This window comes from Nicotiana tabacum, chromosome 15 (assembly GCF_000715075.1).
Source record: "Nicotiana tabacum cultivar K326 chromosome 15, ASM71507v2, whole genome shotgun sequence".
NCBI lineage: Eukaryota > Viridiplantae > Streptophyta > Magnoliopsida > Solanales > Solanaceae > Nicotiana > Nicotiana tabacum.
This window is the reverse complement of record NC_134094.1, coordinates 80,116,520-80,188,608: the sequence shown is the minus strand read 5'-3', so window position 1 is coordinate 80,188,608 and position 72,089 is coordinate 80,116,520. Positions and strand designations below refer to the sequence as shown.

The following is a 72,089-nucleotide window of genomic DNA, read 5'->3' as shown; positions in this document are numbered from 1 at the left end:
AATATCTTCAAATTATTTTCAAAAACATTTTTAAACAAAAACCATTTCAAAAACATGTCACTTTATCAATTTATTTTTTTTTACATATTACTTCACTAACAATTTTACATCTCTTTTGCGAGGTACATTCACATGAAACCGCTCCCGAAGGATGATACTTGTGTTGACTCAATATCCCCGTCAAACTCCCTACTTCGTGCTTTCCGTTCTTAATTGTATTCAAGATACAAGTATAGTAAAGCACTAGTCGATATCGTGTTTACTTTTACTTATGTGCTTAGTTTAGACTCACTTATATATGCTAGATTAACTACACTTAGAATATCATGCTAGATCAATCATTAACTTAGTTGTTTAAATATTTTTAATGAAGTAAATAACCCAAAATAGCTTATCACTTGCAAAAATACATAAAATCGACTTTAACATAATTCATGAAAACATTAGGATCTTTTCGTCATCATACTTGATCACATTCTTACATTATTCCATCTGTACTAATTAATTTGTGAATAGTCGCTTACTAATTAATATTATAATTCCATCATAGGCTAATTGTTTTGGATTAATTCTTCCAAACATTAGAATATCTTGTTATACATGCGTCTTTGTAATCTAATCCATTATATTCATTCATGTTAATATTTCCACACTTTGTTTCTTTAGCCAAATTACTCATATACAAATAGTCATTCTTCTCCATTCACCCTACTCCTTAATACATGTTCTCTCATACTTTAGTCACTCGTTCAAAGTTTTATCTACAAATCATAAGTCGATTCTTTTAAGCTTATTCTTGTGAAATTCAAATCTTTGTTTAAATACATTGATCTAATATGCATTCTTTAAGCACAATTCTTTTATATTATTTAATCATTCTTTGTCTAAATTAATTTTTACACTTAGTCTATTCTTTCAAAATATGACTCTTTGTAAATTTTATATATCTATACGATTCAATATACCTTAATCACTTCGTTTTCAAAACACAAAGTCAATGGCATACATCATTTGTTCATAATTCATTATGTATTTAATTATTTATTTGGGTACATGTTAATAATTCTCCTATTTGAATTCTTTGTGATAATAATGAATATTTATTTAATTCCTCTTTTATTTGATTGAGTTCGCAGGAACCACATTTTTGTGGATCTTAAGGGATGCTTAACACCTTCCCCTCGGGAAAACTTGAACCCTTACTTAGGATCTCAACGGTTTCGTAGACCATAATCAAATGTACATTACATAATGTAGTATAGGTGTCCTAGTATACCTTAAATACTAGGTGGTGACTCTAAACAATAATTAACCTTGTAGAGTACTATAAGTTGTACATTGTTTTGACTTGTGCAAAATCGGGTGCAACAATGCCACTCTGCTGGGGATATTTTAGGTTCTAACCACAGCGGATTTGATCAATTACTTGAGGGATTATAGGTTCTCCATTACTCCAACTTCTATTCATTCTGTCACATGCTTCAAGTCGTATATTCTCTGCTTGAAGTTGTATATTCTTTGCTTCAAGTTGTATATTCTTTACTTTGGATCGTATATTCTGTACTGCAAGTCGTATATTCTTCGCCGCATGCTTCAATGTGTCTATTCTTTGTCAAGCGCTTCAAGCAGTATATTCTTTTCATTTGCCTCGAATTGTATATTCTTTGTCGTGTGCTTCAAGCCGCATATTCTCTATTGTGTGCTTCAAGTCATGTATTCTCTATTGCATGCTTCAGGCTGCATATTCTTTGTTATGCCTATGTTGTACGTTCTTTGTAAATTCTTATGTTGTGTATTCTTTTTTACATATGCTCATGATGTATAAGCTTTCACTGATGCCCATGTTGTATATTCTTTGACACATGCTTATGGTTCTGCCTTATTGAATTATTATCATTTTTCTATCGACTCTTAGTCATGCACAATCACACACAATTCATGCCAAGGTTGTCTTTTCATCTCTCTGAACCTTCTTTCAAAACTCTCTAATTTCAGAGATTGGCATACGAGGTTAACTATGTACTATCTCGTAGTTGTCCTTAACTCATGTTTGAATCTAGGTAAATATACTCTTAGAATTCCTAGGTCACTGTATACACAATCTTGCAGCTTGCTTTAGTTGGATTGATTCTTGCATATCCTTTACTTATCACATATGTTTTGTATGTTACCTATTCTTTACGTGTTATATTCCTTGTCTACTATTCTTATGTATTTTTTATCTGTTATATGTACCTTCTACTTGTTATCTACCATTAAGTTCTCTTTGTCTGACTAAACTCTAGTTGACTTGTGTTGAACCTTGGACATTTCAATACACATATCCGTTCTAGCCTGTATGACCATCCACTATAATCCTACCAGCATTTGGACTCTACCATCATTTTCAAAGATACATCAATCTAGCTTGGTACATCTTCCACTGATTTGACGTATTCTTCTTAACCATGCCTCACACTTTCACTAACTTTCATCATTTGAGAGAAATCCATGTGCTATGCTACCGTCTATCTCTTATCTAGGAGTTACCAATCTCCACCCACCTATCCAGGAACTTTTATTCATAATCACACTTTTCTCAAGGAACGACCGCTCATTCTTGATAACCATACAGATCTCATAGTTTTAGTAGTTGGCTCGAACTAAGTTTTGACCTGATTCTTGCCTAGGCAAGATATGTAGGCAACCCTACGTAAGGGTTCGGTCTCCCCACTGTTTTGAAATAATTTACTCAGTAGTGAAAATTGGGGCAGTTCTTTTGGAACAGTGCGATGATGCTCTCAACCCAGAAATCTCCTCGAGCGTCAACCAAACTTCACCCAAAAATTCAAATCTCAAAATACCATGCCAACCTTACTCAGACCCTCATTCGACTTACATCCCAACATACGGGATGCAAGTCCTTTCTTCAAACATCTTGCTATGGAGTCATGATGTTCACTCCCATTTTCCAAACTCAGAGACTCGATACAAGACAACCCACTTTTGTTGCAGGGGAAGGTTGTTAGTCAGCTTTTGAGGAGTGTCATGCTCACAGGACTCAAACAAATAAAGAAGAACAAGCAAAGCCTTGAGTCAACACAAATCAATCTCCTTTATTTGAACTAAGGATTTTTCTTTGGACGCGGGAAGGACATCATCTCCGGAACCATCATGGAATGCCAATATCTCGTTAATGATCACAATCGGATACATCACTGGCTACATGGACTAACTATGCACCCTCTAAATTTTATAACTTCACTTGAGCGGGTCTCTAATATTTTCTCCTGTGAGTTTACAGGTACATCATCCCGAGCACTTCACGGGAGATAACATCTAGTCTCGGACTTAGTGGATCATCAGTCAGATAGTCAGGGGAGTAGTCGTTTTACATTAAACTCCATCATTTTTTATGACTTCGCTGCTCTCACCATTTTTCTATATTTAGATCGGAACATTGTTCCCGATTGTCAACCGGGGACGATCATGAAAGGGTTCATGTGGACAGCCGAAAGGTACATCATCCTGGCACTTCATGGGAGATATCGTCTGATGTTGGACTTTGCAAAGCATTAGTCAGATAATCAGGGGAGTAGTGGTTTTACAATGAAACTCCGTCATTTTTCAGGACGTCGCTGCTCTCACCACTTTTCTATATTTAGCTCAGAATATTATTCCCGGTTGTCAACCGGGGACGGTCATCAAATGGTTCTTGTGGACAGACAAAAGGTGCATCATCCTGGTACTACAAGGGAAATAGCATCTGACAGTGGACATTATGGAGCATCAATCAAATAATCATGGGATTGTTGGTTGTACAATCACTTTTTAATTTCATCATTTTATAATGACACTACTTTCACAATATTTCTATATCTTGATCAGATTACTACCACGGCTAATAATCGAGGATGATCACCAAAGGGTTCCTGTGGACAACTTGAAGATCGCAGCAAAACATCCCTGCAGTTGATTTGAAGATAATCACAACAATTGTCTTGCAAATAGTCAAGGGAATCGAAGCAATTATTCGAAGGAGCAACTGGGGCACCTCTTCTGGAGGGAGTCACTCTTCAACTTCAGAGGATACCACGTCCAACCACGGATACAACGAGGCGTCACTCTGAGTTTGTCTAAACCCTTTGCATTTTACACATATCTTTGATACAATTAATGTAGTTAGTTTCAATCCTTTGAAAATAGGAGAGTAAAAGAAGTGTTAAAATCCATACATCTCATACTCTCTAATATTCCTGAACTACGCGTACATGATTCTTGACCAGGTGTCAAGATACGTAGGCAACCTGTAAGGGGTTCGATTTTTCTCGTCCTTAATTGGACGAGTCGGTCAAGTCTGGCCACTTGGGTCACAGTTGGCCGAAGATCTTTGCGGAAAGATCAATTTCAAAGAGTTTTAAAAAAATGATAAACACATATATATCTTCCTCTTTAGCTTCTCCAGGAGTCTCTCCATGAGACATCAAAATTAAAATTCAAAATATTATCCTCCTTGAGGAAATTTAGAAATCCAAAATATCTTTCTTTGTCTCTAATCTTCCCGAACTACGCCTGGCGTGATTATTATTTCAGCGAGATACGTAGGCAGCCTGCTGGTTTGGTCACATTTTTCAAAAAATAAATTAATCAAGGCCTCTTCCCTGGTTCGATCTCATTTTTAGAAAATAAAAAAATACTCCCATCGTGTGGAGATTTACATTTTTGCTACTCCCATTGTGCGGAGATTTACATTTCAGCCACTCCCATCGAGCGGAGATTTTCAATTCTTGTCTCTCCCATCGTGCGGAGATTTTACATTCATGTCCATGCTCCGATATGGCATCGGAACGGTACTACAGAACGTCGAATCCTCCCATTGCGTGGAAATTCGAATTTTTTTACTCCTATATATGTTCCGATATCGCATCTGAACGGTACTACAACCCGTTGAATCCTCCCATCGCATGGAGATTCGAATTTTACTTTCCTGTCCATGCTACGATATCGCATTGGAACGGTATTACAGACTGTCGAATCCTCCCATCGCGTAGAGATTTGAATTTTACATTCCTGCCAATGCTATGATATTGCATCGGAACATTAACTACAAAGCCCGTCGAACATTCAATGCTCCCATATCGCTTTGGAGTGGTAACTACAAAGTCTGTCTAACCTTTAATGCTCTGATATCGCATCGGAACGGTAACTACAAAGCCTGTTTTACATTCAGTTCTCTCTAACAAAAATCACAAAAATTAATTAATTCAAAATTTCAAAAAATTAAAATGAAATGAAAATCTAAAAATATTTTCTTTCCACCCTTCCTGAACTACGCTTGACCTGATTCTCATTTCAACGAGATATGTAGGCAACCTTCGGGTTCGGTCTTATTTTTTCAAAACTCACATAAAAATATGATTAAGTAAAAAAAAAAAGGAAACTCTCCCTCGGGTTTGGTCCCATCCATTAAAAATCACAAAATAATGAAGGAAAAAATATCTATTTAATCGTCATCGAAATTTGACTTGGTTGGTACCTACAAAGTTACGAGTGTGCATGAGAAATAACAAGAGTTAATTGGTATGACGGAGAGGATCAGTTTAAGGTAAATCATAGACTCTTGTGGTACCTCTCAATTATGCCTTAATGATACTTGAAAAATCTCGTGCTTATAGTTAGAGTAAGAACAAAGCCGACTTCATCGTTTCTTGTGCATTGTATGGTGAGCCTAGATTAAAATTTATTGCATTGCATTGTATATCTAGAACTTGGCCCATATATCTCTTGAGGCAAAATCCTAGGTAATATTTGGTTTAGGAAAGGATCGTTGGCCTTCTTTGGCCCGTTTGAGCCTTTCAAGCCCACCAAATGACATTAATCCCTAGAATTACCCTTTTGAACCTTAAGCCTTTTCTTGGACAACCACGTCTTAGCCTATACCCTTCTTTGTGCTTAAGAGCAATACCCCTATCTTGACCCAACCTCCTTGCGTGCATTGAAAATGTGTAACTTTGAATGAAGACCAAAGTGGAGGCGACAAGCATAAAAGGTGAAAGATACGAAGTCCAAGACAATCAAAGACATGACTTCAGAAAAAGAAAAGGAAACTCCGTAAATTCAAAAGGAGGATCTCAACAAAAGGAGAAACTTCTGCAGAATCAAGAAAAATCCAACAAAAGGAAGAAAACTCCAAATATTCAAAAGGAAGAAACTCCAACAAAAAGAAAGAAAAACTTCTGCAAAGCAGGAGAAACTTCAAAAAGGAAAAAAACAATCTATGGAAAGGAAGAAGAACCTCCTAAAAAGTTCAAAAGAAGTCAAACAAAATAAAGGGACATCGAGTCGAACAAGATCGAGCGTTAAAGCCGAGTTTGAATGCCGAAGACGCGGATACAGTGCGATGCTGAAGGAGGAATTAGTCATTCTTATCCTAGATAAATATCCTACCCGTCCCCAAGCCTACATTACAAGCCAATAACAAAACCCTACATGATCCTATTCCGAGTGTTCTCACATTAGTGGATACTCACATAAAGTCCAAGCATATGGTATCTCAATCGCATGCATTGAATATCTTTCTAAGTGTGAGTGTACTTCGCAAAATGTCTTATAATCAAAATAATATTTCAAATATATGTGAAAATTAGGACTTTATTTGTGGTGAGAGTACTTGAAATATGAGATAGGTAGAATTCAAAACCTTTGATTAAAGCAAGATGAATAAATCTTGTCGATACTTAGGTATACATGAGGTACCACTCGAAGCTATAGGAATTACCCATAAGCTTATCTCGGTTTGCTGAAAAGTATTAAGCGAAATTTCTTATGCACAAAACTAATTTTTGGAACCAACTGAAGTCAAAAAATGATCGATCGATTCGCAGTCTTTCCTTACAATATTCTCTACAAAAAGCTACAGAACAACACAAAATACAAAAACAAAATAGTCAAGTTTTGTTGACGGTAGAGTTAGGTTTTGTTGTAACATAACTACACCGGACCTAACTTCCCGCGGGGGGATATGTAGGCAACCCACGTAGGATCCAGTCTCACTATTGCAATAGAAAACGAAAAATTATTTCTATATATTCGGAACCGTGTTGTGACTTGATTTCCTTTGGCAGGAATACGTAGGCAATCCACATCGGATTCAGTCATCTTTTGCAATCGAACTACGTGCTGGCCTGATTCCATTGGAATACATATGCAGTCTAAGTCAGACCTTGCCACATCATTTAAAAGTTCTATCATTTTGCATCCATCGCCTGCTTGAGTCATTAATAGCAGAATCCTCTTCATCAAATTTCTTAACAGAAACAGGAAAAAAAAATAAAAATAAAATATATATATATATATATATATATATATATATATATATATATATATATATATATATATATATATATATATATATATAAAATAGCTTTTTGCTTTTCCAGGCGCCCTCCTGAACAATGGCTATTTCATTTCAAAGCCAGATTTTCCAGGCGATGGGCATTTTATTTCAAGTTTAATTTTACAGGCACCCATATTTCAATACGGGTATCTAAGACTTAAATGCTCTGATATCACTTCGGACCGGTACACATCCCGGATTTTCTTTTACGTTCAAGTGCTCCGATATCATTTCGGACCGGTACACAGTCCGGACTTCCTTCAAATAAAAATGCTCTGATCACTTCGGATTGGTACCTAGCCCAGATTTTCTTTTGCATTCGAGTGCTACGATCATTTCGGATCGGTATGCAGCCCAGATTTCCTTCAACAATCTAAAGTGCTCCGATATCTCTTCGGATTGGTACGCAACTCGAATTCCCTTCAAATAAAGTACTCCAATCACTTCGGACCGGTACATACCCGAATTTTCTCCAAAACTCAAAGTGCTCGAATCCCTTCGAACCGGTATCTAGCCCGGATCTCGTTCGAATTAGAGTTCCAACCTGAGACAGTATTTAGTTCAAAAAATCATATATCCATCTCTAGCATAGTCCACACCTCGTCAACTCTCCTGATCAAAGACGCGACACAACGTGGAATTATCTTTCGTCAATAAACTGGGGCAGATTTGGGGACGGACGTCGAGCTCTCCAACAACAATCGGCGGCATGTCCCATGTATCGTTCTTGTATCCCATTGACATAGGGTGTGAAGGTAATCTGAACCCCAATAGTCATAACAACATCTGGCGTCATCACAGCCTGATGCTGGGGAAATTTTCAAATCAAAAATCAAAATCAAATCATTCATCGCTTCTCGAACTACAACCGATCTGATTCCCGTTACATTCGAGATATGTAGGAAAACTCAACACAGAGCCCAGCCGCATCCACATCAAAATCCTTTCAATCAATCCCTCCACTATCCAACATTCATGTCCTAGTGTTACGACAGTCCGACACTGGGGAAATCTTGGAAGCAATGTCGAGATCACGCGAATATATTCGTCCTCGACCATTCGTCTTCCGCCCCATGAGACTATGATTCATAAGTAGTACTCAATTTCATTCTAGAACTACGCGCGACCTGATTCTCATGCAACCCGAGATATGTAGGCAACTCAAATACTAGAGTTCAATTACTATCTTCTAAACTTCTTCATCCATCGCCCTATCATGTCGGGACAAAATTGAGTATGACGTCAATATCTTTGTCCAAAGACTCTTACATCATCTCCGATTAAAGAGGGGCAGCTGTTGACACTCAATTTTGATCCTCCGTATTTCAAAATTCTGCAGGCTTCCTAGAAAAACAAATGTTAAAAAATATGATTTTGGCACATTATTTGGCTTTAATGCAATTTATTGATAATTACTCCAATTTTTACAAATATAGAAATTTTTATCATTTTATTGCAATCAATTAAATACTATACTTTTGTGTATTTTCTAAAAAAAAAAAATTATTGATAATTGTCCTACATTTTATATATTAGGATATTCTATCAATCTATTGTCTTTTCAAAAAATAAAATAATAATTACTACAACACATTGTAGTAGTTATATTTTAAATAAATACTACAAGATTTTTCAATTAAATAATTATTTTCAATTTATAATGCATTCTAGTAATTACTTGGAAGCCGGTAGAATAAATTTTAAAATATGAATCGAGTCCAGTCAAATCTAATGTCCTGTCAATATCTGATGTGATGACACACTTGATGTGACAAGGCATCATGATGTGACCTGATGTGATTTGATGTGACTCGATGCGACATGGCCTTCTTTTATTTTTTGACCACACCTTTATTCTTTTACATTGTTTTTTATTTTTAATTAAATGTAGACCATATATTTTAAACACATTCACAAAATATCTACACACTACACCCATACACATAAGATTATATATAACCAAAAAAACCTAAACCTAACTTCACCCCTCATTTTGGTTATCTTCAGTCGCCTCCCATATTTGGAGAGCCTCTCATTCTCTCTCAAGTTTAGACCACAACAGCCTTCCCCTTTTGACTCATGTCAGTGCTCGTCGGCATACAAGACCAACTGTACCCCCCTAATATACATCTCGTCTCTCTTATCCTTGAGAGAATGAAGGCCATCCCCCTCCTTAGCCATCATCGTGGGCGACATTGCTAGAATTCGGCAAGCATCCTTCTTCTTCCAAAACTCCGGCTGGCTAGCGGGTGAACAGCAAAAGCCATTGTCCACTTATCCTTTTACTAATCTGCTACCGCCGGATTTCAACACTGGCTGGCCGGCGACTGTCGTTCGACCTTGTTGTTCTTCTCACTAATTTTGTATAGATCTACAAGAAAGAAGGAAAAACTATAACGAAATATGTCTCCGGCGAGTTTAGCCGGAAGCTGACCGAAAATGTATTGGACTGAGATTTCTATCTTTTGCTATATTTTTACTGCTATTTCTTATTTTTAATTTTGCTCTAACTGATCTCGATTTCCGGCGGCATGGGTTTTCTGGTGATTACCTAATTTCGGATCACTTTTTCGGCTACTCTTGTTGGTTAATAATTTCTTTTGATGCCTTGGTTGTTGACAATCAGCTGAGTATTCTGTCCAGCATGTATGTTTTTCGCATCGATTTGATTTCTTATTTGTTTCTGTTGCCTGCCGTTAACCCTGTTGCACCTCCATCGTTTGTTGAAACTGCTCAGTCGAAATTATGGTGATTCAGTTTGTTGTTGACAAATTGTGATACTGTTTTTTGCTAACCTCACTCATTGCCGGACATGTTAATTTTTAAGATTATGTTTGTTGGATGTCACTAATTTTGAACAAATACATATACGTTAGGCCGATGAAATAATAACACTGTGTTGATGAGGCCAGTACCCGCCGAATGACCCTCCGGACTTGGTCCTATAATAACGAGGCGATGATGATAAACATCGAAAAATAAAAGATGAGGATGCGGCGAACCAATAACCTTTGGAGGGCGACATGGCCGGCCACTGTAGTGGCAACCAAAGCGGTTCCCATTCTCATGTCTTGATGGATATCAAAAATATATATCTAAGCTTCCTATAATATTTTTAAACGATTTTCCAATAAACCTTTTCCAAAAATATTTTTAAAACAATCTTTCAAAAACAAAAACATCTTCAAATCATTTTCAAAAATATTTTTAAACAAAAACCATTTCAAAAGCATGTCACTTTATCAGTTTATTTTTTTATATATATTATTTCACTAACAATTTTACATCTCTTTTGCGAGGTACATTCACATGAAGCCGCTCCCGAAGGACGATGTTTGGGTTGACTCGATATCCCCGTCAAACTCTCCGATGCGTGCTTTCCGTTCTTGATTGTATTCAAGACACAAGTATAGTAAAGTACTAGTAGATGTATTTATTTTTACTTATGTGCTTAGTTTAGACCCACTTGTATATGCTATATTAAATACACTTAAAATATCATGCTAGGTCAATCATTAACTTAGTTGTTTAAATATTTTTAATGAAGTAAATAACTCAAAATAGCTTGTCACTTGCAAAAATACATAAAATCGGCTTTAACATAATTCATGAAAACATTAGGATCTTTTCGTCACATACTTGATCACATTCTTATGTTATTGCATCTATACTAATTAATTTGTGAATAGTCTCTTACTAATTAATATTATAGTTCCATCATAGGCTAGTTGTTTTGGATTAATTCTTCCAAACATTAGAATATCTTGTTATACATGCGTCTTTGTAATCTAATCCATTATATTCATTCATGTTAATATTTTCACACTTTGTTTCTTTAGCCAAATTACTCATATGCAAATAATTATTCTTCTTCTTTCACCCTACTCCTTAAAACATGTTCTCTCATACTTTAGTCACTCATTCAAAGTTTTATCTTCAAATAATAAGTTGATTCTTTTAAGCTTATTCTTATAAAATTTAAATCTTTGTTTAAATACTTTGATCTAATATGCATTCCTTAAGCACAATTCTTTTATATTATTCAACTCACACTACAATATGATTCTTCAATATTTTATTTTAATGCTTTTATACTCTATTCTTGTTGCATATTGTCACGACTCAAATTCCAACCTGTCGTGATGGCGCATATCACATTACTAGGTAAGTTGACAATCACATAATAACCATGTATTTGAATTAAATACAAGATTTTTAACAAGTTCAATAGTGGAAAATCTCATAAATGACTGATAAAAATAACTGAAGCTCAACGACAACAAATCCCAAAATCCTGGTGTCACCGAGTACATGAGCTACTAAGTGTCAACAAAGTCTAAATCTCTAATACAACTGTCTAGAAAATAGAACAGCACCGAATAAACTGAAAGCAAGGAGAGTCGAGGTCTGCGGGCGTCATATCAGCTACCTCAATAGTTTTCGAGCAGATACTGCACCAAATCTAGCAACCGTCGTGTCCAGATGTACCTGGATCTGCACATGATGTGCAGTGTGTAGTATGAACATAACCGACCTAATGTACTCAATAAGTAACAGGACTAACTTTGGGCTGAAAGCAGTGACGAGCTCAAAAAGATATAGTCCGAATCAGAATAATGGCAACACAAATATAACATGATAATGACAGTAATAACACAGAGAACTTCCATATTCAGCTTTTACAAAGTACAAAAATTCAGACATGCTTTCAAGTTCAACAATTTAAGCTCAACACTAATAAAATATGCCAAGTACAGCTAGCATGAGGAATGTTACATCTCTATGCCTACATGTCAAATATGCATGTCAATGCAATGCATCACAGTGATTATCTCAGGTACACACACGCTCAGAATACTCAATCTGACTGCCTCAACTCCCACTCATCACACACAATCACTCAGCACTGTACGGTACCTATGCTCACTGCTGGTATGTCAGACTCCGAAGGGGCGAATCCTGCCCAAGTGCTAATATAAAGCCAATATGGCATGTTGCGGCGTGCAATCCGATCCCATAGTAATAAATAAGCCAATAAGCAACCAAGTCATAATTACCACGGTGCATGCCCATACGCCCGTTACCTAGCATGTGTGTCATCTCAAAACCAACCATATAACACGTAATCTAGGGGTTCATACTCTCAGTACCAAGTTTAGAAGTGTTACTTACCTTAAAGTGCACAACTCAATGCTCTAACAAACCCTTGCTTTGCGAATCGGCTTCCGAACGACTCGAATCTAGTCACAAATAATTCAATATAATCAATACAAACTACAGTAATTGATCCCATATGATAAAGCTAGGTTCTTTAACCAAATTCAAAAAGTCAACCCCAAGCCCACGCCTTAGAACCATCCTCCCGCATCTACGAGCTCGCAGGTGCAGAATCTTCCTCGTACCTCTGCAACTCCCCAACTTCACTCAGAGCCGCTTCTGTGACCCTTTGGTCGCATCTGCGGCTCCGCACCTGCGGCCCCTTTCTCGCAGGTGCGGTTGCACCAAATCTGATCATAGCAGAAAATCCATAGGTCAAAATTCAATCTGATTTCAATCTGAACCACACCCGAGGCCTCCATAACCCCATCCAAACATACTAGCACATCCTAAAACACGACACAAATTTAGTCAACGCCTCAAATCACATCCAACAATATCAAAAACATGAATCGCACCACAATTCAAACCTATTGAAACTAATGGACTTCTAACTCGTACAATCGATGCTGAAATCTATCAAATCACTCCGACTGACCACAAATTTTGCACACAAGTCATAAATGACACAACAGATCTATTCCAACTCCCGAAATAAAAATCTGAGCCTGGTATCAACAAAGTCAACTCTCGGTCAGACTTCTCAACTCTCCAAACCTTCAACTTTCCAACTTTCGCCAATTCAAGCCAAAACCACCTTAGGGCCTCCAAATGGATATTCGAACACACTCCTAAGTCGCAAATCACCATACAGAGCTATCGGAATAATTAAAACTCTATTCTGATGTCATTTACACATAAGTCAATATCCGGTCAACTCTTTCAACTTAGGCTTCCAACCTTGGGACTAAGAGTCCCAATTCATTCCACAACATCCCTGAAACCAAACCAATTACCTCGACAAGTCACATGACCACAAATGAACATAGAATAAGCAATAAATGGGGGGAATGGGGGCTACAATACTCGAAACAACTAGTTGGATCGTTACATTCTCCTCCTCTTAAACAAATATTCGTCCTTGAACGGGATAGCTGCTCCGCATCTCCCGCTCGGTCTCCCAAGTAGCCTCCTCGACTGGCTGACCTCTCCATTGTACTTTCATTGAAGCTATATTTTTTTATCTCAAATTTCGAACCTGCCGATCAAAAATGGCCATCGACTCCACATCATAAGTCAAATCTCCGTCTAACTGAACCGTGTTAAAATCTAAAACATGAGACGGATCACCATAATACTTTTGGAGTATGGAAACATGAAATACTGGATGAACACTCGATAGACTAGGTGGCAATGCAAGCTTGTAAGCCACCCCTCCAATCCTCTCAAGCACCTCAAAAGGGCCAATACACCGAGGTCTCAACTTGCGCTTCTTCCCGAACCTCATAACACCCTACATGGGTGAAACTCTGAGCAATACCATCTCTCCTACCATATAGGCAATGTCACAAACCTTCTGATCGGCGTAACTCTTCTATCTAGACTATGTCATGCGAAGCAGGTCCTGAATCAACTTGACCTTTTCCAAGGCATCCTGAACCAAGTCGGTACCCAACAGCCTAGCCTCACCCGGCTCAAACCAACCAACCGGAGACCGATACCGCCTCTCATATAAGGCATCATAAGGAATCATCTAAATACTCGATTGGTAGTTGTTGTTGTAGGAAAACTCTACAAGTGGTAGAAATATATCCCAAGAACCCCCGAAATCCATAGCAGAAGCGCGTAGCATATCCTCCAATATCTGAATAGTGTGTTCGAATTGTCAATCCTTCTGAGGGTGGAATGTTGTACTCAACTCAACTCACGTGCCTAACTCTCGCTGCACTACTCTCCAAAAATGCAATGTGAATTGCGTGCCTTGATCAGAAATAATGGACACCAGCACACCGTGAAGGTGAACAATCTCGTGGATATAGATTTCGGCCCTAGTCCCAACTGGAATGAAGTGCATGGACATAGTCAACTGGTCCACAATCACCCAAATAGCATCAAATTTCTTCTGATGCTCGTACTTCACCTACTGATAGTTCAAGCATCGAGCTGCAAGCTCCACTATATCTTTCTTCATTCTCCTCCACCAATTGTGCTGCCCCAAGTCTTGATACATCTTTGCGACACCCGGATGAATGGAATATTGCAAACTATGGGTCTCCTCAAGAATCAACTCACATAATCCATCCACATTGGGCACACAAACTCGACCCTACATTTGCAACACCCCATCATCTCCAATAGAAACTTCCTTGGCATCACCATGTTAAACCGTGTCCTTAAGGACAAGAAGATGGGGGTCGTCATACTAACGTTCTCTGATGCACTCATATAAAGAAGACCGAGAAACCATGCAAACTAAAACCCAACTAGGCTCCGAAATATCTAACCTAACGAACTGATTGGCCAATGCCTGAACATTTGATGCAAGCGGTCTCTCACCAATAGGAATATATGCAAGGCTACCCATACTCACCACCTTTCTACTCAAGGCATCGACCACCACGTTGGCCTTCCTCGAATAATACAAAATGGTAATATCATAGTCTTTTAACAGCTCCAGCCATCTCTGATGCCTCAAATTTAGATCATTTTGTTTGAACAAATGATGTAGACTCCGATGACCTGTAAATACCTCACAAGACACGCAATTGAGATAATGCCTCCAAATCTTCAATGCATGGACAATGGCTGCCAACTCTAAATTATGAGCGGGGTAGTTCTTCTCATGGAGCATCAACTGGTGTAAGGCATAAGAAATCACTCTACCCTCCTACATCAAGACACACCCAATACCAATCCAAGAAGTATCACAATACATTATATATGAACTCGATGCTGAAGGAAAAACTAGAACTGGAGTTGTGGTCAAGGTAGTCTTGAGCTTCTGAAAGCTCTCCTCGCATCATCAGACCACCTGAATGGGGCACCCTTCTGGGTCAATCTAGTCAAAAGTGAAGTAATGGACGAGAAACCCTCCATGAAGCGGCGATAATATCCGGCCAAGCCAAGAAAACTCTGAATCTCAGTAGCTGAAGACGGTATGGGCCAACTCTGAATTTCCTCAATCTTCTTTAGATCTACTTTGATACCCTCACTGGACACCACGTGCCCCAAGAATGCCACCGAATCGAGCCAGAACTCACACTTGCAGTATTTAGTATAAAGTTTCTCTTCCCTCAATGTCTGTAGTACAATCCTCAGATGATGTGCATGCTCCTCCTGCTACGTGAGTTCACCAGGATATCATCAATGAATAATATGACAAACGTATCACGATAAGGCTAGAATACACTATTCATCAGATGCATGAATGTTGTTGGGACATTGGTCAGCAAAAAGACATCACAAGGAACTCGTAGTAACCATAGCGGGTCCTGAATGTCGTCTTCAGAGTATCAGTCCTGAATTTTCAACTGGTGATACCCAGACCTCAAATCAATCTTAGAGAACACTCTAGCTCCATGAAGCTGGCCAAATAAGTCATCAATGCGCGGCAAAAGATACTTGTTCTTAATTGTAACTTTGTTCAACTATCTATAATCAATGCACATCTGCATAGTACCATCCTTCTTCTTCACAAACAGAACCGGTGCACCCCAAGGTGACATACTAGGTCTAATGAACCCCTTATCAAGAAGCTCCTGAAGCTGCTCTTTCAATTTCTTCAACTCTATTAGTGCCATACGATACGGATGAATAAAAATAGGTTGAGTGCCCGGCACCAAGTCAATACCAAAATCAATGTCCTCGTCAGGTGCCATGCCTGATAGGTCTACAAAAAACACGTCCGAAAAGTCTCGCACTACCGGAACAGAATCAATGGTAGGAGTATCAGAACAAACATCCCTCACAAAAGTCAAATATGCCAAACACCCCTTCCCAACCCTCCGTTGGGCCTTCAAATATAAAATCACCCTACTAGAAACATAATCTAGAGAACCTCTCCACTCAATCCTAGGCAATCCCGGCATCGCCAGCGTCATGGTCTTAGCGTGACTATCCAGAATAGCATGACATGGGGACAACTAATCCATAAATAGAATCACGTTAAAATCAAGCATACTAAGCAATAAAAGATCAACTCTCATCTCTAATCCCCCAATAGTCACCACACTACCGATATACACGATCCCTAACAATATAATCACCCATCGGTATAGACACATGAACAGGTGTAATTAAGGAATCATGAGGCATATCCAAATAACGAGCAAAACATGATGATACATATGAAAAAGGGGAACCAGTGTCAAATAATATGGATTCATCACTATGGCACACTGAAACAATACTTGTGATCACTGCGTCTGAAGCAATGGCCTCTGGCCTAGCGGGAAAAAGCATAGCATCGAGCTTGATCGCTACCTAATCGGCCTCCACCTCTTGGGCAACCTCTAGCTTCCTCCGCCCCATCCCGAGCTGGCTGAGTGGGTGGTGAAGTAACTGATGCTAAATTCATAACCTACCCCTATTCTAAACTGGACCTCCCAAAAGACTGGGACAATACCTCCTCACATGTCCAAACTCTCCACACTCAAAGCAACTCTGATTCGTTAACGGCGACTGGGACTGAATCATACCCTGAGAACCAGAATAACTACTAGAAGGACCTGGTACGGATGAACCCTGAACTGATGGAGCACGGGATGAACTCTGAGCTGGGAGGCCACTGAGAGATGACTAACCAGGATGATCACTATATGAACCATGGCTAGCTGATGCACTACGATGAATAGGATGAGCCATCTGAGGGGGTCTATAAGGATGACCCTTATTGTGATGGGGTTGTCCTCCAGATGAGGCACTACTGAAACTACCCGAACCACGAGACCTCTTGGCCTCCCTCTCCTCACGCTCCTGACTACGAACCCGCTCTAGGCGTCTAGCAATGTCAACCACCTCGTTGAACCTAGCACCTGATGCAATCTCCCCAGTCATGACGAAGCATAGTCCATAGTTGAGGCCACCAATGAACCTCCTAATCCTCTCCCTCTTAGTGGGGACTAACTATATCGCATGACAAGCCAACTCTGAAAATCTCATCTCATACTGTGTCACTGACATACCTTCTTGGCGTAGCTGCTCAAACTGCCTACACAACTCCTCACTGCGGGTCTATAGAACAAACTTCTCTAAGAAGAGAACTGAGAACTCATGCCACATAAGTGGTGCAGCGCCGGCTAGCCTGCTCAACTCATAGGCCTCCCACTATTTGAATACTTCCCCCGATAGTAAAAAAGTAGAAAATAAAACTCCACTAGTCTTCAGAATACCCGTCGTGCGAAGGATCTGCTGGCACCTGTCTAAGAAATCATGAGCATCCTCTAACTACGCCCTACTAAACTCTGGAGGACTGAGTCTCCCAAACCGCTCTATCCTCTTCTGCTCCTCGTCACTCACATGTGGACCAACCTGGGCCTGAGAAGCTACAACCGGCTGGGATAGTAGTACCCCCAGTGTCTGAAGTCCCTGAACTATCTACTCTGGAGTACAGGCAGCGGGAGTATGAGCACCTCCCCCGGCCTGAGAAATGGTTGGTGTGGCCAGAACTGAAACCGCTTGAGCAAGGCTAGTGCATACAGTCAATATATGGGCCAAAGACTCCTGAAGGCCTGGAATCACAATGGGCAAAGCTGGTGCCTGAGTTAGTCCCATCGGCTTGATGGTAGGCTGTAATCTCGTGTTTTAGTCACTTATTGCACTCTAATTCACTGCACTTTATTTGTGTTGAGCTTTAATTGGTAGTGTTTTGCATTTATTGTATGTTTTATGCCTTGTAGGAGTGATTTTGAGTTATGTAGATGTTGTGGAGCTAATTTGAGGTATTTGGAGCTTTGAAATCTGAGTAAAAGCCCAAGGGATTAAGCCGGGATCGTGTTCAAGGGTCGAGGACCAAGTTTGGACGTCAAAAATCAAGTTGAAGTCGTACTCTGAGAAAAGTACCTTGGAGCGGCGCATTGAGCGGCGCGTGGGGTGTCGCGACTGTGCAATGTCCTGCTACCTGCAAATTGTTAGATCTCTGGATTTCCCCACTAATTCTCCGCATGGTGCGTCGCCCCATGCAGCACTCCTGTGCAATATTTATAGAGTGAAAATCCTATTTCGGCGAGGAAATGGTGATTTCATCTAGGCCCAACCCTACTTGGTATAAACACATGAAAAAATATTATTTTCTGGACTTTTGACATACTTTGGACCTAAGGAGGCTAAGGAGGAGTTGGAAGAACACAAGCACAAGGATTTCATCATTCCTTCCTCACTTAAGACCCGAGTTTGGATTGAATTTATGTTTTCCTATACTTTAACTTTATTTGTGATGAACTGCTCCATATAGATGGAGTAGTTCTATTTAGGGTTTGATGGATTTGGTGTATTGATGATTGTTTGCCGATTATAACTCTAGTTTTATGTATTGAATTATTTTGGATGATTTAATTATTGCATCTATATTCACAAGTTCATGTAATCGAGAGAGACATAACTTGTGATATCTTTGCATTATATTGTTGGTTGAGTTCATAGATTCTTATAAGTAATCGAAAGAGGCTAGTTGAATCATTGATTAAACCTAGTTAGGAGAATAATCGAAAGAGGTTTTCCTAAAGACCAATCCATTAAGCATTCTTGAATATCTTCACGTGCTTAAATTGGTTCATCTTATGAGGTTAAGACTTAATCGAGAAAGAAGTTATTGCTGAACGTTTAAACTAATAATTGAGTGAATTCGAGAGACTCACTTCAACATTAGAAGTGAATTATCTAGAGTTAGATTCCGAACAATTATCTTGTACCTATCCTATCAAAACCATATCTTCTCCCATTGATAACCTTCTTTGCTTATTCCTTGTTTCGATTGTCATTAGTCAATAACTTTAGATTCTTAGTTAATTTTAGTTAGACATCTTATAAATCTCAAATGTTGATCATCTTGGATAGCAACCAAGCTAGAAACTACGAGAATATTGTTTAAATCCAATCCTTGCGGATACGATATTATACTATACTATACTATTTTTGATTAGCGAGCAGAATTTAAGTGTGTATTTTGCGTTCATCAAATTCTAGCGTCATTGCTGGGGATTGGCAATCAATAGTGTTTGGAATAGTTTGTAGTGCTAATTCAGGAATTCTTTTTCTTTTTATTTCTATTTTCCCTTTTTACGATTGGTGTTTGTTGACTGTGCGGAGGTTACAGGTTTAGATGGGTACATGACTCGAGCTTCTGCGAAAGAAGTGTTACCATACGAGCCTGAGATAGAAAAACAACTGCGACAGCTGAGGAAGGAAAGAGATCTCACCGAGACATCAGGAAAGGTTGGGCAATCCTCAACCAAAGAACTTATGGCTGGAAACGGTGATGATAATGTAGATTTGGCTGCAAGGGAGGCAGCCCAACAATGAGAAAAAGCTGCACGGGATGTTGAGGAAGTAGCTATTAGAGATGCACAGATTATCTATGATGAAGATAGGGGTCAGAGAATTGCTCATAATCAACACTTGGGGCTACAAACCAATTTGGAAATATAGTTCCCATGCATGGGAGATCACTGGGCGATTATGCTAGATCGGTCTACAATCAAGGCTTATCAAGTGTTAGGCCACCTCCAATTGCAGCTAACAATTTTGAGTTGAAGCAAGGGTTACTTCAAACCATTCAGAACGGTTGTGTCTTTAGAGGAAAGATGAACAAATATCCAAACACACATCTAATAGACTTCGAGGAGATTATGAACACGTTTCAATACAATGGGGTGTCACAAGATGCAGTGTACTTAAGGGCATTCCCTTTTTCACCTAAATATGATGCAAAGCAGTGGCTTCGAAGCTTGACCACGGGATCGATTAGAACATGGGAGGAGATGACCAGAAAATTCCTTGATAAAAATTTCTCCTTAGCTAAGAAGGGCAAGTTTAGAAGAGAAATCAATAACTTTTTCCAGAAAGAGACTGAAACTATTTTTGAAGCATGGAAGAGGTTTAAGGAGATTGTTAGAAAGTGTCAACATAGTGGAACTGAACTCTGGATGCAGCTCAAGGACTTTTGGGATGGATTGACACCGGCCTCGCATAGAACATTGAGCAATGCAGTTGGAGGCCCTTAGATGAAGAAGACTCCATAGGAGATAGTTACAATTCTTGATGAGTTATTTGAAGATGCCAATCAGTGTCCCTCTGAAAGTGCTGAAAGAAGAAGATCAACTAGTGTTCACCAAGTTGATGCTAATACGTCTGTGCATGTACAGCTTAATGTTATGGCTAAAGAAATACGAAAGCTGACCTTAGCCTTGATACAAAATAAGCCTCACGCTGCTTGTGATATATGTGGAAGAGGACACCCTACTCATGAGTGTCAATCCTTAACTAAGAAAGTGAATGATGTGGGAAATTATAATTTTAATGCAATGGGTCAGAAACATCCTAGTCTTTCATGAAGTTCACCTAGGGGTACCGCTAATGCATGGCAACAAAATAACCCCAAATTCCAGGGACAATGAGCTCTTGATTTTATGAATCAGCCAAGGTAATCAGCCAAGGTAGCAGTTTCAGCCTCAACAACCTAATCAGCCTAGTCTAGAAGATCTCATGAAGGCCTTCATTGTGAAAACTAATGAAAGATTTGAAGTACAAGGGGCAGTAATTCGAAATTTAGAGAAGCAAGTGGAACAAATTGCAACAATGTTATCTAAGAGCATTCCAGGCACTCTCTCTGCTAATACTAAAAGAAATCCCAAAGAAACAGTGAATTCTGTAACCTTGAGAAGTGGGCAAGTGTTGAAAGATCCCACCCCGATCCAAAAAAATGGTGATAGTTGAAAAAGAATGTGGGGAGCAGCTAAAAAGTGATGATGACAAGAAGAAGAAGAAAGGCCCAATGAAATCTGAGAAAAAAAAAAAGAAATAACAAAAATCGAGAAGGGAGGAACATGAGGAGAGCAAGCATATGCATGTGCTACCTTTTCCCTTAAAAGCTATGTAGAGAAAAGCTGGAAAAGCAGTTTGAGATTTCTGGATATGCTCAAACAGGTTCATGTAAACTTACCATTCACAGAAGTGCTCTCACAAATGCCTTATTATGCTAAATTCTTGAAAGAGATACTTACGAAGAAGAGGAAAGTAGAGGAGACCTTAGTTGTCAAGCTCACTGAGCATTGCAGTGCGATATTGCAAAATAAACTCCCACAAAAGTGTGGAGATCCAGGGAGTTTTACTATACCTTGCTCTTTAGGTACTATTAATTTTGATAAGTCTTTATGTGATTCCGGTGCCTCAATTAATTTAATACCACCATCTATTTACAGGAAACTAGAGAAGGAGATTGGAGAGATAAGGTCGGTGCTAATATCTTTGTAGCTGGAGGACCAAACGACTATAACACCTGATGGGATAGTGGAAAATGTGTTAGTTCAGGTGGATAAGTTCATATTTCCTATGGATTTTATAGTGGTGAATATGGAGGAGAACAAGGAGGTCCCCCTCATCCTAGGAAGGCCATTCTTAGCAACGGGTAGAGCAATATTGGATATACACGAGAGAAAATTCATGCTTAGAGTGGGTGAGGAGACTGTGACTTTTGAGATGAATGTAGCAAAGGGGCACAAAAATAAAAACCAGTTGCAAGTGTTTAGTAGAAAGTGAAGGGCACGAAAGAGAAAGTTGCGGTGACTGAGAAAAATAAGTGTGGAGTGTACCCCAAGAAGGCTGAGAAGAAGTTGTCTGCATGGATGTGTGCATTAGTTCGGGTGCGAGAAATGGAGCCCGACTTCGACTCAGACCACGACTAGATATCCAGAGAAATTTCCTTTACCTTATGCTTTTTAATTGTGTGCCATAGGGATATGCCACAACTTAAAGTGTGGGATGGGGGATATATGTATGTATGTATATTAGTTTTTTTTGTTAGTTGTAGCAGTTGGAGATAAAAAAAATGAGAAAATTTTAAAATTTTTGATTTCTCTTGATGATTGATATCATCAACAAGTTTCTTGAGGGATTAAAGTTGAAAGAAAAAAAAAACAAAAAGTTTTTTGTTTGTAAGTAGTGTAATAATTCCCCCTTAGTTTTTCTTTGTGTTGTGGCTCTTTTTCAAGGGTTTTGTTTGAACCAGGTGTAGTTAGTAGTAGTTTTTATTTTTTTAGTAGTAGAAAACCTTGTGTTATGATTTGAATTGAAGGCAATATCTCTTAACTTTATTATGCCTTGAGAATAATAAATGCTTTAGTTGTGACGCTTAGGCTCAGTGTTTGGCTCTTGAATAAGTACCTTAAATTGAATGATCTTAACTTTGCTTAACTACTTTGACTTGGGTGTCTTGATAGTCTAATCCTGAGTGAGTTATGTTCTATATGTGTGTGAGGTTTTGTGTATTTCGTGCATTGCATTTGATGTCTAGAACTTGCCCAGTGTGTGTGCAAAGCGAAATAGTAGTTTTATTCAGACGTGGAAGTGATATAGGCATTTTCTTGTTGAGCCAGATATATGCTATTATCCACCTAATTGTTATGTATAGTAGTTAACCCTTTTGAGCCCATAATCATGTTTCTTTGGCAACCACATTACAAACCTTACCCATTTGTTTGAATTGACCATCTATTTGAACCTTTTACCTCCATGGAGCACTTGAATTTGTTATGAACTTTGTAAAAGTTGAAGTGTGGGGTGGTTGGTTTGGCTTTTTAGTGGAACTATTGAAATAAAAAGAAAGGTACATTATTTTGAAAAAGTAAGAGCCACTTGAATTGAAAAAGAAAAAGTGCAAAATACTCCTTGATAGTGGTAACTCTTAAAGTAATTGTACTTAAAGAAGTAGGGAGTTAATGTATATTGATGTGAAGGTGGGATTATGGTTTGACATAAGTGTGGGGTTTCGAACGGTTAAGTGTATGTATTAAAGTGCTTAGGGAGGTGTAGTCACTCTTATATCCAAATGTATCATACCCATCCCACAGCCTACATTACAACCAATTAAAGCCCTACTTGATCCTTGACACTACGGGAAAGCCTATGGTACATCTTTTGTGGCACATAAATGTTGTTTCTGAGAGTGAGGGAATTCTTTTTATCTTGAGTTCCTAATTGTTCTTAAATTTTATTGTGTGCGGAACTACTCGGTATTGTTGTGTGAGGGAACTTGATCCGCAAAGAAAAGGTAATGTCATTAACCACTGTGTTAGAGTAAGTGCACGGGTTGTGAAAAATGTGTGGTGCTTTCGAGTCAAATCTTGAGACGAGGATATTACGGTATTATGCTTAATCAGTTTTAAATATTCTTGTTGTGATGAGTTATCAGAGTTGTTGAAAAAGCTCGTGTCTATATGAAGTGTAGTTTGATTGTTCGAGGACGAGCAATGGTTTAAGTGTGGGGTGTCGATGGTAGGCTATAATATCATGTTTTAGTCACTTATTGCACTTTAATTCACTGTACTTTATTTGTGTGGAGCTTTAATTAGTAGTGTTTTGCACTTATTGTGTGTTTTATACCTTGCAGGAGTGATTTTGAGTTATGTAGATATTTTGGAGCTAATTAGAGGTATTTGGAGCTTTAAAGTGGGAGTAAAAGCCCAAGGGATTAAGCTGGGATCGTGTTCGGGGGTCGAGGACCAAGTTTGGATGTCAAAAATCAAGTTAAAGTCGTACTCTGAGAAAAGTAAGCACCGCGGCTGTGGAAAGTCCTACTGCCTGCAAATTGTTAGCTCTCTGGATTTCTCCACTAATGTCCCGCATGGCGCATCGCCCCATGCGGCGCGCCTGTGCAATTTTTACAGAGTGAAAATCCTATTTCAGCTAGGAAAGGGTGATTTCATTTGGGCCCGACCCTACTTGGTATAAATACATGAAAAAATATTATTTTTTGGACTTTTGACATACTTTGGACCTAAGGAGGCTAAGGAGGAGTTGGAAGAATATAAGCACAAGGATTTCATCATTCTTTCCTTACTCAAGAACCGAGTTTGGATTGAATTTATGTTTTCCTATACTTTAATTTTATTTGTGATGAATTTCTCCATATCTATGGAGTAGTTCCATTTAGGGTTTGATGGATTTGGTGTATTGATGATTGTTTGTGGATTATAACTCTAGTTTTATGTATTGAATCGTTTTGGATGATTTAATTGTTGCATCTATATTCACTAGTTCACGTAATCGAGAGAGTCATAACTTGTGATATCTTTGCATTATATTGTTGGTTGAGTTCATAGATTTTTCTACGTAATCAAAAGAGGTTATTTGAATCGTTGATTAAACCTAGTTAGGAGAATAATCGAAAGAGGCTTTCCTAAAGACCAATCCACTACGCATTCTGGCATATCTTCACGTGCTTAATTTTGTTCATTTTGTAAGGTTAAGACTTAATCGATAGAGGAGTTTTTGCTGAATATTTGAACTAATAATTGAGTGAAGTCGAGAGACTCACTTGAACATTAGAAGTGAATTATCTAGAGTTAGATCCCGAACAATTATCTTGCACCTATCCTATCAAAACACTATCTTCTCTTATTGATAATCTTCTTTGTTTATTCCTTGTTTCGATGGTCATTAGTCAATAGCTTTAGATTTTTAGTTAATTTTAGTTATACATCTTATAAATCTCAATATTGATCATCTTGGATAGCAACCAAGCTAGAAACTACGAGAATACTGTTTAAATTCAATCCATGTGGATACAATATTATACTATACTATATTTGATTAGCGAGCAGAATTTAAATGTGTGTTTTGCGTCCGTCAAATTTTGGCAACATCTGGTATCTGCTCCTGAGCTAGAGCAACTGGTATCTCCACAGGTGCTGCCCTAGCTGCAGTACGAGCTGCACCTCGGCCTTTACCATGGCCCTAGCTGGTGGTATTGGTGGCCGTCTGCCCGATCCAGTCGCACGTGTCCTCACCATCTGTGAGAGAATAGAATAATAGAAGTTTAGTTTCAAAAATCAACAAATCTGCACGACAAGAGTACAAGAAAGTGAAGTTTCCTAATGGTTCGGTAGCCTCCCGAAGATAAGTACAGACGTCTCCGTACCGATCCAGAAGACTCTACTGAACCTGCTCATGACTCGTGAGACCTAAGTAACCAAGCTCTCTAATACCAACTTGTCACGACTCAAATCCTAACATGTCGTGATGGTGCCTATCACATTACTAGGCAAGACGACAATCACATAATAACTATGCATTTGAATTAAAAAGATGATTTTTAACATGTTCAACAATGGAAAAATCTCATAAATAACTGATAAAAACAACTGAAACTCAAAGACAACAAATCCCAAAATCCTGGTGTCACCGAGTACATGAGCTACTAAGTGTCAACACAATCTAAATCTCTAATACAACTATCTGGAAAATAGAACAATACTGAATAAACTGAAAGGAAGGAAAGATGAGGTATGCGGGCATCATAGCAGCTACCTCAATAGTCTCCAAGCATATACTGCACCAAATCTAGCAACTGTCGTGTCCAGATGCACCTGGATCTGCACACAAAGTGCAGTGTGTAGTATGAGTACAACCGACCCAATTTACTCAACAAGTAACAGGACTAACCTTGTGCTAAAAGCAGTGACGAGCTCAAAAATATACAGTCTGAATCAGAATAATGGCAACACAGATATAACAAGATAATAACAGTAATAACACAGAACTTCCATATTCAGCTTGTACACAGTACATAAATTTAGGTATGCTTTCAAGTTCAACAACTTAAGCTCAACACTGATAAAATATGCCAAGTACAGCTAGCATGAGAAATGTTATGTCTCTATGCCTACATGTCAAGTATGCATGTCAATGCAATGCATCACAGTGATAATCTCAGGTACTCACATTCTCAGAATACTCAATCTAACTGCCTCAACTCCCACTCGTCACACACAATCACTCAGCATTGTATGGTACCTGCGCTCACTACTGGTATGTCAAACTCTGAATGGGCAAATCCTGCCCAAGTGCTAATATAAAGCTAATATGGCATGCTGCGGCGTGAAACTCAATCCCATAGTAATAAATAAGCCAATAAGGCCTGCTGCGGCGTGCAACCCGATCCCATAATAATAATAATAATAATAATAATAATAATAATAATAATAATAATAATAATAATAATAATAATAATAATAATAATAATAATAATAATAATAATAATAATAATAATAATAATAATAATAATAATAATAATAATATAATTATAATAATAATAATAATAATTACAATTATATTATAATAATAATAATAATAATAATAATAATAATAATAATAATAATAATAATAATAATAATAATAATAATAATAATAATAATAATAATAATAATAATAATAATAATAATAATAGATATAAAGCCAATATGGTATACTACGACGTGCAACCCGATCCACAATATCACTCACAACACGGCTCTCAGGCCCCAACTCAGTCATCAATCTCTCCAGTCTCACAGGCTCACATATCTCATGCCACTCAGCCCAAACAATGATAACATGATGCAACAGTGAATGATAACAGAGACTGAGATATGATATGTAAATGAATGAATATGACTGAGTACAAAATGATAACTTAAGCAAATAACTCAACAACAGTAATGACCCCGGTGGGTCCCAACATAGCCTAAACATGATTTCTAACATGAGTCACAACTTAATTGCTATAACACGTAGAAGTTACATGGATAGAAACAAGATTAGGTAACTACACAGTACCACAGAATCAACCGAGTCATAATTACCACATTGCACGCCCATACGCCTGTCACCTAGCATGTGCGCCACCCCAACACCAACCATATAACACGTAATCCAGGGGTTCATACCCTCAGTACCAAGTTTAGAAGTGTTACTTACCTCAAAGTGCACAACTCAAAGCTCCAACAAACCCTTGCCTCGTGAATCAACCTCCGAACGACTCGAATCTAGTCATAAACAACTCAATATAATCAATACAAACTATAGGAATCGATCCCATACGATAAAGCTAGGTTCTTTAACCAAATTCAAAAAGTCAACCCAAAAGGTCAACTCCGAGCCCACACCTCAGAATTTGACAAAATTCACAAAATTCGAACACCCATTCAATAATGAGTCCAACCATACCAAAATCATCTAATTCCGACCTCAAATCTCACTCTCCAATCCCTAGTCCAATATCCCCCAAATTTCACCTTAAAAATACATAATCTAGGTGTAGAAATCAATGGATATTCAATATTTTAATGAATAAAAATGATCAAGTAGCTTACCTCTTGAAAGCTAGTGAAACCCCTCTCAAAAATTGCCACTAGTCGAGCTTGAAAAGTCCAAAAATGAAGAAAAGACTCCAACCCTCGATTATATCTTCTGTCCAGGCATCTCGCACTTGCGGTTCACTTAACCTCTTCTGCGATCCTGCAGGTGCGGCCCAAATTCTGCTTCTGTGGTTTCCCTTAAGGCCCCCTACTTTCGTATCTGCGGACAAGACTCTGCTCTTGCGGAGGCGCACCTGCGCCTAAGACTCTGCTTCTGCGGAAAGCTCTTACCCCTCGCATAACCCGCTTATGTGACCATCCTCCTGCATCTACGAGCTCGCAATTGCGGAATCTTCCTCGCACCTGCATAACGTCCCAACTTCACTCAGAGCCGCTTCTGCGACCCCTTGGCCGCTTCTACGGCTCCGCACCTGCGGCCCCTTTCTTGGAGGTGCGAGTGTACCAGATCTGATCATAGAAGAAAATTCATAAGTCCAAAATTCAATCCGATTTCAATCTGAATCACATCTGAGGCCCCCGAGACCCCGTCTAAACATACCAACACATCCTAAAACACGATACGAATTTAGTCGAAGCCTCAAATCACATCCAACAACTTAGTCGATGCCGAAACCTATCAAATCACTCTGATTGACCTCAAATTTTTCACACAAGTCATAAATGACACAACAGACCTATTCCAACTCCGAGAATCAAAATTCGAGCCCAATATCAACAAAGTCAACTCTCGGTCAAACTTCTCAACTCTCCAAACCTTCAACTTTTCAACTTTCGCCAATTCAAGACAAAACCACCTACGGACCTCCAAATCGATATGCGGATACACTCCTAAGTCGAAAATCACCATACGGATCTATCAGAACCATCAAAAATCTATTCCGGAGTCGTTTACACATAAGTACACATCTGGCCAACTCTTTCAACTTAGGCTTCCAACCTTGGGACTAAGTGTCCCAATTCATTCTACAACATCCCCGGAACCAAACCAACTACCCCATCAAGTCACATGACTACAAATGAACATAAAATAAGCAATAAATGAGGGAACGAGGCTACAATACTCAAAACGATCGGCCGGGTCGTTACACATATTTTGTTACATATTTAATCATTCTTTGTCTAAACTAATTTTCACACTCACTCTATTCTTTCAAAACATGACTCTTTGTACATTTCATATATTTTATACGATTCAATATACCTTAATCATTTCTTTTTCAAAACACAAAGTCAATGGCATATTTCATTTGCACATAATTCATTATGTATTTAATTATTTATTTGGGTACATGTTATCATTCTCCTATTTGAATTTTTTGTGATAATAATGAATATTTATTTAATCCCTCTTTTATTTGATTGAGTCCACCGGAACCATATTTTGTGGATCTTGAGGGATGCCTAACACCTTCCCTTCGAAATCACTTGAACCCTTACCTAGAATCTCAACAGTTTCGCAGACCATAGTCAAAAGTACATTACATAGTGTAGTATAGGTGTCCTTGTATACCTTAAATACTAGGTGCCGACTCTAAAATTCAATTAACCTTGTAGAGTACTATAAGTTGTAGCTTGTTTTGACTTGTGCAAAATAGGGTGCAACAATAGTCCAAACATTCTTGAGCTTCTAAAATCTCTCCTCACACTCGTCAGACCATTTGAACGGAGAACCATTCTGAGACAACCTGGTCAATAGAGCTGCAATAGACGAGAAACCATTCACGAAGAAACGATAGCAACCAGCCAAACCTAGAAAACTCTAGATCTTCATGGATGTAGGAGGTCTGGGCCAACTCTAAGCCTCCACAATCTTCTTCTGGTGAACCTTGATCCCCTTACTGGACACCACGTGGCCCAATAATGCCACTGAATCCAACCAAAGCTCATACTCAGAGAACTTGGCATATAACTTCCTCCCTCAAAATCTGAAGCACAATCATTAAATGTTGTTGGTGCTCCTCCGTACTATAGGAATAAACCAAGATGTCATCAATGAACACAATGACAAGATAATCCAAGTAAGGCTGAAATATATTGTTTATCAAATGCATGAAAGTTGTTGGGGGCATTAGTCAAACCAAAAGACATAACCAAGAACTCATAAATGCCCATAACGGGGTCCTAAAGGCCATTTTAGGAATGTCTGAAGCCATGATGTTCAACTATTGATACCCCAATCTCATGTCAATCTGCGAGAACACCTAACACCATGAAGCTTATCAAACAAGTCATAAATTCGAGGTAGTGGATGCTTATTCTTGATGGTAACATTGTTTAATTGCTTGTAGTCAATGCACATCCTCATGGAACCATATTTCTTCTTCACAAATAGAACTGGGGCACCCTAAGGTGACACACTCGGCCTGGTGAAACCATTATCCAATAAGTCCTACAATTGTTCCTTTAATTCCATCAACTCTGTTGGAGCCATGCGATATTGTGGAGTAGATATGGGTTGGGTGCCCGGTGCCAAGTTTATACCAAAATTAATATTCCTATCAGGTGGCATGCCTGATAAGTCTGCAGGGAACACATCTAGGAACTTTCTCACTACGAGAACTGAATCAATCATAGGTGTATCAGATCTGCATCTCTAACAATGGCTAAGTATACCAAACATCCCATATCAACCATCCGTTGAACCTTCAGAAAAGAAACCACTCTACAAGGAATATGACCAAGCGAACCTCTCCATTCCAAACTTGTCAACCACGACATAGTCAACATTACGGTCTTAGCGTGATAATCAAGAATAGTATGGTACAGAGATAACCAATCCATCCCTAAAATCACGTCAAAATCCACCATATTAAGATACAAAAAGATCAACCATAGTTTCATAGCCCCCAATAGCAACCACACAATAACAGTAAATACGATCCACCATAATAGAGTCCCCAACACGCGTAGCATAAATAGGAGAATCCAAAGAATCACGAGACATATTTAAATACGATGCAATGTATGATGACACATATGAATAAGTAGAACCCGGATAGAATAATATTAAAGCCTCTCTATAACAGACTGGAACAATACCTATAATGACTGTACCTAATGTGATTGCCTCAGTCCTACTAGGAAAATCATAATAACGGGCCTGGCCTCCCCCTTTAGGATGACCTCTACACACATGTCCCCCCACCTCTAGCTGGATGTGCAGGTGGTGTAGCATATGGAGCGGGAATCATAGCTCGGGTGCCCTCCTAAGGTCCACTCATCTGAAGCCTGGGACAATCTCTCACATATGTTTCGTATCACCATACTCATAACAACCATTCTGCTGACACGGCTACTACAACTGAGTCTGCCCCGAACTACTAGAATAACCGTTGTAAGAACCTCGTGCGGGAGGTGCACTGAAAGATGATTGTCCGGAACGAGTGCTCTGAAATCCCTAGCTAGCTGGAGCACTATGTGAAACAAGAAGTGCCGACTGAGTTGGATGATTGATATAGCCTTTACCACGACGACCCTTGCCCCCAGAGTAAGCACCACTAAATCCTCCAAAACCACGCCATCAAGAGAGAATATTGGTTTATGCATGACAAAGCATAAAGAATGCATGTGCATGATCAAGATTGCCACCTTTATACCCTCACATGATCATCAACGGTGAAATAATGGTGAAATGCCACCCTTATGCTCCGCACATCAAAATCAGTGAAATGCTATCCTTATACTCCACAAATCATCAATAGTACTGAAATGTCATCCTTATACTTCACACCTCAAAATCAATCACAACTATTATGGTACCACAATCCACATGTACGCCATCAAGAGAGAATATGAGAGGGAGACACTAGGGGATGGATCCTTATCCACACGCTGCACAGCAAAAACCTCGAGCATCACGATAATCATAATCGCACGGCAAATGCCTCGTGCAACAATATCATCACAACCGCACGTCAAAGACCTCGTGCTACAATATCATCACAATTGCACGATAAAGACCTCGTGCCATAATATCATCACAATGACACGGCAAAAACCTCGTGTCAACACCCAATCAATTCGCCAACATGTCCACATGTGCCATGAGCATAACAATGCAAATATGTAAAATTATCATCAAAAGACATATGATCAATATCAATCAACAAAGTGCATAAGGACATGACAATAAAAAAATACAGATAAGTGTTCAATATATAAAGCATGATCACACCCAAATCGATTGTAGCAACCAAGTTCGTATAGTCATAGAATGATTAAGCATATTTCATATCAGGCATATAATCACAATAAGGCATAATAGAAGCCTAAAGTCTAATCCGATCATAACCACACATAGCACCCGTATACACCTTTGTCACCTTGCGTACACGACGCTTTACACATAATACAATTAGGCAAATAAGACCAAATTTCAAGGGTTATTTTCTCACACAAGATTAGACAAGATACTTACCTCAACAAGCCCAAATAAAACTTCTAAAATAGCATTTCCCTTATAACACACCTTCAACCGACTCGAATCTAGCAAAAAATAACTCAATAACATCAAACAACGCTATAAGAATCAATTCCAAACATCAATCTTTACTCAATTTCTAAAATGTCAACAAAAGTAAACCCCGAGCCTACACGATCAATTTCCGAGTCAAGGGGTAGATCCCAATTATCCATAAAATCACGAGTCTAAATATATGATTAGATTTCAAAATTGAGTTCAAATCGACTCCCAAATCCCAATTTTTATTTTCCAAAACATAGTCAAAATTCCCCAAATTTCTCTTTCAAATCATATAATCTAGGTGTAATATTCATGGAGAAACAAGATATAATATCAAAATCAAGTGTAAATCACTTACCCTCTTGCCTTGTGTGAAAATCCTCTTCAAATATCGCCCATCTCCAAGTCTAGGGTTCAAAATATGGAAGAATGAACCTAAATCCCGAAATTGGCTCATTAAAACCAACTGCAAATGTTGCATTTGCAACCACAAGTTTGCAAATATGAAGCATAGTTCGTAAATGCGAACTGGTTCCCTCATCACCATACCTCGCAAATGCGACCAAGTGTCGCAAGTGCGATGCCCCTTTCGCAAATGCGGATGTCGCAATTGTGACACCAGCTTCGCAAATGTGAAGCTGGCCTTCTCAGCCAACCAATCACAAATGTGATCAGCTTTCTGCAAATACGAGCAGGCTATGGCAATTGCAATGCCTGCAACACCAGAAATTTTGAAGTCTTTCAAAACCAATTCGAAACCCATTCAAAACTTACCCAAGCCCATCGGGCTCCACACCAATTATCCACACAAGTATACAAACCTCATATGAACTCATTCATTAGCTCGAAACATCAAAATAACATTCGTAACCAAGAATTGAACACCAAAACATATTATGCAAGCCTTTAAGTTCAAGAACTTCAAATATTCACAATCAAGCGTCTGATTCCTACCAAACCAACTTGGAATGAAACCAAACTTTGCACACATGTTTCGAATGACAAAAATGACCTATTCCAAGTCCTGGAATAATAATCTAAACCTAATAGCCTCAAACTCAACTCACGGTCAAACTTATAAACTTTTCAAACCTTCAAATTGCCAACTTTCGGCAAATAGCGCCAAAACATTCTAGGAACCTACAAATACAAATTCGGACATACCTCTAAGTCCAAAATCACCATACGAATCTATAGGAACCATCAAAATATGAATCCGAGGTCTACTTCATACAAGTTAAACCTTGGGCAACTCTTACAACTTAAGCTTCCAACTATAGAACTACGTGTTCCAATTCACTCTAAAATCTTCTCGAAACCAAACCAACTGTCTCCGAAATTCATAAAATAGCAACCAAGAATATAAGAATGATCAATGGAAAAACGTGACTCAAATACATAAAATAATCGGTCGGGTCATTACAGTATCTCGAATCATAGGGCTGACTTTGAATTACTATTCTTCATTACTGAAAAACTACTTTGACATAGTAAAACAAATAGAGAGATTTGAAAAATAAATCTTTTGGTTCTTACTTTTTCTATCTTCGCGAAACTATTCAAGTTTCATCACATCACTAGACTAAATCTGATTTGGTAGTAAGTAAACACCACATATACACAAGAAAACGAAAAAAAGTAGGGTAGGACCTTTCGAACTAATTTGTTTCATCCTTTATATATTCCTATTATGTATGTCTAAAAATCCCAAGAAAAAGGTAAAATCGTGAAGGTACATGAATTGTACTTGGAGAAGGCATTATGTTGTTGGAGATGGTGAAAATCAATTTCATTTAGCGTGACTTCTTTCATTTATAATATTTTCTCATTTGCTGAAGTATAAGCACCAGAATATTTTTATTTCTCATAGTCTTTGTTTGAATTGAATAAAATGTGCCATTAGATTCTTTATGAACTTTTTCTTCTTACATTCAGAAGAAGTAAACAAGAATTAAAAAAAATCATAAATTTCAAATGTTACAAGATATTAAAATTCAAGGGATTTAAACCTAGGCAAACATTGAAGATAATAGAATTCAATGGGGTTTAGATTTAAAAGTATACCTATTTTGAATTTTGTAAATTTTTTTCTCACAAGAATTTTTTTTAGAAACTATAAAGAATTTGAGATTTCTTTTTGAGTCTAACACAGATTACCTTTAAAAAGTTCAAACTTAAATGAGAACTGATTATAGACACAAGAAAATTAAAACACTGCATCCGTGGAAATTGGTTTAAAGAATGAATTCTAATCACGATTTTATCATGAATTTCATAAATTCACCCATTTTATGCTAGTATTAACATAATTCTTCTAGAATTCATCTATTGCAAGTAACTAACGCATAGTAATATTTATGTGATTTTTAAGAAAATTTATTTATTAGTTATACAAATTAGTTTTAGTGTTGCGTTGCGTATATTCCGTCTTTCTAAAAATATATTTTTTTTGGTTCTTCCTATGTTTTAAGTACAACACACATATATCCACTACATATATAAACAGATTCTCAGGTAATGCAAACAGTCTTGCATACAGGGACACTGAGCTTTACTAATAATGCTAGGACATCTAGAACTCCATGATATTTACCGTGAAGCCAATACTGTAGCGGATCTACTTGCTACGCATGGCATGACCTTAGCTCCTTGCGCAAGCCATCAACGCTGTCATCCTCTACACTATGAAGAACCCCCTCTTTATACTTTACTTGCTTTTAATAATGACTATTCCAAAACTTGTATAGCCAGAACAGTCCCCCAGTGTAAAAACTCTACTACTTGTCTTTCTTTACTTTTAATAAATATCCTTATTAGCAACAAAAAAAATAGTACAACACACACAAGAAAATATTTAGACAAACCGTTAAAATAAAGTGTCTTTAATATCACTTAAATTTTTAAGATAAAATAAAAATTATTATTCTTTTATTTATATTAATTATTCAATATTCCTTTTAGTTTTACCAAATATAATAAGTACTTTTACTTTGAGCTACAACTTAAATGCTCCTATTTTAATTTGAAATAGAACAAATCTAACTAAAAAAAAGTAGTCCAAATTTGAGTTCTTGAACAATAAAAGAGTCACATAGTTCAATTCAACTTTAATATTGATTGGCTTTAAATAAGAAAATTTATACAAAGTAAAGTTTTAGTTTATTTTAAAGTATACTAAGTTCAAAGAAGAAAAAATTTAATAACCAGAATTTAGTTGATTTAAAAGTACTAAAGACTAGAAAAATACTTAAATGACAATTAAGTAAATCTAAAACCCTAAAACATATTTATCATTTTTACGAACTTATAATTTTTATTTATTTTTATCTTATAGGTTAAACACATTTTTTGAATTTATTTATGTTGTTTTTTTAAATCTAACGGAGGCATAGAAATTACATACTTTAGAAATGTTTCTTTTTGAAATTATCGTAATTCTTGTACGGATCCAAATATTTTCGTGTCGCCCCGCACAAAGGCGGTGCATCATATATTTTTTTTGATAAAGAAAGGTATTATTAAACAGAAAAGAGTATCAAGCTGATAATATGTTTCCATATATATTTCTTCTGGACAAAAAAAGAAGAAGATCATTTTAAGTTTGGTTCCAAATTGATTTTCTTATTTTGATTTTTCAAAATTTTATTACTCCCCGAGAAAGAAAGTAAATAATATACTTAAAACTGAAGGGCGATATCGGTAATTTGATTAACTTAGAGGGTTTAGGGAGGGTTTTAACTATGAAAGTCACAGAAAACGGCTTCCTCCCGTAAGCTCATCAATGGCGGTTCTGAGCCCCCCTACTTTAACTAGCCGAAACTAGTACACCAAATAGTCAGCCAACCCTCGTTTTCCCATCAATTTTTGCAATAATGTTGAAGGCTCTTACATCCTCATGTCTGCAGAATCGTTTCCACGCCGTCACAACGGCATTTACCCCTCAAGTTCGCCGTGGCACTGACTCGAATACGCCCTTGCTTCGGGTTTTAGGTTCGCTAAGAAGTTCGAATCGCAGGGTCCCTTATTTGTCTCGACGATTCTTTTGTTCGGATTCTACTGATGGGTCCGAATCGAATTCCGAGGCTGCTGCATCCGAAGCCAAGCCGGCCGAGGAAGGTGGAGATGCTGATTCTAAGGCTTCGGCTGCTATGGTTCCCACTGTTTTTAAGCCTGAAGATTGCCTTACGGTTAGTTCAAAATAATTCTTTGCACCCGCACCGATAGATTTAGACGTGTCTTTAAAATAAATTGTATGACTTTTGTTAACTAATGTACATTCTCAGTTCAATTTATCACTTCATCATTATTAACTAACATAATTTGGTGCATAATTATGTATTTTCCTGCTCCATCATTATATAAGTACATTTTATGCTAATATTTGATAACTGCTAAATGACTCCTTAAGAAAAGATGTTAACTTTTTGTTATAACGGTGTGGCCATGTCTGCTTGTGCACCAAAAAAGAAGATATTAAGTGAGTTCCTTCTGTTGTTAGTGCTGGTTTTATGTCTTCTTTGGGTAGTTGTGATATGATTTTATTCATTATTATACAAATTTGTACATATGGATGCAAACATGGACGCTGATGATGAAATTTCTAATCTTTGTGGTTGGCATTGTGGTTGCAACACTCTGTTAAGATTTCGGCAATCGAAAGGGATGGTTGTTTAAGAAGTTAACTTTCTAGGATATAAAAAAGGTGGATCACCAAGATTATATTTCTCGTAGATTCGTACACTCAATCATTCTTTACTAAAAGACCTTCCCGACCTTGACTTGATATAATGCTGTGAAGGTCAACATTTTATTTTTCCAAAGAGAGGCTTTTGATACCCTCTTTGTCTCTAAAAGAATGGTTTTATTATTAGATGCTTCGATCCTCATATTTTGAACCCAGCCATTCCGTTTGAGATGAAAGAATAGTATTGTAGACTTTTTTAAAATCAGGCCGTAGTATTAAAGAATCTCGATATCAATCTTCTTAGGATCCTCAGACACCTCACATCGATGACCAACACTTGTAATGTTATTGTAGCTTCAATTAGCATTAGTATTTTAATGAAATGAGAATTGACAAATTTTTATAATCTAGTCGTCTTTTTAAAGATTTCTTGTCCTGAATCTTCTTAGGATCATCAGAGAGCCTCACATCAGTGAGCAACTCTTTTAATGCTATTGTAGCAATGTAGCTTCAATTAGCATTACCCTTTCAATGAAAAAATGTGGTATTTCAGTACCCCTCCTTCAACCACAATGTTATTGATTTTTGCTTCCTTGATATCTCCTCCACTATTTATTCTGCTTTTATATGGCTTTTTGGTACTATCCCTTCTTGTCTATATTTTCATTAATGTGGTGCTTATGCTTTCCTGAGCCGAGGGTCTATTGGAAACAACCTCTCTTTCATCACAAGGTAGGGGTAAGGTCTGCGTACACACTACCCTCCCCAGACTCCACGGGGTGGGATAAGACTGGGTATGTTGTTGTTGTTGATACTTCCTCCACTAAGGCACAATCCGCCAACTCCTTAATCAAGTCTTCCATTAGGGGTAATTCATTTGCAATCATCTCTTTTGCTTCACCTAATGATTTCTAAAGGTTTCGATTTTTCCAACAATTCTTTCATCTCCATCTCCACTCAAGCATATACCTCTCCATTTTCATCATCTATGATCAGCTCTAAGTAATTTCAAGTTTTTTCCCAATCACACAGCTTGGATTTTCGGCAATGCACTTGTTCTTGTTCAAATGTTAATGTGTGTTATCTTAGTAGTGTTAAATTAGTCTCATTGGAAAGATATCATAAAATTTATGTATTTCTCACCTACACATAGATGTGTCTTTTCTATTTGATTGTTAGATTTTCTCAGATTGTATCACATACCCTTGGTGATCTTAATAAGGGGCAGCCTATGCTACCCGATTGGTCAACTTTTTCACTATTCTTTCCGCTTTTGGTGATCTTTAACCTCATCCCTATTTCCGTAGACCGTTTGACAGTATCATGCCTCTTTCTCAGTCATCTTTTTAGCTATAAAATTCCTCCTTTTTGACCATTCTTCCAGTGAGTTTCTGCCACCATTCCAACCATGTCCCATTTACAGTGTAAAATTACTATTTTGGCCATTCTTCCAATGAGTTTTCTACCATCTTTCAGGCCAGTATTATGATTATTGTTCCAGATACTATTTTGGACGCTATTCCATTGCTACTCCAGTCACTGTTTAGCCGCCAATTTGAGCCACATTAGCTGCCACCTTACGCCACACCAATGATGGTCTTGATATTCGTGGTATCGCGTTCTCTCTGGTCATTGAGAATCGGTTCCCTTTTTTTTTTGATAAGGTAAATTGTATTAATCAAAAGGGAGAAAAAAAAAACTCCCGCATACAAGAAGTATACAAAAAGTAGAGAATTTACATCAGAACATGATTCTCTACAAATGACGCCCAATCTTCTACGCAAGTAGGGGCTACATGTGTGCACCATTAAGCGATCAAAGATAAAAGACTATTCTTAAGATGTGAAAACGGAGACTCAATCCCCTCAAAAACTCTCTTATTTCTCTCTCCCCAGACTAACCACATGAAAGCTAACGGGACGAACTTCCACGCCTTTTGCTTGCTTCTTCTACGGAAATTGGCCCAGCTATATAGCATTTCCTTTACAGTGTTTGGCATCACCCATTGAACACCAAAAAGATTCAGGATTGCCCTCCATAAACCCCAGGACACAAGGCAACGCATCATAAGATGATCAACTTCTTCCCCTGAGCTTTTACACATGTAGCACCAACTAACATGTGTAATTCCTCTCTTTCACAGATTTTCAGATGTCAAGATCACTTCCCTCGCTGCTAGCCATGCAAAGAAGCACACCTTCGTGGGCGCCTTAGGAATCCAGATCGATGAGTATGGGAAAGTAGCTTCCTGTCTCACCAACATACTCTGGTAGAAGGACTTTACGGTGAACAAGCCATCATCACGCAACCCCCATCTCCAAGAATCATAAGATGGATGGGGCATATCTTGCCCGTATAGCAGTGCCAACAAATTTTGGAGCTCCGCAATCTCCCAATCTTGCATGTTCCTTCTAAAAGAGAGGTCCCATACTATCCCCCTTCATGCTCCTTGCGAATTTGTTGGACCATCAATTCCTTCTGGTTTGAAACTCTGAAGACGTGGGGGAAAAAGACCCTCAGAGTAGCCTCTCCACACCACCTGTGATTCCAAAAGCTGATTCTCCTTCCATCACCCACCTTGTAAGTGATGTTGCCATAGAAAGCTTCCCAGTTCTTCATGATGTTCCTCCACATGCCACACCCGAACAGTGCTGTGATTGCCTTGGTCCTCCAACCCCCTCCCGTGGAATCGTACTTTTCTGCTATGACCTCCCTCCATAGAGCATGCTCTTCTACCCCGAATCTCCACAGCCACTTCCCCAGCAAAGCTCTGTTGAATACCCTGAGATCTTTTACTCCAAGTCCACCCCACTTCTTTGGGGAAGTGATTGTCTGCCAATTCACTAGATGAAACTTTCTAGTTCCATCTGCCGCATCCCAGAGAAAATCCCTTTGAAGCCGCTCCAGTTTTTCTGTGATGCTCACAGGTGCTTGCAACAGGGATAAGTAATAGGTAGGGATACTTGACAAAGTGCTTTTAATAAGCACTTCCTTACCGTCTTTTGACAAATACCGTTTCTGCCAGCCTGCTAATCGTTTTTCAACCCTTTCAATGACTGGATTCCAAACAGTAGTATCCTTTTGCAAAGCACCCAATGGTAGACCCAGGTAGGTAGTGGGGAGAGAGCCCATCTTGCATCCGAGAACATGAGACAAAGCATCAATGTTAGCAACCTCATCCACCGGGAAAATCTCACACTTGCTGAGGTTGATTTTGAGTCCTGATACTATCTGAAATCACTGCAGTAGCTGCTTCAGGCAGGTCAACTGATCCATATCGGCATCACAGAAAACTAGGGTGTCATCCGCAAAAAGCAAATGAGAGACCCTTCGGGCACTGAGCACCTCGATCGGAGCTGAGAAACCTCTCAAGAAGCCTCCACTCGCTGCACGATCCATCATTTTACTCAGAGCATCCATCACTAAAATGAATAGCATGGGGATAAGGGGTCACCTTTCCTAAGCCCCCTGGAGCTGCCAAAGAAACCACACGAGCTACCATTAACCAGGACAGAGAATCTGACTGATGAAATGCAAAACTTGATCCATCCCCTCCATCTTTCCCCAAACCCCATCCGTTTCATAATGAAGTCCAGGAACTCCCAATTGACATGATCAAAGCCTTCTCAAGGTCCAACTTGCACAGTAATCCGGATTCTCTATTTTTCCTTTTGGAGTCTACAAGTTCATTTGCCACCAGAGCAGCATCCAGGATCTGCCTACCTTCCACAAACGCATTCTGGGAGGACGAAACAGACACGTCAAGAACCTTCTTTAGTCTGTTAGAGAGCACTTTAGAAATAATCTTGTAAATGCTCCCCACTAGACTGATAGGCCTATAGTCTCTGATACAAGATGCACCTTCTTTCTTAGGCACAATGGTAATAAAAGAAGCATTGATGCTTCTCTCGAAAGCACCATTCACGTGGAAGTATTCGATGGCTTCTATCAACTCCCCCTTAACAGTGTCCCAACAGAGCTGGAAGAAGGCCAAGGAGAAACCATCAGGCCCAGGGGCCTTATCACCAGCACAGCTCGACACAGCATCGTGCACCTCCTCCTCCTCGAAAGCTCTTTCTAGCCACTCATTGTCTCCCTCCCCTATGTGGTTGAACTCTATTCCCCCCAAAGTAGGCCTCCAACTAACTTCCTCTTTATATAAGTTCTCATAAAACCCCACTATCGTCCCGTTTACCTCCTCCTCACCCTCGATCCTCACCCCATCTACAACTAAGGACTCTATGAAGTTTCTCCTTCGATTTGCAATCGCAACCCTGTGAAAAAACTTAGTATTCGAATCCCCCTCCTTTAACCAGAGCGCCCTTGATTTTTGTCGCCAACTAGTCTCCTGAGCTATTGCTAGCTCGACTATTTCACTCTTAACCTCCCTCAATCTCACTTTCTCAGATTCATCTAGCTCTCTCGCCCCTTCCCCGCTCTCTAATTCCCCCAATTCATGCATAAGCTCCCTCATTTTGACCTTCACCCTCCCGAAGACCTCCTTGTTCCACCTAATAATATCTCCCTTGAGCAATTTGAGTTTCTTCAACAGACGGAATGAGGGTGACCCTGATACCCCGTAGTTGGTCCACCATTCTTTCACTTTGTCACAAAATCCTGGCACTTTCAACCACATGTTCTCGAACCGGAAGGGAGCACGGACCCCCCTCCCTCTGCATCCATCTAGCAAGATAGGCAAGTGATCCGAAGTCAGCCTAGGTAAAGGGATTTGCAACACATTCGGTACCAGCTCATCCCAGGAGGACGATATCAAAAATCTATCGAGTCTGGACCTTGAGTTTGAATCCTCCGCCCTGGTCCAAGTAAACCTTTCCCCTGACAGAGGAAGATCAATGAAAAAGTGATCATTGATGAAGTCAGAAAACTCCTCCATGGCCGTCGAAATCAAATTGCACCCTAATCTCTCCTCCGGGAATCTAATTGTGTTAAAGTCTCCCCCTAGAACCCATGGAATGTCCCATTCCCCCATAATATTAGCAAGTTCCTCCCAGAAAGACACTTTGGACTCTTCCCCTACCGGCCCATACACTCCCCCAAATCTCCACTCCACCCCACTCACTCTATCTTTGACGAGAGCTGCCAAAGAGAAAGCTCCCTTCCTAATCTCCTTTACCTCCAAACTTCTATCATCCCACATAAGTAGAATACCCCTGGCACTTCCTGCTGCAGGGACCCAGTCATATTTCACCCAACAACCCCCCAGACACTTCTCACGATCGCATCCGACAAAACTTCCATTTTGGTCTCTTGAAAACAAACTAGGTTGGCACCCCACTCCTTAACTCCCACTTTGATGATGGCCCTTTTGTTTGGGTCATTCATCCCCTGACATTCCATGAAAGGATCTTAACTTCCATAAGCAACAATAGCCCCCATTTCCCCACCCCCCTTGACGAGGTCCCTTTCTCCATGTCACACACTCGACCCCTTCTCTGATACACCACTACATCCCCTATTTTATTTTGATTAACACCTTTACCCAACTCCCTCCCCGCGCCTTCGTAACAAGGTTGTTGCTCAATCTCCCTCAACAGTTCCAGCACCCTTTCTTCCTTCCCTTCAAAAGAAACACCTAAGAACTTCCCAAAGTTTAATAGTTTATCCTCCATCCATAAGGACATGTCCACTTCTCCAATCCGTGACGAAATTGGACATGCGTCTTCTGTAATTACCTTTTCCTTGCCCCTACCGGAGGAATGCAAGACCATAGCATTGCTAGTAGTAGGAACTCTGGGTGTCGGGTGGATCACGTCGTTTCGTTGAGAGGCACCAACCTCAGGAATTAATGCCTCTCTTGGAGGAGATTGTATTGTAACCTCAGCACATCTAAGCACAGTGGGAGATGAGGGGGCGATGGAGCTGGGTCCATCAGAGGCGGGGGGCCGTGGAATAACACCGCTAGCTTTTGCCGGTGCTGCCCCTGGAACAGTGGCTGAAGAGGAGCACAAGTCTCTAGTGTTTGGTATAGCACTGTTTGAGGCATCATTGGCAGAAGGAGGAGGAGTGACTTGCTCCCATATGTTTAGGCGCCTTATCGGACGTCGCTTGATATAATTTGGGCCCTTTTGGATCGATTCTAATAGAATTGGGAAAAGTTGCTGGGCCCATGTGTAGAGGCCCAGACCTATGCTTGCTGAAATCTTGCCCGACCCTATGATAGTTAAAAGAGGACGCATCACTATCCCATTCACGTCTTTTCCTCCTGTTAAAATTTTGTCTTCTTCTCCCAAGTTCAAACCTCCCGTCACTTCTCGATCTACCGTCTGATTCCAGCTTAGTCCACTGATCCGGTGAGCCCTCCCCTCCCTTCAGAAACTGATTTCCCCTTCCCTCCCTTCTATTTGACCTTTCCTTTTCTTCCGCCAAAATCACAGGCATAAAGACGGGGCGAAATTCAGGGCTCAACCAAACCCTGTAGCTCAAGTAGCCATCTTCCGCCACAGTGGAGACAGGGATTCTGCCCCCTTTCCTCACCACAACCCTTACTCGCGAGAGATCGTGCAAGCTGCAAGTGACATCAATGAAACCCCCACAGATTTCCCCAACCTTCTTGAATAGGTCAAGACGCCAGAGATGCACCGGGAGACCCACCATGTTGACCACCAATGTTTCGCCAGTGAAACGAGGGTCGAGACACCCATCGTGCTCCACCCATCTGTCTAACTTTAAGAAATTCCCATCAAACCACCTGTTTCCTATGACAAGAATTTCTGAAGCTTGAGACTCGTCGACAAATCGAAAGAGATATTGCGTGTCACCCAGTTTCGATATTTTCAGCCCGTCCTTGACGTTCCATGCCTCTGCTGTCCAGTTCCTAACAGTTTCTGGAGAACCAACCCATTTGGAGAAAGACCCAATCAAACAAGAGTTCAAGAAACCTTTACGCCTGAGAGTGTGCTCCTCGGACAGCGAGAAGTGTGGCTCCTGCCCTACGTCAAGCTTTCGCTGGCATCTTCCCCCAAGTTCGAGGGCTGGCCAAGATGCAGCTTTGCTAAAAGACATGCTTTCTAATTTTCTAGATTCTAGGGAGAAGTAGGAGCTTCTCTCTGTAGAGTCCGTCATAGCTAAACCAAGAGCCTCGCAAGGAGACTGACTGAAGAAGGGAAAGTGAGAGGGAGTGAAATCTGGCCGGAAAAAGACACCTCCGTCGCCGAAAAATAGCAAAAGTGGTCGGAAGTTGGAGGTTGATGGATGGGTGAGGTCGGAATAGCCTCGCGAAGAGGCTGTCTGAAGGAAAAAAGTTGGGATCTGGCCTGAAAAGGCGTCACGTGCCGGCGCGTGGGGTGTCAGATCCCGGCGATTCTTTCTGGGGTAGTGTCGCGACAGGGTTGGCTCTCGGATGGTGGTGGTGGAATCCTAGGATTCATGGTTCATGGTGGTGGTGAAGGGGTGGGATGGGGTGTCTGTGTGCTACAGTGGTTTTTTTCCGCTTCATGCACATTGAGTTCTGGTGACTGATCTCGTTTTGAACTGTTCACTTTCTAGGTGACGCTTTACTATTACGACTATTGTTCACTATTCCGTGTTTTCCAGAAAAAGCAAACTCAAGGTGTTCTTCACTTCTTCTTACCTTGAGTTCAAGGACACATAATACAATGGTAATGTTAGTTAGTAGAATGTTAGTGTTAAGTTAGTCCAACATCAAAGATTATTGTGCTTTTCACACCTGAAAATTAAGTGTCATGTATTATGTAATAAGTATTCATCAACTTATCTTTTCATCTGCTTCTTCTATTGTCTCACAATTTTCAGATTAAAATGGAGTATTTTTTTTACAAAGAATCCCATTAGCAAGAAGATTGTGATTGTGTCTTGGGCACATTGTCAGTTGAACCATCCGTATTGGTTGAGATTGTTTCTTTGAAATCTCCTGATATTAGAAACCCGTCGATCCTTGAGTACTTCCTGCCTTGTTTCTCTCTGGACCATATGTAACTCCTACCTTGCAGAGGCAAATTGATCAACTCTATGTCAAGACTGAAGCTTCAGAAAGTTCCTAATGATTTTGAATGATTTCTCACCTGCAAGAAGCTGGTGATTCACATTGTTCAGCAAAAGATTTTTTTTTTTTTTGCTTGTCAAATTAACATTGTAATTAGAATACTCTCCTTCCCATATGCTCTTCTCAAAGTCAGCATTCAACCAGTTATGCCTCTTACTTCTGGCCGTACAGAAGGCACCTTGATGGATGTTAACTTTTAACACTTCATCCTATATTTGGAGGCCTAGAGAGGGTTACTTCATGCTTTAGTTTCAATTTAATCAACAGCTTCTAGGTTATTTAAGAAGTAAAGCATTGGAAAATACATGCGCGGTTTAAGTAATAGGATTGCCCTAGTATCTCATTTTTCTTTGAAAAGAAGTTTGATTCATATGTGTATTTCAGTTTTTGCTAGTTGTTGCAGGATCAGTGTAAAAATGGTATTTATCAGCCTTCCCTAAAAAAAGAGAGATACTGAACGAATGCAAAGAAAACACTGTTTCTTGGAGGCTTCTTATTTGCTCATAATTCATCTGTTTGTAAGATTTATGGGTGCGACCCATTTCTTGCCTTCTTGGTTGGTTATAGTTTTATCTTTGGATAAGATTTACCTGTAAGACTTGCAATTAAGGGCTTTATGTCATTTATCATGCTAAAAATAACATAAAGTCTGTGTGGGCTGTACTTTTTTAATTCTATATAATTTATAATGATGCATGTTGTTTTCTTGGTGCAGGTTCTAGCACTGCCACTTCCACACAGACCGTTATTTCCAGGGTTTTATATGCATATCTATGTGAAGGTATGGTACCTTGTCTAGAATGGGTTAAACTATGTCTTAGTTAGTCTTCGTGATTTTTGAAATAGAATAGATATAAGCTTTAAACATTAAGAGTAAAATTACTGTCAACTTTCTGAGAGTTGATACTGTTTCAGCTAGTGTTTTGGAGCCTATTTCCTCTTAAGTCTATAAAACCAGCATTCAGCTTTAACAATGCTACTTTAATTGATGGAAAGTTCTTGGCTGAAGTTGTAAGCTTGAAAAGCTAAAACCTTCAATTAGGAGAGCGTCTGTTGCTCAATTGTAATATTCTTTAGCCTCATTTGGTAGTTTCCAGAAAAATATAAATTCTGCTGTAATGGCATGCAACAAATTGATCTGAGGCTCCACATAATCCATAAATTTCACTGCAGGATCCCAAGGTATTAGCAGCCTTGCTGGAAAGTCGAAAAAGGCAAGCACCTTATGCTGGCGCTTTCCTTATGAAAGATGAGCAAGGGACTGATCCTAATGTTGTGTCTGCCTCAGATACAGAAAAAAACATCTATGAGCTTAAAGGAAAAGACATGTTGAACCGTCTTCATGAAGTTGGTACACTTGCTCAGGTACATCTTGTTGTTCCTTGTGTTATTCTGTTGCTTTAACTTTATTGAAGAAGTTTCTGATCAAGGTTGATGCAACTTATGATGAGCCAGATAACAAGTATTAAAGACGACCAGGTTATTCTTATTGGTCACAGGCGGATACGTATGGCAGAGGTGGTAAGTAGTTGTCTGCTTTATTTTTTGGTTATAAGCAGCTCCATATGTTTTCTTTTTGTCCTATTTAGTTCTATTTTTCATCTACATATCCATCATCTCCTGATTTTGAGACTGCCCAATTGACATCTTGGGTTCATTGCACTTGTATATTTTTCTCTCTTTCCTACCTTTTGTGTCCCAACACCGAGTCCTTCCCCTTTGGCTTCATATAACTGAGCAGCTGCATTGTCAAGCGATAGAGGTCTATTGCAATTTGAGGCTAAATGAGCTGTTTTCCCCAGTTGGTTATGACGTGTTATCAATAGAATGAAACCCTCTTTTAGTTATTCTTGATTGCTTGTTTGCAAGAGAAAGTAGCACTGATTTTGTAATAATTTTTGGACAACTGGTTTCCTGCAAAGTCATAGGAATGTCTTTCTTATTGCACTTCGGGGTTGTAGAAGAGAAAAGCAATTGAGTTTCTTCTATGATGTGCTAGTTTTGCATCTGTTTGATTGCTGATGCATTTGGTTTGAATGAAATCCTAGACTTTTGATAACCTAGAAATCTGAGGGTAAGTGGCTCACGGTTTGAAACTCAGTGGATAATGGGCTCACCATTCTACCATTGTCCACCTAAATACTAGGCTTTTGTTTGCGCCACGGCACGAACTGTGATGTGCACCCAACCTACATATCACGGGCTGTACTCTTACCACTAGACAAAAGCCCCGGAGGCTTAAACATATATTAAAACACATAAAAGTTTGAATAGAATCCTATATATTTGGGCTGTAATTTGGTATAGAGTCGTATTCTTGGCTTTAGCTGTAAAGCTGGAGTACTCATGCATGGTCAGCCATTAATGGGCTTACTTAGCCACTGGAGGGTCTTATGTCTTCTTATTTTTTCGTTTTATTTTGTGATTGAGGACCTCTTATCCTCTTCTATTGGACTTAAATCTCTCATCCCCTGAGCTCCTCAGTAATAATTCTCCTATTATACTATACTTACTGTTGGATGTTTACCTCTCTACCTTCACATGGTAGGGTAAGGTCTGCGTACACAGTACCTTTCTTGGACCCCACCTGCACGATTACACTGGGTTTGTTTGTTGTTGGATGTTTGCAGTCAGATTTCCTTATGTAGTCATTTCTTTTGTTTCAATAAACAATTTCTTCAATATACTAGTGTAACAATTTGATGACTATGCAGTAGATTTGTCACACTTGAATGTTCACTATCAGATTTCCTTACTTTATTCACCATGTTGTTCTTTTTCCGTCTCAATAACCCATTTTGTGAAATGTACAAGAGTAACACCTTGAGGACTGAAACAGTGACATTCATTTGCAGGTCAGTGAGGAACCCCTTACAGTGAAAGTTGATCATCTCAAGGCATGCCTCAGTTTCTTGTGCATTCTTTCTACCCAGCAATGATAAACTCATAAAGCTTGATGTTCAGTTTTGAAATTGTTTCTAAAATTTGCTTTCTTAATTATGTTGCAGGAACAGCCGTACAACAAGGATGACGATGTTATAAAGGCGACATCTTTTGAAGTTCTATCAACCCTAAGGGATGTTTTGAAGACAAGTTCTCTCTGGAAGGATCACGTTCAAACTTATATCCAGGTGTTAGTCATTTCTTTCTAAATGTTAAGTCCTAATTGTTTGATTTGGTGATAACTCCAAAAAAAAAAAATTTACTCTCTCAAAATGCATTGCCTTTTGATATTCTAGCCCACACTATTGTGTGAAGCTCCACAATGCCGGTGGATTGTGTTAAACTTAGATCATGCCCTAAGTTAGGCATTTCATGCCATTCTTTTTAATGGAAAATTATGTTCGTGTTGGTGGTAATCAAATCCATGACTAGATTCTCTGCCTTATAGTTGATGCCCTGCTGAAAGAGGAGACTAATTAAAGATGTCAAGACTGCTAGGAAATGGAAGGTCATAAATGTTCTCTGAACCAACTGTATACATATTGTTATACATATTTCTAAAGAGACGCTAGGAAGTTTATACAACTGAACAACTGTATAAGATGTATTTGGAGCTAGGAAGTTTATACAATACCTAATTCTCTCTCTGCTGAATTTCTAAAAAGATGCTACTGATTGTTATGAATAGTGTCAAAATCAAAAGATAATATTGTGGCATGTTTTGCTGAAGAAGTGGGAGTGGAGGGATAAAGGGATAGGGACTTACTGAATACTTCTAAGGGAAGCATTTGTGTCCCTCCAAGTTATTGGTACACTAGTAATTGGAGTAAGAGACATTACTCCTTTCGACCAATTTCAGAGGGGTTATCAAGTCTTCAAAGCGTGGCGATATTTGTGGGGGTTGGCTGGAAATTGAAAAAAAGACAACTCTAAGAAATCATCCTAGATGGGCTTCGATCAAGGAGAGGAGGCAGATGGAGAAGATTTCGAAAACCCTAGAAGTGGAGAAGAAGGGTTTTCTTTATAAATTACATGTTTGGAGTGTAGCGTTGGTAACAATTATCTCCAATCGACGAAATGGAGAAGAAGATGGACCTGCTAGGTACTATGATGAAGTTTGAGATAGGCCTGCTACCGTAGAAAAGATCGGTCATGTGGGGGTTGGGAACAATATTTCAAATTCTAAAAAAGTGTGGACAGATGTGGGAGTGGCACGTGGAAAGGTCTTAAGGTAGAATGGGTCAGTAGTAAAGGAAAGGGCTCCAGAATTGGGCCACTTATGTCATGATGTTTGGAAGCTTAACATAACTTTTGGGTCATAAAAAATAATAGATATAGGCTCAGATGAGTCAACCTTTATTTTCAATAAGGGGCTTGGTCTTTTAGCCATGAACCTTTAGGGTCTCAGTTTTGATACTCTTTTAGTGGAGATTAATGTCATTAATTTGTCTGAAACATGATACATTTTAGACTCCTTTCACAACACCATGATCGGCAAACCGATGAAAGAGCAGGAAAGCCCTAGTCTGCCACAAATTTCACAGAACTCACATGCAGCTGATTACACAAAAATTGTCATTCAAGATTAAGAAAACTCTTTCTTCGTACAATCGAAAGAGGCTGACCAAAATCAGATAGTTTTTTGAATTTGAAAGAACTAAACCATGGCTTATCGAAGAGGCTACTCAAGCTTTCTTATGGCTGCATAATAATGTTACAAAGATGAGCAAACAATATGGATTGAATTTTTGTGAATGTGAGATTGAGGGTCTAGCTCTGTTCACGAAGCTTGACAGGAGAAGGCATAAGAGAAATGAAGCTACCATGTCCAGATTCACAATTCCAAAAGTGATAGGTATAAAGGAGCTCCAAAAACTGTTTTTTAATGTGAATTATGGGGAGCTCGGATCAATGATGGGAAGGGGGATCACAAACACTAGGTACCCATGAAGCTGAATATTCTCACTTGGAATATTAGGGGGTTGAATGACAGGGAAAAGATAAAGGTGATAAAAAGTTAATCCATAAATTGAAGGCAAATATTTATTGCTTTCAAAGACGAACTTAGAAGGGGGTGTGGAAATACTAGTTAAACAAATGTGGTCAGACCCATCTCAAGTGTTGTTTGGAGTCCAACGACAGGAAAGGGAAAATATTGGTGATGTGGGAAAAGAATGTTTGGACAAGAGAAACTATCAACAAGGGATGTATACTATCACTCGCAAAATTTCCTCATTATCACAGAATTTCTCCTGGCACCTCACAGGGGTGTATGAATCACACTGCAAGTTGGAGAAACAAGAACGCTGGTGGGAGATAGTAGCATCTAAGGCATTTGTGCAGGGCCTTGGGTGGTGTATAGAGATTTTAACACTAATAGATTCATAGCAAAAAGAAAGAACAACAATAAACTCACTAGGGCTATGATGGACTTCTCTAATTTTATAGATCATTAGAAGCTTGTAGATTCTAATCTTAATGGGGCTCCTTTTACTTGGACAAAGGGTAATAATCAGGAAAACTCTTCAAGATTGGATAGATTTTTTTCCCGGCTAAATGGGCTGAGGAATTAAAGAACAAAAGGCAAGCAGTACTCCCCAGTGTATTTTCTGATTGTACTCCCGTTTCTTTTCAATGCGGAGATGGGGAAGTTTAAAATCTTACTTCAAGTTTGAAAGCTGGTGGTTGGGTGTTGAGAGATTCAATGAAATGGTGAAAAGCTGTGGAACTCTTTTGAAGTACAGGGTAGACTAGACTCCATTCTTTCAAGCTAACTGAAGTTGTTGAATACAAAGCAGTGGGATTGGGAATCTTCAGACTATGACAGTGTTGTGAAGAGCCTGAAGCGAGGAAAAGCGATAAGCCCCTTTTCGCTTAAAGCGAGAAGCGAGAAGCGAAGCGCTCGCTTTTTTGAAGTGAAGCGGTTTAAAAAGATATTAAAATAAATAATGCATAGACAACACATGTAACTGTAAGCAAATGTTCAATACTTCAATGTAAAAACTAAAGAGTAGCATCAATTAAAGCACAAAATGAGCATCATATTCTTCTTCAAGATTGTCAAATTCTTGTATTCCACTATCATTATTATATTGCTCGTCATCTTCTTCAACTTCTTCTTCTACATCAACTAGAAATGAAGTAACTGCTTCTTTTCCCTTCCTCTGTGAGCTTGAAATTGAGGTACTCCCCCTCAAACCATAAATTTTCTCCCCAATTCCACGCGCCTCCGCAACATCACCCCAAGTGAAATCAGAAGTTTCCTCAAATACTTCTTCATTTGCATGATCTTCCGGGACTCCAATTAGCCATTCATTAGCATCATCGATGTTGTCCAAACTAATTGGATCAATTACATTGCGAGCATTGTAACGACGCCTCATTGTTCTATTGTACTTAATGAAGACTAGATCATTGAGACGCTTCAAGGTTAGTTTGTTCCTCTTTTTGGTATGAATTTGCAAATAATAAGTAATTAGTAAGATTGCATGCGCATAACTGTCTGTCATCATTCAACATTCTAACTTCTTGAAGTTGCAGCATATTGGTGATTTCAATTATGCAAGGTTAGCAGATTTTGGAGCAGCAATATCTGGAGCCAACAAGCTACAATGCCAGCAAGTGCTTGAAGAGCTAGATGTAAGTCCGTGGTTCAAGAAGTTAGATATTCCCTCTGTTTCAATTTAGATGACACACTTTCCTTCTTAATCCGTTCCAAAAAGAATGACACATTTCTACAATTGAAAATAATTCAACTTTAAACTTTTCATTTTACCCATTTACCCTTAGTGAGAAGTTTTTATAACCACACAAATGTTATGCCCCCACAAAGCTTTTACCCCTTAAGCTTTTAAGTCCACAAGTTTCAGAAGTCTTTTTTCCTCTTAAACTTCCTGCCAAGTCAAACTACCTCATCTAAATTTAAACGGAGGGAGTACATAATATTTTCTGTATGTGTGCCTTTTTCAATCCAAACCTCAAAGAGAGAGGTTTACCAGTATTGTGAGTTCTAACCACTCTGGAAGAGAGCGAGGTTTTATTACTAGGAGGTAGATCTAAGAATTTTTCCTTGCCATTTGCTTCCTATTGTAACAAAAAAAAAATATATGTTTGGTCAGTGCTTCCCTGCTCTGAAAAGGAAAATGGTTGAAAGTTAAAAAAAAGGAGGATCAAAGCGTATTAGCGGTAAAGCTTCATTTCTTGCTGATGGGTAAAATGGCTTCTCATTGGTACTCTTGCTCGAAAAATTAGGAATCTAAAAAAGTTATCAGTTTGTTCACCACTTCATAAAAAGAAATTGTCAGTTTGTTCAAGTGGAGCTACTTATTTTGGGAAAATTAGAAAGGGAAATATTCAGTTTAGAACAGCTAGCAATATTTTGTATTTCCTCGTAAGAATCATAAACTTGCATTACAATGGTTATTTCATGATTTTCATCGAACTGAGCCTTTTGTCTGCTCAGGGATCAGAATATAGTGTGTGCATGAGATAAAATGAATGTTTCCCGCTTGTTTCATAGCTAACACCATAATACCTGCATCAGGTGCATAAGCGGCTACAGCTTACCCTGGAGCTAGTGAAGAAAGAAATGGAGATTAGTAAGATTCAGGTAAATGCACATCAAGACGCATACCTGAACTTTAAATAGGTGCTATGCATGCATTTAGCATTTTACGTCTTTTCTGTTGTCTGCAGGAATCAATAGCAAGAGCAATTGAAGAAAAAATAAGTGGAGAGCAACGCCGTTATTTGTTGAATGAACAATTAAAGGCCATAAAGAAGGCATGTGGATTATGTGCAGCTTTTTTTGTGTTATCATCCTTAAACTTAGTACTTACATATGTTTATTCCTAGATAATATATATGTTAAGCTTCTGATTCTTATGTTTGATTCACAGTTTAAACAAAGAGTTGATTTGAAAAAAAAGTGCTTCCTTATGACGTGATTTTGATTGGCTTAATGCAGGAACTAGGTTTGGAGACTGATGACAAGACAGCTCTTTCTGGTTCGTTGTCTCTTAATTACTACTGAAATGAATAATGTTCTTTTTGGATTTATTACGGCCAGACGTGTTTTCCCATCTGGCCAATGAAACATCTTATGTTGGCCCTGGAAAAATTCCATGTAGCAGTAGCATAGAAAAGGCCATTTGCAATACGTTTTGCCCTTTCTGTTGTAACAGTTTTATGGTGGCTGATTGATCTCCTGTTTACCATTGAAAATCTTCACTAGAAGCATGAATAGCATTCAGGCGATAATTGGCTTTACAGATAGGAAATTGAAGGTTGAATTTTCTTTGTACACGGTCCAACCAACTTTATTGACATGCTTTCTAAAGCTATTTGAGACATACCAAACTTTTGACAGATAAGAATACATTGTACCTATAGGGGGCTCTTTGTGTTTTCACTAAAGCACTTAATAAGACAATACTGGAATCCTTCAACTTCAATTTCCGAAAGGTTACTGTCTACCATATTTGGTAATGTGGCACTAAATCAACATGGATTTACTGGAAGGCCACATTGTTAGCACTGCATTGTTGTTTATTCAAGTTATGGACTGCTCATGATTCAGATTTATCTTCCTCCTCCAATGTTTCTTTTTCTCTTGAACTCTGTCCTGTTTCCCTTTTCAATGCACTTCCTTATTAGAAGCCTACTTGCTTTTTCTGTCATGTACTCTTTCTTCTCCCCTTTGCTCCTGTTGAGGAGTGTAATGCTTATGAAGGTGCTTCTTCCAGGTTTTGGTGATAATAGACATTACTGCAAACCCTAAAACGCGGTTCTCATTGTTTTTTCTCTATAATTTTCACAAAAATAGAGTTAAGCTGCGTGTTGTAACATTGTTTTGGTAGACCTGGTTTTGGTGTTGAAATTGAGAAGAAACTGCCTAATTATTAGGTTTGCTTTAAGGGCTTCGATTTTTCTGGTCAATACTAACGAAAACCTGCAGTTTTTTGTTCCCTTTTTTATTACATCTAATGGTGTGACACTATATTTGTTTATTACTGCAGCAAAGTTCAGGGAAAGATTGGAGCCTAATAAAGAAAAAATACCAGTACATGTTATGCAAGTTATTGAAGAAGAACTGACAAAACTGCAACTGTTGGAAGCTAGTTCCAGTGAATTTAACGTAACACGTAATTATCTTGATTGGTTGACTGCCTTGCCATGGGGTAATTACAGGTTTGTTGTCTATCGATTCTGCCTTACATTGTCTTGGGTTCAACCCAACTGATGTTATCCTTATCCTTGGCTAGCTGTACTAGAGGAATCTGTTTGAGAAGCTGGCTAAACAGTCCAGCGAGAAATAAAAATGTTATTCTCTGAAATTTGCTGCTTCCAAGTTAACCTTACTGCCTAGTGATGTGACTTGCCTAAATATCTATCGAGTAATATCCATTTGTCTTTAACTTTTCTTTCTCCTCCAGTTCCTTATTTTGGGTTCTTACATGTCATGCTTCTGGCTTTGAGGATGCTTACTTGACATCCCAATGTATGAGTTTAGACCAGGATCTCATGAGAGCAGCAAAACTAGGATTGTACTTATGATGAGCTCCTTAAGATGGGGGCTTGATTTGCCGTAGTTCGTGTTGTTTGCTGCTGATGGTGGTGGTGTTGGCTTTATAGTTTTGTTCTCTGCCCTGGGTGTATTGCATTGGTTCCTGAAGTTTTCTTTTTATGATCCAAATGCAGTGATGAAAACTTTGATGTACTACGGGCAGAACAAATTCTTGATGAAGACCACTATGGGTTAACCGATGTTAAGGAAAGGATCTTGGAATTTATAGCTGTGGGAAAACTCAGAGGAACCTCGCAAGGTTGGTAAATGCCTTTTTTTAAAAATAATAACCCTCATTTTTATTAAAAAAAATCCTATTTTATAAGGTTCAGCCATAATCATATTAAAAGAACGGAAAATGATCCAGCCATCTCCTTACTGTCCATTGTCATAACATTATAATGGACCAATGGAAAATATATCCATAGAACATGAGATTTATGGTTCCCAAATACTTTATTGACATCAAATTGAAACGAGTAAACGGAAAGAAGTGAACATTTTAGGGAATTTGAGAAATATTTATTGGTCAAACTTAGGTAATACTTTTTGTGTCAGTCTAGAGTTCCTCCAATGTTTTCTTGTGATTATCTGTGGAGTAAAGAAATATATCTTGAGCTTAATTTCTTCCCTTGAAAAGCAACTAATGTGAATTAAACTGCTGCACCTTGGGCCATAGTTTGTTGGTGTTCTTCTTACATTCTGATTTTGTGCTGTCCATGATTGGGCACTCGCTGTGTGGTATTCGATTGATAACTTACTTTCACCACCAGTTGTACTTGTATATCTTTGGGACATTGAACTTGAGATGTAGTTGTTTGTTGAGGATAATCTTTGGAAACTATGAAGTGTTGAGAAAAAAACAGGTTGAATGAAAGTTAACAATATAATCCAAAGACAAAGGTTAACTCTAGAAAAATGTGAATTGCATCATAGCTAGGACAATATTAGGTTCAAATGATAATATTAATCCCAATTATACACTGGCACTGTCTTTCATATGTGCGGCTTCACCTGATTTATCTCAGTTTAATTTTGAATCTGAGTCAGGAACTAGAAACAGACTCATTGCTTATTTTTGTTTGAACAGGGAAAATCATATGCCTCTCTGGCCCTCCTGGGGTGGGCAAAACCAGTATAGGTCGTTCAATTGCACGTGCATTGAACCGCAAATTTTACCGATTTTCTGTTGGAGGGCTGTCTGATGTTGCTGAAATAAAGGTAATGGGAATATCTGGCCAGCTAAAACAGAGTTGTTTTGTGGCGCACAGAATCTTGAACTTTCATGACTAACTTTGGGATACACTTCAAGGGACATCGACGAACTTATATCGGTGCCATGCCGGGGAAGATGGTGCAATGTTTAAAAAGTGTGGGAACCGCTAATCCTCTTGTTTTGATAGACGAAATTGACAAGGTATTTTATGGTTTGTGAGTTCATGCTTCAATTGTATGGCTTTGACTATGAGAGGAAGTCTAACTTCTTTTTCACCATTTAATCTCGTTTTTCTGTATATGACCACTGGAAGAATCTTGAGCCTGAACATATTATGTTTTTGCTTGGATTTCCTCTGCAATCTAAATGTTTGAAGAAAGTGTTTATCGATCAGTTTAATAATAGCCTTGTATTTTTTCTTCTATGGCAGTTGGGAAGAGGACATGCTGGTGATCCAGCAAGTGCTATGTTGGAGCTTCTTGATCCAGAACAGAATGCAAATTTCTTGGATCATTATCTTGATGTTCCTATTGACTTATCAAAGGTAGTTGTTTTCTGGAGCACTTATCAAATTATTGTGGCTGTTGATTGGCCCTTATGAAATGCCCTCTAACATCATTTGATGAATGGGGACTAATGTGATATTAAAAATCTTGCAAATATCTACTATCATTTTGCTTTTTCACCTTTTGATTTCCCCCCCTTTTTCTTTACTGATTGATGTTCTCTTTCGTCTCTTACCTTAGTTAAGTTTGGAAAAGGTTTCGTGACTGAGCCTGTTTCTTTTATTGTCCATAATGGAAGGTTATCTGGAAGTATTTTATTTCACGTCTGTGTTACCTTTGTCTCTGTCATTATGACTGTAATATGATTAGTGTAAGTAGAATGTTGTTCTCTTGATACTTGAGAAAAAACTAGGTTTCATTGGCATTGGTTTTGGTGATCATTCAATAGGAAAAAGGTTGATGCATTGAGTTTTCCTACTGTCTGTTCATATTATCTTTGATGGCTTTACTGATGAGGGATATGGTTTTATACCTCTTGGAGTTACCGATAATTGGAGCGATAGACTTTGAGTGTTGAGTGTTAGTTTACCTATTGATTAAAGAATTTGGCCCATAATTCAAATATGACAGTTATCGATACTATTTCATTTTATTATATCAAACTTCAGCAAATCAACATGGCTACAGAGAGAAGGTTGATGGGTATATTCGCATACAATTTCATTTATTTTGTCCTTTAATGTGATAATTTACTGTGTGTTCCTATGTCTTTTCATAATGGTAAATATTTGTGTTATATTTCCAAAGGGCTTTGTCAAAAGAAGATAGCATCTTTCGATTATTTTGGTAGTATTTTGGGTCTGACTTGGTTATGGGGAGGGAGGCTATATCAAAGCCCTGTTATGGATGTTGAGTTATATATGAACCTGAAGAAATTATAAAATCCAACCTCTAGGTTTTAATGTACTTCTAAAATTTGAAAAAATCGAGCTTTGGCACCTTCAGTGTTTTCTATCCTCTTTGCTTAATACAGTTACCTATTCCACTGTAGTTTATACGAGAATGACATCTGCACATTTATCAATTTTTTGAGTGCATAATTTGAGGTCGATCATTTTCCTTTTTGCGGCTGCAGGTTTTGTTTGTCTGCACAGCCAATGTTGTAGAAATGATACCTAATCCTCTTTTGGATAGAATGGAAGTAATTTCAATTGCTGGTTACATTACGGATGAGAAAATGCACATAGCCAGGGATTATTTGGAGAAAGCTACTCGTGAAACATGTGGGATCAAGCCTGAGCAGGTATGTCTTATAGAAACATCTCTAGTTGCATCTCTTTCATTATCTCCTGTGCATATTCATTATCGGGTGAATAGTTTTGTATTTTTTCCGCTCCCAATTTTTGACATTCAGAAGCAGACATTGGTCTGTCGGGAAAATGTTCGAAACATGATTGGGCAAGAATGTAACTTCTTAAAGTAAAATGTGAAAAGCTTTATTCAGTTAGAAGTTTATGGAATAAAACATATGATTGGAACATTCAGGGGATCAAGCTCTTTACACCCTTCCATATAGAACATGGCTAAAGGAAAAAATCGCAGTAAATCTCATTATAGGTTTTTTGCCATATGCTTTAATATTTCCTAGAAAATATACTGTTTGATGTATTGATATCATTTTCATCTTAAGCCTCTACATTTAGAATATACTTGCCTCCAAAGCTAATGGATTATAAAGTTTAATACAAACTCTTCCATCACTATCCTTTTCAAGAAGTATTTAAGTGGTTCACATAAACAACTGAACGAGTCCACATTGCTGTATATATCCTCTCAAGTGCTGCTTTCTCTTTGAGGAATGTTTGCTTGACCGAGCCAAACTGTGACTGCCTATGCTAGCCAATGTGCTCGTGCATCATTAACACAACCACTGTGCCACACTTTGCTGGGAGTATAAACGCAATTGAAGGTGGTTCTGTCGTGGTAGTCGCCAATCTCTATTAGTAAATGGAGGTATAATGAGTTTCTTAGTGGTAGGGATACATGTGCCTGGTGGGTGGGGTTGCTGGATGGTATTGTCTAACAGATTTGAGCGGGGCGTGAACTAAAGCAGGATGGATGTTTAAAATATGCCAAGTGTTTTGGTGTTTTTGCTGTTGACTTCAATTTGACCATCGTGTAAAAGAGAAACTAGACTAGTTTGTTACACAGTAGTGAATTTTTTATTACTGTACAAGGAATCATCATACGATGCCAAGATTGTGGTGATGACTCCAAAAAACACTTGACAATGTCTATTGAGTGAGCTTAAGTTATAATATGTCTGCAGTAAACATGTTCTCCCACAGCCTTAAAGATGAGATCCGTGGAATTCGGAGAACCTTATATTTAGCTCTCTAATGTGATCTTCAGTTGAGTTACATGCCATATGGATCTCTGGTGAAGAAAAGGGAGCTGAAGACTTACTGATTAAGGGCATCAAAATGACATTTGACCTCATCTAACTCTGTGGTGTCATGTGGTGTCATTTACTGTGCATATATACTCTAATAATTAACGTTTTCCACTTTTCCGGGAAAAAACACCCTAAATATGGGTGTCAGAAGTTAATAAGTTGATATGTGGGAGGGCTGATGGCTACTTTGGTTTGTTTTGGCCCTCCATAGCGGATAGGAGCAGTTCTAATTTTTGAAGTATCTTGTAGGCTGTTGGTACTTTTTCATGACATAGTAGTGGCGTTATGCTTATCTAATGGCAAATGTATGACAGGACGAGGGTAGAGCTTTGGGTACCATTTCTCGGGAAATGTTAACTCCCTAATGCTCCTGTAAAATTACTCGAGTTGATATGTAATCAAGTTGAAGAGATGCAACGTTTGAGCCCATGTATATGTCATCTCTCTGTCTCTCAGGCTTTTAACATGCTGAGGGCCGTTTCTCAGATGCAGAGATGTGATATCAAGCCGGAAAATTAAGTGTGCATGATTTATGTTAGCAATTGATTGCAATTCAAAGCCTTGAATGGTTGATGTTTGGTTTAAATATTTCAACACGTATAACCATCCTGGCAGTTAGTATATGTGGTTATAGGAAGACTTTCAATTGATGCCTTGATGTTGTTTTTCTAAATATTTCACAAGTTACACTGAAGCGTTACTTGCAATAAGCTAATTTTATTGGCTTCATGAATTCTTTATTTCAGGTTGAAGTGACCAATTCAGCTCTTCTTGCTTTAATAGAAAATTACTGCAGAGAAGCTGGTGTACGCAATCTGCAGAAGCAGATTGAAAAGATTTATCGCAAGGTTCTGTGACCTGTCCTCTTTTGTATAATACATCTATGATGAAATTGTCTCGAGTCTCGTACCTAGTCAACTTTTGATGAAAACTGATGGTTATTTCATGAAATCCAATACGAACACTTTGAATCGTTTTCATGCTCTGATACTTTGCACATCCTGTTCTTGCTTTTCAGATAGCTCTAAAGCTTGTCAGGGAAGATGGAGAGATTGAGCCTCAGAATGCAGAGGTAGGTGAGGTAGAAGCAGAATCTATCCATCTATCAGACGAAATCAAGTCTAAGGAAGAAATTCAAGCTGGAGCTGAGTCCGCAAACGGTAGCAATGATGACAAGGCCTCTGAAAATAATGCTGAAGCTGAAGCACAGGGAGCACCAGTGAATCAAACACAGAAATCTGCTAATGAAGATGCTTGTTTACAGGTAAATGAAAAACATTAAAAAGCAAAATTATAATGTTTAGTACTTCAGGTGATTCTTGCCAGTTGTAACTATGTATGCTACAATGTATTTTAATGCTTCTAAGTTTTATCTATGCTCAAAATAAAAATACAAGATGCAGTGTAATAGGTAGTTTTGTAGGCACAGAAGTGTCTTTTTACAACTTGTCTTACTGTCACATGTTGGATTAAATATGGTTAACAAATGAATGTAAGAAATCATTTATCTGGCAATATAACACCAAACAAGCAGGGGAAGCACTTTCTTTTGAAATGTTAACTAAGAACAAGCAAGGGAAGCGCTTGGTATTCATTTTCTACGCTAAGTCCCCCCTGTATCTTAAAAAGGTATCTATGCATAATTTGCATTTATATCAGACTGTAAGACAAGAGTGGGTTGCTCTAGTGGTGAGCACCCTCCACTTCCAACCAAGAGGTTGTGAGTTCGAGTCACCCCAAGAGCAAGGTGGTGAGTTCTTGGAGGGAGGGAGCCGAGGGTCTATCGGATACAACCTCTCTACCTCAGGGTAGGGGTAAGGTCTGCGTACACACTACCCTCCCCAGACCCCACTAGTGGGATTATATTGGGTTGTTGTTGTTATCATACACTGTAATCAGTTAAAATCAAATTCTTTGGGATGGAGGGGTTTCTTTAGTCTGGCTAATTAGACTTGATAGTCAAATTTGTTTTAAGAAGTTGTGCCAAATGTTAACTCACTTGTTATAATCTAGCGCGCGCACACACATTTTGATATGTTTGATGTTAAGCTGCTAATGAATAACGTCCTTATATTTTCCTTGACATTGCATGATTTTATGTTTACATATTTATCTGCGTTTAATTTAATGCTATTGTGTCCTTGCAACTGAATTTTGGTTCTGAGTGGTTGTGATCTTAACAGGATACTCAAGAAACTGAGAAAGCAACAGAAAGTGAAGCGAGTAAAACAGTAAATAAAGTGGTTGTTGACTCGCCAAACCTAGCTGATTATGTTGGCAAACCTGTTTTCCATGCGGAGCGCATATACGATCAGACACCAGTTGGAGTTGTGATGGGTCTTGCTTGGACTTCAATGGGTGGCTCAACACTCTATATAGAAACATCTCTGGTGGAGCAAGGAGAAGGGAAAGGGGCTCTCAATGTAACAGGACAACTAGGCGACGTTATGAAAGAAAGTGCCCAAATTGCCCATACGGTTGCCAGGACCATTTTGCTGGAAAAGGAGCCTGATAACCAATTCTTTGCAAATAGTAAGCTTCATCTTCATGTTCCTGCAGGTGCTACCCCCAAGGATGGCCCTAGTGCTGGTTGTACTATGATAACGTCCTTGTTGTCTCTTGCCATGAAAAAGCCTGTTAAAAAGGACCTGGCAATGACAGGGGAAGTCACGCTAACTGGCAAAATTCTTCCTATCGGCGGGGTATGTTAACAATTCTTACACCTCTCCTTATAATTTCATGCAGCTTTTGTGTCTGATCATCTATCATGTTTTCTTTTTATTTTTCGTTGATTTTGTCTTTAATGTTCTTTATGCTTTAATTATTTCCTGTGTCTGTATGTGTTACATGCATGCGCATGTAAGCATAATAAGAGTGGTCTTTTCTTTTTGACCCAACCAGTGTTGGGTTCCTTTCTTGATTTTACAAAAGCTTTACCTTTTGGTTCAATAATAGGTCAAGGAGAAAGCCATAGCAGCGCGAAGAAGTGATGTGAAAACTATAATATTCCCTTCAGCCAATCGCAGAGATTTTGACGAGCTTGCTCCTAATGTCAAGGAAGGCCTTGATGTACACTTTGTGGATGACTACAAGCAAATATTTGATTTGGCATTTTGATAGGCAGAGTACAGATTATTCAAGTTGTTTTGGTGACAAACTGTCCACCTGTAGGCTGAGTTTGCCATCTCATTCATTCTGGACCTTATGCCCGGAGATGTAGTTTTTTTTGCTCCTTATTTCATATTTCCATGTGCACATCAATGTCGAACAAGCAGCCTTGATTTTTTCACCATTGTATCATATAATTCATAAATCTCAAGGACATGGATTTTCCCTTTTGCCAAGAATGAAGGTAAGATTTGACGAAAGGGAAGTCTCTTAAATTTGCTTTAGCTTCTATATAGTAGACCCTCGGCCGTCACTGTTTCTTGGATATGGATTGATGACTTCTTGGCATCTTTATTTTCTTACAGGCAAAGAAAGATGAAAGAAGGGAAAAAGGAAGGAAGAGACAGAACAACGAAGATACATTGTGGTGTGTGTGGACTCTTTCTTAGTCACGGGCAGTTTTCGTCTTCAAAATACTAGCTTGCTGAGTGCAGTGTCGAGAATCAAATTCCCTACAAAAGAAAGGTGGACATTTTGGTTGCTCCATCAAAAAATAAACACTTGTTGTACTCGTCATGATGTCCAAACTATGTTCACTGATCCTGCAAAATTTCCCACAGCAATGGCAGGGCGATAATTTAGAAGCCGAGGATCGGTATGTAATGGTCATTGAAAAACATCGAAGATATTTTGTTTCATTCAAACATTTTAAAAATGAAATAAAGGAAAAGAAAAAGAAAAAAAAAAGAAGCTACCACATCAGGCCCTTTTGATCCATGATTCTTTTTTTTTTTTGGGGGTTTTAAGTTAAAGTAAACAATTAGAAGAAAAAAAAATGCAACTTCTCAGGCGTGACGTAATTCAACAAGTTACGCCTCTTCTTACGAGAGTGACTCTTGGCATTCTTATTGATATCTCCACTATTATATGGTTCTCCCTCTTATGCATTAACCAGAAAAATAATCAACTCCTGTCGATGCCGATATTTGGTACCGATGAAGTCAAAACTTTCATTCTCTTCAGCAAACTTCAGCTGAACCAAAATACTAAAGTATAAAATAAAATAAAAATAAACAAAAGTAAAATGCTAGAAGTGTTTCTTCTTTAAAATAAACTTGGTATTGAAAGACATCACTGACATTATAAAGAGCAACTCTAGGAATGACTTGTTTATCACTCATCTACTAGGTTTGGACTCGTAGATGTTTGCAGCAAAACTGTACACAGAAAGCTCAACTGTTCAGAAGGGCCTAAATGTTTAGAAGGATAGCATCATTTTTACCAGCTAAATGCATACCCTAGATACACGCAAAGTACCAAAGTGAAGTAAATAGCAGCATTAACTCAAAGGCGTCCTCTAAGGGACAGCATGCTATATCGTGTTTCTGATCAGCAGTAGGCTGCAGACTGGCAGGTTTCTAGGTTGGCAAGCTTACGAAGAAAGGGTGCAAATCTCATATCCGAATGGGAGAAAAAAGGAAGAGCTTTATAAGGCACAACCAAAGTTTCGCGTTTTTGGGCTCGATGATAGCGTAGCCCAAGGGAAAAATCTGTGAGGTCTGTTGGACCAAAGCAGACAATACATGCCATGGGTTTGGTCATGACAATAATTTCACCCTTTGAGGTTTTTAGATGGCTGAATTTAAAATTATTTCACAGTGTGGCTAAAAGCAAATTTAATTTGTATCTAACAGAGTGGTGAAGAGCTAAAAGAAAAACTTGGTCCCCACATCTCCAACGCAAAAGAAGAGTGTCCAGTTAGTGGAAGCCCGGGAACAACAGATTTTGTAGTTGTAAATGAAAGAAACTGACATCCTCCAACTCCAACCCAAAAGAAGAGCGTTCTAGATATTCCACGCTACTGAAACGTAAAGCAATGCTCATTCTGGAAGCCCAGTAATCAATTTTTGAACTGATACAGCTACATAGATTTCAAAGAACCTAACACCTAGTGAAAAGTTCTAATTTTAGTATTAACAGACCATGTTACAAGTTAAATATGTAGAAGAAGCAGTACTGGTGTAAAAGATGAAAAAAGATGGATAAGACAATGGAGCCGATTCACGAAGTGTGTTGACTTTTTGCATTTGGTGGCAGCATTTTACTAGAATCATCTGATGAGGTTGATTTGTCACTAGATTTGCTAGCGGCTTCATCAATCCCCTCTTCTGTATTCATTTTTCTCTTCTTTGCTGCAGATTCAGAATTATCTTTTCCAGTTTCCCGGCTTTCCTCTTTCTGCCTGTCTTGCCCACTCTTTTTCTCTTTCTCTTTCTCTGGTTGAGGTCCAAAATCCGACACAAATAATGGTGGTTCTCTTCCACTCAACCGACAGAATACTTGTTCAACAGTTTCACTTATTTCCTTCCCTATCCCATTGTTATCCAAAATAAGCTCCCAAACTGATTTAGAAGCTTTCTCAAGCACTGAAGTCCTACAGGAAAAATAGGGCAAGCAGAGATAAAAAAGCAAATAAAGGCAACCAAAAAGAAAGACGATTTCATGAGACAAGCACTTATTCTTTGCCTCCTAATCTTAACATTGACTCAAATGAGAATAGTGACCATCTGTTTTCAGCAAGGTCTGAAGCATTTAAAATAGGAAAAAAGGCATTGACACACTGATTTTCTGCAGCTGAAAATTGGTAGATTCTCAAATGAGATGACGTAGGTAAGATGTTGTGGGCATAATTTTAGAATATATTAAGCAAAGCAGAAGCAAGCACGTAGGAATTTTCAGCATCACATCCTAAGCAGGGTGCATGAGCATCTACAAGTCCTGGTAAAAACTATAGGAGCAGAATAGATCTGACAAACTTGGATATTGGACAAGATTCAGTTTCCTACCAGTACCAAATATTCTGGCAACAATGGACAACGTTGATTAAGATCATAGAATTTTCAAGCTCTAATTATAAAGCACCAGAATCTCCAACAGCCCACAGCAGACGTCTAATATCAAGATCCCAAATCCATCTATTTAAAAACTTCAATACTACAGCACAAATACAACCAATCAAACACTTAACTGAGATGTAACACAAGGTCAAGGGACTTCCTTGAAGTGCCTTTTTGCTCTTCCTCTAGATTTATATTTTGATCATTTTTTAATCTTCCTATAGATTAATGCACAATAAACCCACAATGACATGTACTAATGTAGATATTTCTGACCCTCAACCAAAATAGTGTACAACAAAAAGTATGCACCAATCCCAAGCTAGTTGGGCTCAGATTTATGAATCCTCAATCTCAATACCCCGTACTTGAGGATTGTCTCAACCAAAATAGTATAAGTAAAACAAATACTCATTGATTTCCAGGTTTCATCCTAAACCTAATCGGACACACCCGGAACTAACCGACCATACACAAGGGGAGAAACTTGATCAGACACATTACTTACTATATGGACCACATATTATAAGTATAATAAGATATATTTTTCCCCTAATATAATTCAATTCAATCTTCTAAGAAGATTATGCAAGCCAGTCAAAACCCCAAGTTTTTATGTGAGCAAACGTAGTGAAAGTCAAGAAATCATCAGTTTAACTGGTTAAGCCATCTAATGGTAAGTACTTCTTTCAGCATGCTTGACTTGACTTTCAAATTTAGGTTTACAAACTATATTTCAGGGCTGTGTTGAAAGTCGACAATCAATGCAATTCAATGTCAGAATGTTTTGAGATCTTTCTATTTGTTAAGATTAATCGTACAGAATATTCTTACTTTCTTGCACAATTAGGAATCTCCTATTTAGATAATTCGTTTCATTTAATAACTCTCCTTGATTAATGTAGTCTAAGCTTTCCTATTATCAACTAATCTGAACTCCTCTCTTAATTTAGGACCAGTTTGGTCAAACTTTCAAAATTTACTTATTGTTAAATAACTTTTTGATAAAGAACTTATTCTTAAGTGAATTCTTTTCAAATAGTATTCAAAGAAATACTTCAGGAGAATAGCAGTTTGTATTTTGCCAAATCATCTGAGAAGTGCTTTTACCAACAATTTGTGTTAGGCCAATCTTTCAAAAAGGTTTTTTGAATGTCAATTTTTTTACAAACAAAAGAACATGAAAAGATTCACTTTACCATTATTGTTATTTAAAGAAATAACAACTTGATATATTCATTAGGAGAGACTTTAGTTGAGGTTGTTTTAATTTATCACAGATGAGTCAACTTAAGGAGTGATAGTTTGAACAATATAAATTTCTAATAAGGGTTTTTTATTCCAAATAAAATACTTTTCTGCTTTGAAGGAGAAGCTACATGTTTTTCCTTCCTTCTTGCAGTAGAAAAATTGTTTCGACTATTACTCATAATCACTTATCTTTTCCAAGGACAAACACCTTGAATCTTCAAAAATGGTATTTTTTTAGCTGTCAAGGCTTTGGTTCAACAGTAAGGAAGTAACAGAGCGAGATGTCTTGTGAACACTTCCCGAGTTCGAACCTTCTTCATAACCAAATTCTGATGTTTAACTGAGAATAGGGCAAAACGGGCGGGTTGCCCCTGCTCTCTCGACAGAACCTGTGCGCCAACTAGGGAGCAGCCAAATAACCCACGGGATTTCCCAGTTATAAACAAAGGTATTTCAAATAAAATCATTTCAAATTTTCCAAAACCTTGGTCAACCAGTCGATCAAATATAAGAGTTTTCTCTTTCACTTCTCTTTTTGCATGGCCTCAAAACCTCTGTGATCTAGGTACAGACTTAAGTAGTTTCCGCATGCAAGCAGGTGGCTTTATGACTTGTCCAACTAAAGCTTCTCATTCTTAATTTTACTACTCTCGTGTCTTTGGATGACCATTCAAATGACACAACTCTTTTCCAAATGTTCGTTCTGGCATCACCGTTCACAATTATGGCCATTGTTTCCATAGGATGTGTCATGTACTGACACATCAATTTTGCAACAGATAACATGTCATGTCAGTATTTTACTGCTAGCCTATTTAAGTTAGTAGTATGCCAGTATATGTTTATTCACTTGTCAAGTCAACAATCCATACTTGTCCAATCAACCATGTTGGCGGTCCAACAACATATCTCTGCCAATCAGTGTCACATCGCCGTCAAGCGGCACCTCAATATCCACCAAACACCATCTCGCTATGCAATCAACAATCACAACATTTCCGGTCAGCTATTCCATCATTATCCAATCACCAATAGTAGGTCATCAAACAGTTACTTTCTCCGCATGCTCGACTGACTTCTAGTTTTAATTTACAAGCTCACATAGTTTCACTACCCTGAATTTTAGGAGGCATACTGAAAGTCAAGAGAATTAATGCAATCATATAATAGGATGTTCTAGATTTTTGTAAGTGTTAAGTTAATAGATATAATATTTTTCTAATTCTATCACAATTAACAAACTCACATATCAGATAGTTTTTCTTATTTGGTAACTCCTCATTTCACGTAGTCTAAACTCTTTTTTTTTTTTTTGTAATCTAAACTCCTTTATGTTGTTCATGTAATGCAATATAAGAATTTTCTCCCTCCATTTCTCTTTTGACAAATAAGCATGCATATGTCAGAAACTTTAAAGTCATCACATAAGCTTTTTTCTCAACCAGAATCAAATGTTAAGCTACTAAGAATCATCCAACAATTTTCCATTGATTCCTTGGTTGATAAAGGTTGGAGAGAGATACTATATGCTAGACAACTTCAGTAGCTTATAAGCAATGCACAAGTCCCAAACAGAAGGGGTCGGGGGCAGAAGCTCTTTTTAGTGAAACCAATTGAGTCCTACAGGCTATCAACAAACATTATATCTAGACTTTCATTTCCCTTTTGTTGGTACCCAATAGAAAACTGATGGTTTGTGTATTACAGTAAGAAAGCTGCAGAGAAAAGAAAAGAAAAAGTAAAAAAGAGGGGTGAGTCCACTAACTAAGTGAGTAGTTACCCAATCAAAAGCCCGACTGGGGATATGCTACTTCAAAAATACACATAATTAAGTACAATAGCTATTACATGTACATTTATAATACTCTCAATGTTGCTCACGCCCCCAGGTCTTGGTCTAGTGAAAAGAGTGCAGCAAGTGTGTGGTGGGTTATGCACACGTCACGGGGTCGAACCATACTGCAAATAAAAGCCTGGTATTTAAGTGGAGAACAATAGAGGGGATGACCCATTATCTATCGAGTTTTGAACAATGCACCACGAGCCCTCGAGGATTTCTAGGTTATGCACAAAGGAAGAAAAAAAAAGCTCTCACCGCTCACTGGTAGCACAGAACTATGGCTCGTTATGTGTCTTTTAACCAAGTAACTACTTCCCTAACCCCAAGAGGTTGCAGACCTTGGTACGCTGCCAACCCTATTAGGTTGTGGATACAAACAAGCTCCACCAGACGAGTGAGCAATACAATTCAAATACATACTCTCATCATATCACAAGTACAGGCTCAAGCCTTAGCTAGATACGGATCTGACACTTACCCATACGTATTGAAAAGTATCAGATTCTGTATCTGGCGAAGGCATGAGCTTGTACTTGTCGTACAAAATAAGAGTACGTATCTAAACTAAAACACAAACAGATTGACTTGCTCATCCGTATGATGGAGCTTATTTGTATTCAGCCAGTTTGGACATTCGGGTTGGTAGCATACTAGGGTCCCTATCTGCTCAGGGATTAGAGGCGTTGTTACTTGGTTAAAAGACCATAATGAATCATAGTTCTATTTTACGAGTGAACACTAATGAGAGTATCACTAATGTACTTGTAATAGCTATTGTACATAGTTATGTGCTTTACTTGTATTTTTGAAATAGCATATCCCTGATCCAATGATTAGGTAACGACTCATTAAGCCGGTGAACTCACCCCCCTCTTTTAGTTTTTCTTTTCATTTGTTTAGACAAAGACATAGGCGAGGCAATTGAGAATTATAGGCACACTTAGAAGATGTCCTTCTGTGAGCTCATGTTGCTTCGTGGAGACTCTTTGATTATTTTGTTTATTAGCATTATGTAAAGATTGATTCTAGAGTTATGCCCCATGTACTCTAAAGTTTAATGGTTTTGACCCTTTGAGGCAGAATAACATTGGTAACGTTACTTGATATTTTGGTGTTGACACTAATTATGATTGTTGTGCTTTTTAGAAGGATATTTCTGATTGTTATGTTGGAAAATCATATCCTTAGCTGATATACCAGATAGCCCTAGAAATAGGGGAGACTCTATTCGTTTTAGGTGTTGAATGAATAGCCTAGAAGACTTGCTTAGGGTTTACTCCCTAGTTGTCGGGTCGTAACAAATATATTGAGGATTTAACAAGTCCAAATTCCCAAAAGTCCTAATAAAATGATTCTTTCAATTTCAGTTCGTATTGTCGAATTGAACTTGTTGGGATAATGCAGAAGTCAAAACAGAAAAAATAACAAACTTACTCAAGTTCTTGCCGGAGTGCATCAAATAGCTCTCTTTTGGTCTGCTTTTCAGCACCAGGGGTGTTAAGAACCCTGCTTTGTTCAACCATTTTTATGGTGGTATTTTTGAGTTCTTCCTATAATATCACAGAATATATATCAATGTAATGACAACATAGAAATAAGGGGCTGATGCATGTTTACGCGCAATACATACATTAGCTTTGAGGTGAGTAATGATTTTCAACCTCATGGAATCGATTGTGCCGTCGTTCATCAAAGTCCCCATTACATCTTCTGGAGTTATCACTGACGATGACGACGGTGATGATTCCATCCTTAATCTCCTGTTCAATTTATCTAGAATCAGCTAACTACATATAATACCACTAACAAATTAGAAAAAATTGATATGTTACGAACAAATAGCAAGTGACTGAGATAGATCGATGAACAGAGAGATCGGAGAAGAAGTGGTCTGAGTGGTTGTTTTTTACTTTGTTTTTCGTCACCTCGCTGTTGAGCCCTACAACTCCTTCTCCGGTCAACTGCTCTTCCTCTTACTTTCTGGCTTTTATCAAACCGTTTGGACATAGATGATATTTGTAAATATTTAAATTTAATTGTAAATATATTATTTTGAAGGAATATTCTACTTCAATTTGGAATAGTGTATGTATAATTTTAACCACAAGTCGTTGAAACACCAATTTAAGCAACAAATTAGAAAGATGTTTTAGTTTTTCGTGTAAAGTTTGAAAAGTTTTGATATTTATTACTATCAAATTTTGGTGTATAAATTCATTTTTCTTGTTTTTAAAGAATTACATCGAATCATCAATCATTCAAATATTATTGTGCAAATATGTTTGTCCAAATTTATAGCCTATTTGGCCCAGCAGAAGAATAAGTGTTTTTTACAAAAGTACTTTTGAATTATTTTTGAATAAAAATATTTTTAGAGAGAACCAGTTTGTGTTTGGCTAATCACTCTCAAAAATATTTTTGAGTAATAATTTGTGTTTAGCAAGCTTTTCAAAAATTGCATTTAAGTATCAAATTACGAATAAGGATATTAATATATTTACTTAATAGTTGATATTATAAGTAAATAAATAATCTAAAAATTTTGTTATTAAAGAGAATAATTAATTTTTTTCATTTTATTTAAGTAAAATATGAAAATAAAATTAAAAAGTACTTTTATTCTTTTATTATGATTTAAATATATTAAAAATCATTCAACAAAAATTAAGAGCATTCACCCCGAAAGCCATTATATATTAGAAAGTTATCCTAAAAATAAGAAGAAATACTTATACATTAATATACTAAGTATTAGGTTTAAAATAAGTGAGGTTATTTTGGTATGTATTATATTTTGTTAAGGGTATTATTGATAAGAAAAAAAGTCAAAACTATTTCTGTTTCTGCTTTTGGGAAGAATCTACTTTTCTTTGCTTCACAGAAACTGTTTCTGCTTCTTCCCAAAAGTATTTTTTTTCCCCAAAAAAAGCTTGGCCAAACACCTTAAGTTGATAAAAAAAAAGTACTTTTTGGGGAAAAAACGCTTTTACCTTTGGAGAAGCTTGGCCAAAAAATATATTATTCTTCAACTTAAATAAAACTTTAGTGGAATTGTGATTACAAAAATAACTATTTGCAAGTTATATCCAAGCATCGATTTTCCCGTAAAAGGTTCGAGATTTCCCTTAAAAGGAGATCTTTTACACGAATAATAGATTAGATTCACTATTTTTTTAGCCGGTATACATATTATATATATATTCACAGGCTATTTTTAATTTAAGCGATTAAGTGAACATCTATTTAGGTTAATTCTTCTAAGAAAAATTGGTTAGGTGACTTTTCCCAACTGAAAGTTAATGTTAGATGAGAAAAAGAAGATTAAATTTAGGGAAATTATTTAACTCTACACACACACACACACACACACACACACACACACACACACATATATATATATAATATGCAGCGCGTAACATCGCTAGCTAGGCAAGTCAACACAATAAATAATATGCAAAGAAAAGCATTAAATAACCAACAACTGAACAAATAACATAACTTGAAGCAACTTTGTGATAACATAATAAGTTCTAAAATCAATAACTAACGTAAAACCACCCAATGGTTTGGTGTCACAAGTACATGAGCTTCTAGATCCAACTAAATACAAGGTTCTGAAAGAAATGTAACACTGCCCGAATAAAGTGGAAATAATACAATAGAGGTAAGATAATGACTCAAGACCTGCGGACGGGATGCAGCTCTACCTCAAATCACCAAAGCAATATTTGTTGAGCACCTCTCGGGGCTACGTTGTTACTGATATCAGGATCTGCACAAGAAGTGCAGAAGTGTATTATGAGTACAACCGACCCTATATACTCCGTAAGTGTCGAGTCTAATCATGACAAGGCTAAGACAAGACACTTACAATAAACCTATACAGTTTTATATATATATATATATATATATATATATATATATATATATATATAGATGGAAACAGTAAATAAAGAATCATGTAGTAAACCTCTTTCCAAAACGAGCAAAAAAACTACCAAGTCAAAATTTACATTTCCAAATATCAAGTAAAACAATGAAATCAATAAATTTGCACGGCATCATCCTTCGTACTTTTACTCTTATCCTCATACTTTTACTCTCATACTTACATGATCATAATAAAAAATTATGTGCATGACATCACCCTTTATGATTTTACCTCTCATGATAAATAAGCATATACACGGCATCACCCTTCGTGATTTTATCCTCACATTCACTCAATCAATAATATTAATATGCAAATAAGGTACGGCAACAATTTTCGTACTTTTTACTCTTCCTCACCAAGCAACAACAACCCAAAGTATCAAG

General features: G+C 38.1%; 2 protein-coding genes and 1 non-coding gene across 5 annotated transcripts; 1 reads left to right on the top strand and 2 right to left on the bottom strand.

Annotated features, from left to right (window-relative positions):
• Positions 1–20,496: 20,496 nt before the first annotated feature.
• On the bottom strand, positions 20,497–20,603 carry LOC142169970 (small nucleolar RNA R71). Its single transcript, XR_012699589.1, has one exon. It is a non-coding gene; the product is annotated as a small nucleolar RNA R71 (small nucleolar RNA).
• Positions 20,604–36,035: 15,432 nt separating this feature from the next.
• On the top strand, positions 36,036–62,560 carry LOC107796400 (lon protease homolog, mitochondrial). 2 transcript variants are annotated; one of them, XM_075230912.1, is made up of 22 exons: positions 36,056–36,471; positions 45,707–45,772; positions 46,165–46,205; positions 46,280–46,356; positions 46,447–46,512; positions 47,847–47,888; positions 48,000–48,122; positions 51,475–51,573; positions 52,478–52,543; positions 52,630–52,716; positions 52,901–52,940; positions 53,952–54,123; positions 54,634–54,758; positions 55,590–55,720; positions 55,812–55,916; positions 56,146–56,259; positions 57,357–57,524; positions 59,423–59,524; positions 59,695–59,940; positions 60,860–61,378; positions 61,632–62,028; positions 62,150–62,560. In XM_075230912.1, the coding sequence occupies exons 4-21, from the start codon at positions 46,318–46,320 to the stop codon at positions 61,791–61,793; spliced, it is 2,406 nt and encodes an 801-aa protein (XP_075087013.1). In that variant the 5' UTR covers positions 36,056–36,471; positions 45,707–45,772; positions 46,165–46,205; positions 46,280–46,317; the 3' UTR covers positions 61,794–62,028; positions 62,150–62,560. The 2 variants fall into 2 exon arrangements, with proteins under 2 accessions (XP_016474640.2, XP_075087013.1); XM_016619154.2 differs by having other exon boundaries at positions 36,036–36,471; positions 46,165–46,356.
• A 1,083-nt stretch (positions 62,561–63,643) lies between these two features.
• Positions 63,644–69,788, bottom strand: LOC107796401 (uncharacterized). Of its 2 annotated transcripts, none has more exons than XM_016619156.2 (4): positions 69,683–69,788; positions 69,403–69,532; positions 69,207–69,322; positions 63,644–64,218 (listed from the first exon to the last, which is right to left on the bottom strand). In XM_016619156.2, the coding sequence occupies exons 2-4, from the start codon at positions 69,520–69,522 to the stop codon at positions 63,846–63,848; spliced, it is 609 nt and encodes a 202-aa protein (XP_016474642.1). In that variant the 5' UTR covers positions 69,523–69,532; positions 69,683–69,788; the 3' UTR covers positions 63,644–63,845. The 2 variants fall into 2 exon arrangements, with proteins under 2 accessions (XP_016474642.1, XP_016474641.1); XM_016619155.2 differs by having other exon boundaries at positions 69,609–69,753.
• Between the last annotated feature and the right edge of the window lie 2,301 nt (positions 69,789–72,089).

Excerpts from the sequence above, each read along its gene's own strand:
- LOC107796400 (XM_016619154.2), top strand. The coding sequence starts at position 36,157 with ATGTTGAAGGCTCTTACATCCTCATGTCTGCAGAATCGTTTCCACGCC. Across the intron at positions 47,889-47,999 it reads TGAAAGTTGATCATCTCAAG|GAACAGCCGTACAACAAGGA; the intron begins GCATGCCTCAGT and ends ATTATGTTGCAG. Across the intron at positions 59,525-59,694 it reads TTGAAAAGATTTATCGCAAG|ATAGCTCTAAAGCTTGTCAG; the intron begins GTTCTGTGACCT and ends CTTGCTTTTCAG.
- LOC107796401 (XM_016619156.2), bottom strand. The coding sequence starts at position 69,522 with ATGGAATCATCACCGTCGTCATCGTCAGTGATAACTCCAGAAGATGTA. Across the intron at positions 69,323-69,402 it reads TTACTCACCTCAAAGCTAAT|GAAGAACTCAAAAATACCAC; the intron begins GTATGTATTGCG and ends GTGATATTATAG. Across the intron at positions 64,219-69,206 it reads GCACTCCGGCAAGAACTTGA|GACTTCAGTGCTTGAGAAAG; the intron begins GTAAGTTTGTTA and ends TTTTTCCTGTAG.